This window comes from Dipteris shenzhenensis, chromosome 1 (genome assembly GCF_047967505.1).
Source record: "Dipteris shenzhenensis isolate YYH24624 ecotype China chromosome 1, Dip_SZ_1.0, whole genome shotgun sequence".
In the NCBI taxonomy this organism is placed as follows: domain Eukaryota; kingdom Viridiplantae; phylum Streptophyta; class Polypodiopsida; order Gleicheniales; family Dipteridaceae; genus Dipteris; species Dipteris shenzhenensis.
The window spans coordinates 64,274,422-64,346,510 of record NC_141596.1 but is presented as its reverse complement, the minus strand read 5'-3'; the positions used below and the strand labels follow the sequence as shown (position 1 = coordinate 64,346,510).

The following is a 72,089-nucleotide window of genomic DNA, read 5'->3' as shown; positions in this document are numbered from 1 at the left end:
GTTGGGAAAGCCAACTATGTGCACCTAGGCTAAGACTTGATGGAGCTATGTGAAGGTCGACTTGTCCAATGTAGGTGCTTTGATGGAGCATGTGAAGCATTGGCGTTGTGGCTCTAAGTCATTGCTAGATCTTGAGAGTCATTTTGGAGCCCAACTACTATAGGCTACCCTTGTGATTGTAGTAAGGTCACCTCATCAACTAGAGGAGGCTGGCTATTGCTTAGAAGGTGCAACTACTTGGCGATTGAAAGGTTACCTTGGTCATCTAACTATGTAGACACTGTTGGTGCAATCATCTAAGAAGCTTAGGCCATTGATAGAGCATTAGCTGAGTACACAGCATAAATCAAGCTCTTGGAAGCCCTGGATGGAGAGAACTTTGCATATAGCAGAGGAGGCACAAGGCTTGAGGTGCAGAGGCCTATCATAGGAGAAGGCATGTTGAATAGAATTATTTTTTGCTTGAAGAAAAAGAAGAAAAAGAAGATGGAATTGCTCAAAGATATCTCAGAAAACTCTAGAATTCTCTCTGAACACTCAATAGAGAAACTCACATAACTCTTTCTCCATAGATCGGATTCATGAGCTTTTAGAACAAATCAAAAAGCGGAAAGTGCTCTAAGCAAAGAGTGGGAGAAGTTGTGAAGATGCCTCAAGGAGAGGGCTTGTGCCTTGATGGAAGAAAAGGCTTAACATCTTGAGGGAAGCAAGGGCTTTCACTCTCTCTGATGGAATCTCTCTCAATGGAAGATGCCTCGCGCAAGGAGGGCTTGACACTCACAAAGTGGGAGCACCATTGGCTCTGATACCATGATAGTGGAAGTGAGAGAGGGATAGAGAAAGGAGTGTACAAGATATAGCTACCTATACATTGTGTATTGAACATGAACATGAACATGAAGATATACATGTGAACCCCCTTACGGTTAGGGTTAGGGTTTTCCCCTATGCCCTATGTAGATGGTGCAATGTATTCTACGGTATTTCAAAAATGACTAGCTTTGATTGAAAATCAGCCATGCATAACACTTAAACGCCTATGGATTGGAAATGGTGGAGAGTATCTCTCTCATGACTTTTAGCATTTTTGTGATACACGTGTATGCTTTCCAATGCAAGCCTTTCTAGTGGTTTTTGGATTGAGGCAATGAAGATTGCAATGCATATGATCATCAATAGATCATCTAGTCCTAGGGTTTCAGAAGAAGTGAGATTGATCACTGCCTCTACACTAAAAGGGCTAAGGATAATAGCCTGATACTCCTAGAACTTTATGTGGATGATATGCTATTGGCTAGCAAGAACACTTATGAGATGGATGCATTGAAGGCCAAGTTGCATGAAGCCTTTGACATGAAGGATTTGGGACCTGCAGGTCATATTCTTGGTACAAGCATCACACGTGATCGGAATAGGAAACTCCTTTGGCTTTCACAAAAGGAGTATGTTATAAAAGTGTTGCAGTGTTTCAATATGCAAGGGGGGAAGGAAATAAGTACTCCATTGCCTCCATATGTGAAACTGCGTCAAGCAAATAGTCCCAAATCAGATGACGAGAGGGCTATGATGGCTAAGGTTCCTTATGCATTAGCGGTTGGGAGTCTTATGTATGCTATGATAGCTACTAGACCAGACATTGCATTTGTAGTGGGAGTTGTTAGCCAGTATAATCCACAAAAGAGGCATTGGGAGGTAGTTAAGTGCATCATGAGGTACAAGGAGATGTGCATCTACTTTGGTAGAGAAGAGATGCATGTACTTGGGTACACAGATTCAGACTATGCAAGGCATGTGGATAGAAGAAGATCCACTTATGGTTATGTGTTCACCTTTGCAGGTTGTGCAGTGTTGTGGATGTCTTGCACATAGAAGTGCAGTGCTGTCTAACACAGAGGCCGAGTCTATTGTAGCCATAGAGGGTTGCAAGGAGGCTATATGGCTTGATCGGCTAGTGGGAGATTTGAGGATTCATACAAGTGTACCGACATTGCATAGTGATTCCATGAGTGTTATTCAGCTAGCACATTGAGGTTAGGTACCACTATTGGAGATGGTGTAAGTTGCACCAGACCTCTAGAGCATTACGGAAAAACCCTAACCCTAACCCTAAGGGGTTCACATGTATATCTTCATGTTCATGTCTAATACAAATTTAGTGTACATATAGCTATATTGTGTGGACTCCTCTCTCTCCCTCTTTCACTTTTGCTATCATGATATTAGAGCACTAGGTGCTCCCACTCCCTTCATGAGTGTCAAGCCCTCCTTCGTGAGGCATCCTCCTTCATGAGAATTTTTCATTTGAGAGAAAGTATAAGCCCATCAAGGCGTAATCCCTCCTTTCAAGGTTCCTTCATCACATCTTTCACGTAGAGCTCATCCTCGTCTTTGATTTGAGACAAAAATTTTCCAATTCGACTTCATAGAGCTTTAGATATGTTCTTTCCACATCATCACTAGTCCACCTCATCACTTTGCCCTCTCTCATGATCAAAATTTGGATATCATTCCGGGGGTCGTATCTTTTGATCCAGAGGAAATTTCACAGTGTTCCAAAAATAAAAAATGCTTGCTAGCTCGCACTCTATCCATTGACCACCTCATATCTCAGCCATCTCACATTTCCATAGGTGACCATTATCAAATTCTCCTTATCAAAACCACCTCCTGATCCACTGAAGCGTACCTAGCACATAAAATGAATCTAGATAAAACTCATTTGCTGCATTTTGCGATCGATGTGTAGTCTACTAGCACTGCCATAGAGGACATCCAACTCCACCAAGCCTAGTATGCCATTTCCACATTATCCAATCAGTTCCCACCAATGTCAGTCCATTCGGTGTTATCATCGGTGTACACACTCACACATTTGACACTAGTTTAGCTATCTTGGCATTCGGCAGTTCACCATGATCGATGACACTTGGCCAAGTTCTCCTTCTTGGATTCAGGATTGTTGCATTCTTCTTGCACACACATATGCCACCCATGTAAAGTCATACAGTTGACTATTTTTTCGCACTAGTTCCTACACACATACGTCATCCTTGTACTGCCTCTTGCCCATGCCCAACACGTAGTTGTCATGATTTCATTATAGGCTTGATCCTTGGCATGTTGTAGTTCTTCCACCATGAGTTGGTTTTGATAGTTTAGCATAAGCCCCCTAGTGGCAACTCACACACACTGTTCTCATGAGTAGACACTCTCACCAGTACATGGGTAAGCCTCTTGGATAGAGCACTAGATCATCTCCATCATGGAATTATTTACATCACACAGTTGATGATACACTAGTCATGACTTCGGAAGTGATTCATGATGAGTAGAAAGAGAAGCTACTTCAATTGTTCATTGTTGCCATAGGGTAAGTACCACTCCATGATGTAGATTCAAGCCTCATCAGTCTTGAGCGATTGGACACATATGTTCCACATGTTAGCATGGATCAGCCCACACATTCTAATCATGCACACTTCTTGGTAAGCCCTCAGCACACTATAATATCATCACTATATTAATGCTCTAATATAGTAGTACTAGAATAGAAACAAATTGACTAAGTCCCCTATATTAGTATTGAATAGAAATAGATAGTGCTATATTAGTATTAATAGAGTACTACATAAGTATTAGATCTGTAATATATTACTATTAGAATAGATACAAATACTGCTACGTTAGTACTGTAATAGTACTATGTTATTAATATGTTAGCAAGCATTATAGTCTACTATATTAATATTGGAACAGTGTTATAATAGTACTATATTAGTGCTAAATTTAGATCTAATGCATCACCATTAGTACATATAGAACTAAAATGAATATGATCTGCATAAGGCTATTGAATTCAATCAGCATATGTAGTATTGAATGATACAATCAACTTATAATTCTAACATAGCACTATGTTAGTATGATCAGCACTATTTTAGTACATATAGTACTAAAACCAATACAATTTGCATAAGGCTATTGAATTCAATCAGCATATGTAGTACTGAATGATACAATCAACCTATAATTCTAACAGAGCACTATGTTAGTATGATCAGTAGAAGGCATACTAAAGAATACATTCATCATCTTATAATGCTAACATAGTACTTTTTAGTATGATCAGTAGAAGGCATACTAAAGAATACATTCATCATCCTATAATGCTAACATGGTACTTTTTAAGCTTTATAATATAATATTTTTTATGCCACCAAGTACTATTTTGGTATTGTTCTATATCATAGATTGTAAACAATACTTAAAAACATATAATTTTAAAACACATGTTGCAAAGCAGACTTACCAGTTTTTTTGAATCCCATGGCAACCACCCAACACTCTTCTTGCAGGATAGAAAAATGCACTTGGTTTGATGAACACTCTTCTTACAGGATAGAAAAATGCACTCGTTTTGATTTAAAAAATGAGCTCTACACACACCATGTGTTATGTGTGCAAGCAAGGTGTGAACCCCACATCAAGAGAGTCTGTATTAAATTCTAGCCCACACAGCACACATCTGCATATGTATAGAAAGGGTTAGTACGTACTAACTACAAAGACCTAGGCCTAAGATAAAGCATGATTATGTCAATTTAAAAAGTTTATCTTACTTTTCAATGACACTGGAATACTTGCAGAGCTTGTTGGATGCTATATTGGTGCAGGGATGAGAATCTGTAACGCATGCTTTGTCAGCTGCTCTACGATGCATCAATTTTATGAGCAAAAACTTATGAGGAGATTTAAAAATTGTATTTCTTTAGGAAACATGGTTTTTACACTTTTATTTTCACAGGAACTAGATCCCTTTGTCTTAAAATATACAAACTAGTCATTCATTTTTACAAAACATAATTTTTTTAATTCATAAACATCGCTTTATACTCCTATTATTACCTTCAAAAAGTGTTAAAAATTAATTCCTTTAAGAAACATTCCTCATAATTACTCTCAATGTAATAATATTATACATATATAATTACTTATTAAACACATTTATATCAACATGACAAGAGCTTTCTAATGTTTTTATAGCATAAATAACAAGATATTTATGGATATGTTCCTAAAGAAGTTTAAATTACTATGAATAAGTATTAACTTGGGCTTATATATCACTCTCATTGAATATATGTAATATTTAATGCTATATATGCAATATTTTTCAAAATATATCCTCATAGATGTGCTCAACTGGGATTTTTTAATCAATTTGAGTGGTTGAATGACTATATTTGGACATTGGATGTGAAAGTTATGTCATTTTTAAAAGTGCTATTCGAGGTAGTGTCGCCAGCCAAACTACCTTGGAAGATGTACTTCTTCAAAGGAGTTTCATTAGCAAAACTTCTTTGATGGATTGCTTCAATGAGGTTTCCTTGGAGAAACCCTTTCATGAAGATAGGTTGAGAGAGGGTTTTCAATGTCATCCCCTATTAAGTAAAAGTTGTAAGAAGGATCATAAGGGAATTAATACAGAGAAGTCTACTCTACATATGGGTTTCTTCAAAATCCATCCCATTATGTTACTTACCATTCATGTAAAGATTTGTGTATAAAATAGGTATTGCTATAATACTTTGCATATTTCTAAGGTTTTCTTCCAATCCAATAAGACTGATTGTTGATCATCAGTCAGTGTCTCACACAGTATAGTACTTAGGTTCATCTTCACAAGATGTTCCTATGTAGTTCTTCCAATGGGATTCCCACATCATGCTCCTATTTGATATAGGTGATGTCCTAACTTGCACTCCTCACATTGGTTTCTCGATGGTGGGCAAAACCGTCCCAATCTACCTTAGTGCCATGAATGCATGCAGCATATGCTCGAGCCAATACTATGCCCACTTCATTGTTCATGACTGTGCTAGTCTGGTATATCCTTATATAAATAGAAACAAACTCTTCATAAATTCTTTCTTGAGGTTTCCAATGTGATAGCCTTGTCGACTTGCCTTGTCTAGGGTGCTCCAGGTGTCTTGCATCCACTTATCAATGTCCTCGCGGACATTTGGCTAGCTTTAAGGTAAAATTTCCACCAAGGTTTTCACCCCAGTTGGAATTGAAAGGGTTTGAAGTGCCTTGCCCTTCTCCTTTTCCCTTGTTACAGTTCTCTTTGTTGGAGAGAGGATCTAAGGTTCTTTCTTGGATTTGTTGATCTTTCCTAGTGACTTCAGGTTTTTCTTCAAAGGCATGTTTGCTTCTGTTTACAAACAATGTTATGGCTCAGCCATATGTAAAAGCTGTATGCAAAGGAAAAACTCAAAAATGAATAAGAGGAGAGAGAGAGATAGAGAGATAGAGAGAGATAGAGAGAGAGAGAGAGAGAGAGAGAGAGAGAGAGAGAGAGAGAGAGAGAGAGAGAGAGAGAGAGAGAGAGAAAGAAAGAAAGAAATATTAACGTACGTAGGAGGCCTCGCGGGCCTATGGGACAAAGTACGGAATCAAGTAACTCATACAGACCACTGTGGGCTGAGGCAAAGGGCTCACTAAGGCCCTTGCTGAGTACTAAAATGCTATACTAGTACAAAATAGCAAAAAAGTAGCAAGATAGCATGAGGGTGGCATGAAAATATCAAGGGCTCAAAGCTAGAGTCACTAGTGCATGAACCAGCTCCACGTATCCAGGCTCCATGGTGGCTTTCTGATGAGATACAAAGAGCTCATGTATCTCCATCTATCGGGATGCTCCCATGGTGGTGGAGGTTGTGGTCTCCTCAATCTCTGGATCCGATGGGCTACGTCAAGGGTGATGCCTCGCCTCGACCGATCTCCCCTAAGGAGAGCTCAAATAGGTCAAGCTTTGATCGTGTGTGCTCTGGTCGCATGTCACACCGTGTATGGTCTCTATGTCACTTGCCTAGTAGTGCTATGTAAGCTCTCTCCATGAATCCATATATCTCTCATGTCGGCTAGCTCCTCCTCCTCTATCACTGCCCTGGAGCTAAGTCAAATGCAAAGAGAGAGAGAGAGAGAGAGAGAGAGAGAGAGAGAGAGAGAGAGAGAGAGAGACTCAAATACTCACCTTTTGGTTTATAATCCCTCCACCGACCGCGGACATGCGCTCTCTAGACTAGATGTGCTTCTTCTTTGTCTAGAGGAAAAGAAACCTTCAACAATTCAATCGATTGGCTAACGTGCTGATGTGTTTGACAAAACCAGTGAGGAGGTCACAGTGAGAATGAGGTGGCTGGAAGTCACAGTGAGAATGAGGTGGTTGACAGAATTCTGAACCTACGTGCACCCAAAAACAAAAGACAAAGCCAGAATCTATAATAATTCGAAAAGATTTTGCTGAACGTATCTTAAGTTTATCTTGCACATGTGCATGATAATGTGTGCATGCATTAACTCGAGTTCTTTTGAAACGGTTCTAATATATAGGACTACATTTTTTCCAATAGTACATACTCTGTAGTGTGCTCTCATCCTAGTTCTTGAAGCATGTTCATTTTATTCCAGCAAAGGAACCATTTTGTGTCAAGGAAATGACCAAGTTGTTCTTCCAACATGTCTTCAAGTCTCATGGTCTTCCATTGGCAATTATATTGATTAAGACCCAAGGTTTCTCAATCATATGTGGCAAGAGCTATCCAAGCCCTTGGAAATGCAACTCTGATTCTCATCATCCTACCACCTGAAAGCAGATGCACAGGTAGAACGTATCAACTAGGGACGAAGGATTACTTCCGCGACTATGCTTGGGCTGATTTAGAAAGATTGGGCTCTTCATTTGGATATCCTAGAGTTTCAATACGACAACTCAATACATAATAGCATAGGGTTCACACCATTCAAACTCACCAAATTTAAAGAAGAGATCACACTGACAATCTTGGCCTTTGGAGTTCATCAATGGGTTGATGATCCAAATGCTGAAGAGTTCTTGAATCATTGGAAGGAACGAATGAAGGCAGCAAAGGAAAGCCTAGCACGCAACAAGATTAGAATGACAAAGTATGACAATCAGATTCATCAAAGGGTCAAGTTCTTCACAAGAGACTTGGTATGAATGACAAACTTTTAAAGAACATGACACCCAAGTCCAATCAATGCTGTTATGGCCCATATGAGACACTTGATGCCCTCAATGAAGTGACGTACAAAGTAGCCCTCTCGTAGCCCTACCTCCTAAAGTCACAATTCACAATGCTTTTGTATCTCTCTTAAGGTGTTTTCATGTAGATAATAAACTTGGTGGGAAAGTCCCCCTGTGATTGCAATGTAAGCCAGTCATATGAGCCATTGAAATACATAATGTTACCGGCAGTTGAAATTTATGTAAAGTTTAGGGGTAGGCCTATGACGGAATGCCAATGGATTCCCGAGGCATTTATAATTGAACAAGCACGACTGCTTGTACTTGAGCCCTATGACTGACATTGATGTAACTTCACACTTTCAAGCTCTTTCAAATGGCGGAGAGATTGTGTCTCAATTAACGAACACCCATCCTTATACATTCTCTAAACCTTAACAAACTTCTTGTCCACTTCGTACTTGATGCATTGTTTCATTTTCAATCGTTGAGAATACACCTGCATATGTGAACAAGTATGGACAAAGGAGCATGTACAAGAAGGGGACCAGGTAAGAATGAGAGCTATCCAAGTATAGAACCAACACCCACTAGCAGGTACACGAGGACCTGAGGTGAGGAACTTTAAGGAACTGATTGGAAGGTTGCTTGAACGATTGTGAAGGGGTTGTTGAGCTCTAAGTGAAGCTACTGATTGACCTCGTCGACTTGAAATCAAAAACTTATAATTTGGATAAAGGGCCGAAGGACCGTTTGCAGGATGGAACGTTCATGTGCAACCCCGCACCACACTGTGGGCACACGGCTAGCCCATGTGACCACATGGCTTATATGCTTTTTTTGGGGGGGGGGGAACACATGGCTAATATGCACACCCTACCTATCACAGACCCCACAAACAACACCTTGTCTTAGGCCGGGTTCATACCACCAACAAACCATCCTCTAAAACGTGATGTGAAGGGTTGCTGTCCTAATTGGCCCAATAGGAGGAACTTGATCAGGCAACGAACACAAAAGATTTGTGTTTGGCCCAAGAAGACCGAATGCCCACTCGATGGCCAATCTCTCCAACCGTTACATTCTATGTTCTCCAACGGCTACACTATCGACAAGTTGGTGACATAAATTAGCAGCCTAAGGACGGCATCGGTCTAATTCTATTTCCATCCTTACCCAAACAAGAGCGTGAAAGGGAGAGGAGAAAGGCAACAACAGAAAAGATCATCACGATAGTGTTTCTGCTTTCTTTGGTTGCTATGGCGGATACGCTTCCTTCTCCTTAGCTCATGCGCTTGGTTGGTGCAAGCTTTCATGGCGTGTAACGGTTTTGCATTTACCAATTCGCATTCTGGACTCGCGTTGCCACACCAAGAGCACCCGCCTTATCGCTTTCCCTTCCTACGTTGGTAGGGCTGCACATTCGCCAGCTCCTTCATGCCATCCATGGTAGCTTGCCTTCCCTAGTGTTTGATTGCAGAAAAATGGCTCACAATTCCGATCTGCCTCCAGCTCGCTGCTACAGGAAAGCCACTGCGGTAGTCTGTGCTTGCAACATAATCGCCGTTTTCTGCATCTTCTACGCCATGTTCAGCCCATTTTACCTCTATTCCAGCGCTTCTTCTTCCCTTTCCGCTGTTCGACTTACCTGGCTTGATGCCGAAGGTCTGTGTTTTCTCACTACAGAATTAATATGAATATGACAAATTAGAAGTCAGAATATGTAGTAATTGTTCCCAAAGGGGTTCATGAGGCAACAAGTTTGATGCATTTTATTATTTATCTTCGGAAGAATGTTCTTTGGAACTATGTCGCATGCATGATGTTCACATTTCATATCGTCGAGAACAGGTGCCCGAATCAAAGCTGCAGAAAATGCCCGTGTTTGGAAAGCTTTCGAGGCTCGCCGAGCTTTAATTCCTGTGGAACTCATCAAAAGGGTTGAATTCTGACATCGTTCATTTACTTGCGTAACTTCATATCGAGGCTTTAAATCGATCTGAGAATTTCTTTTGATGCTGCAATTTATGTCAATAGGTTAAAGAGATTCAAGAAGAATCAAGCAAAGCAGAGTTGAAAGCCGTCGAGTCAGCCGCTGCAAGGAAGAAGTATGCAGCAGAGCTTGCAGTGAGGTTGAAGCAGTTAAAAGGGGCTAATGCCAAAAGTATTAAGCAAGGTCAGGTGGATCTATTATTTGACGATGTGATTTTCCATACAGGGGCATTTTGTGTTGTTTCCTCGTGTTGCTTGCTTTGATTTTGCCTTTCTAGTGCGCCTAGTGTTATCCATCCACCTCCTTGGTAAATCAATTCTTGGAGCAAGTGGAGCACTACAAGCACGATTTTGATTTTTGTTCTCTTCTCTTGTGGAAAACTTTGAGTAGGTCCATTATTAGCTACGAGTAACCTGACCCGTCTTTGACAGGCTAGAGACCCGCTCCGCTAGGTCTCAAGGTTGCGATCATAGATTACCTTCAAAAAACTTTAAGGTTTCATTTACGAATCTCAAACTTTGAGGAATTTAAAAAAAATTTGTGAAAAAAATAAACATACGCCCGCGCACGCGCATGTGCACATACACACAAACACATTCAAGAATTTTGAGTTATACAATAATTCAAAAGCCTTTCATTAAACCAAACTTCTAATCTAGAGAGAGAGAGAGAGAGCACATACAAAACACTAAGATTTAGTGTTTTGTGTGTGTGTGTGTGCTCTCTCTCTCTCTGTCTCTCTCTCTATCTCTATCTCTCTCTCTCTCTCTCTCTCTCTCTCTCTCTCTCTCTCTCTCTCTCTCTCAGTAGCATGACCCATCGTAGGGTCTACGACGGGTTAGAAACCCACTCCGTTGTGTCTCAAGGTTAAAATGTAATAAATTTCAAGAAATAAAATATCAAAATGGATTGGCTCTATGCTCATATTACTCAATGATTCAACTCAATGAGTGGCCATGTTGTGTTGATCAAGGGGCAAGAATTTGCACAAAAAACCACACCACCCTCTCTCCCCTCCCCACACCCCCCCCCCCCCCTCTCTCTCTCTCTCTCTCTCTCTCTCTCTCTCTCTAACTATCTATGTGGCAATCTGCATATGTATATATATGTATATGCATAGACATATATAATCAAGTTTATATATGCTCATTCCGTTTCATGAAAGTGTACATGTGTATGCCTATATGTCTACACATGTACATGTGTATGCTTGTCTATGTGTGTGTACACATTATGGTATAGGCATATGCACATTGTTTTGATTTTTTATGCATGCGTTTTGATTGTTTGGGCATCTTTGTTTGTGTGTGTGTGTGCCTCTATCTAGATGTGCATGTGCATTTTGTTTGTGTGTGTGTGTTTTCTCTCTCTCTCTCTCTCTCTCTCTCTCTCTCTCGTATTTATTTATGTACATATATTTTTCCATTTTCTTTATATATGTATATATATTCTCTCTCTCTCTCTCTCTCTCTCTCTCTCTCTCATATTTTTATAGTTATTTATGTATATATATTTTTACACTTTTTATATATATAAAATATATTTATTTATATTTATATTTATATTTACATTGATCCCCCCCTATCTCTCTTTCCCCTTGATCACCCCCCCCCCCCCTCTCTGTCTCTCTCTCTCTCTCTCTCTCTCTCTCTCTCTCTCCATCCCCCCCACCTTGATAGCCCTCTCTGTGTGTGCGTGCGCGGGCACATGTGTGCTCCGTGTGTGTGTGTGTGTGTGTGTGTGTGTGTGTGTGTGTGTGTGTGTGTGTGTGAGTGAGTGACTATTTTCTCTGTCTCCCTCCTCTCTCCCTCCCCCCCCCCCCCCTCTCTCTCTCTCTCTCTCTCTCTCTCTCTCTCTCTCTCTCGTATATTTTTATATTATATGTCCAGTTCTATTTGCCTTTGCTGCATTGGTCCTCTAGGGATATTTCAGCCTTTATGTCTCAAGCTATGGAGATGTTATGGAGGACAAAAACTACTGTGAAAGCATTGAGACTGATGAAGATGGAAATGGTGTGCTCTCCTAGGATGTATGGTGGACTTAATGTCCTCAATATAAGATATCATGTACTTGCAAGGAAGGCGACTATGCTGCATACTTTTTTCCGCCAACAACAGCCATGGACTTGTATGCCAGCATCCACGTGTGTCAACATGAGGACTTGTGCTTATGGTCATTGGATTACTGATCATTGGGAGGTTGTCATTGGGAGATTTGTAGGGAAGATACTTGGATGTCCTTTCTCTACTGCTCTAATACTTAACTGGAAACAAGTACTTTCTAAGGTCAAATGGGCTCCTAATAATTGCTCGGGGACAAACTCAATGAGGAAAGAAAGTATTCATTGGACTGCCATTTTTGACATTCCACTCGCTTTACAGGAACCTGTTCGGGCATACAATCTCATGAAATTGGGAATTAGATACATACATGATGTGGTAGATGATCAAGGCTATGTCTTATCTTTTCCTCAGGCCACTGCTTCCTATGCATTGGGAATGCATCATAGGTCTATGTGGAAGAAAATTACTGATTTATTACATCCTTTTCTACCTGTTCCTCCTGTGGCTGACACAGACAGGCTTACGGACTGGCAAATGCAACCCTCTGCTACATGCACTCATCCTATTTCTTCAGCCTGCTCCATGGATTCAGCGATATGCTAATTCTCTGTGGCATATAAGGAAGCCCCTCTCATGGTGGCGGAAGAATCTTGGGATGTTATGGAAGTGTAAAATGCCATTGAAACAAAGACTTTTTCTTTGGAGATGTATGACGAGCACATTGTCAGTGGGGGTCACACTTGCTAAACGTCGCATTGTACCATCCACATGTTTAAGATGTCAGGCTCCTTCAGAGACTATTCTTTATTTGCTTTGGCACTGCCCGTGTTCTAGGATCCTACTCAGGAGAATTTCATATTATCTTTGGCTCCGTTTCCTGAGTCACAGATTTGGGAAACATTTCTGGCTCTTTGGCAAATTTATGAGGTCTTTGTCTCAATACTCACTATTTCTCTCTTGGGTGAGATATTGGGCTCTTTGGACAATCTAGAGTGAGCATAATTTGGCATACTTGGGTCGGCAGATTCACAAGTCATATGAATCTTTCTGAGCCTCATTGCGGCAATCCTTATATGATGCCTGCCGTGAGGGTGATATGGATGCTTCTTGCATAGAGCTTTTCTTTTTATGTTTCTGATCTTTGGGATACTCTCCATTTTGGAGACCTCCCATCATGTAAATTTATGAGCATGTAAATATGCTGCACTGGATATTACCAAAAAAAAGTGTGTGTGTCCCACCCCCAATCCAAAGGGTAAGACCACATGGTGGGGAGTAAGCCTATCATGTGGAACTTACTCCCCACCTACTGAATAATAATTGAATAAAACTGGATTTGTATGATAAGTGTCAAAATGAAAAAATGATGCCAATAGTAAATGCGTAAACCACTTTTGCAAAATAGATATAAAATTTAGTAAAAAATAAGACGACGGGTCACAACATGACTAGGGATTATCCATGCTAAAGTATTATCAAATGATGTGAATTAAATGTATGGCAATAGCCCGCCGACCAAAGACTAGTTGGAAAATCAAAGTGTGTGTTTAGATTAAAAAGTCCTATCAATAATTGAGCCATACAATAAATTCCATCAATTAGATAAAAAGTAAAAAGAGAGAAACATATAAGGAAAAAATATTTGAAACATCCATATATACATTTGTAAGACTAGAATTTGAGACATCTAAGTTGAAAAATGCAACAACTAGAGTTTGCAAAAAATTTTACCAAAATTAAGAATTTTTAATAATATTGAGTTTGATAAACACAATATTGAAAAAAAAAGATGTCGAATCCTTAGGCAATCTAGGTCAGATTCCACTTACTTGCCACCATCCAAACAAACTAGGTGTTAGAACATCATAGTTACGTTTGGGTAGACAGGTAATGCCTATTTTTTCCATCTTGTTATCGCTTTACTTAAAAATATAGACAACCATATGAATTCTTAGATAATTAAAAAAAAATTTAAGTCACAAGTGGGGTAAGGAGCGAATGAGTGCATGGGTTGAGAATGGATTAGAGGAGGTATGGGAGGATTAGTGTGCTTGGTGTGTGGGGTGGTTAAAAATATAGTGTAAATGGGTGATTTCATGGGGGTTACATAAAAGAACAATTCATAGTTGCCGAATATATGTATGTGTGTGTGTGTGTGTGAAATACATTTACTATTAAAATTTTGTTTGTTTGTTTGTTTTTGTTTTTGTTTTTTTGTATGTGTGTGTGTGTGAGAGAGAGAGAGAGGTGTTGGACGTTTTTCAACATGTGTTCCATGAACTCATAGGCCTTTTTGGAATTAAAATGATGTGTTCTTGTAGGCAAATATATAATAAGCATTGCTTAGGATAAGTAAGTGATTTTTAGAGAGGCCAACATGTTTGTTGTATGTTGTTGGCATTGGGTTGTTGTCATGATGCACTATATGTGCAGCCTAGTAGTTGTGATCCATGACATCCTTTACTTAAAAAGTGGTTAGATGTTTGCCATAGAGAGAAAGGGAGTGCCTGAAATTGCTAACAACAATTTTTTATGTGATATTTTATATTGCAGCTCTTAAAGAATGGCAACAGAAAAGGCTCAAATCTATAAAGCAAAATGAGGCTAAAAATAACACAGAAAGCACCTTGGATAAACCATTTGGTGCATAGTTTTTAGGTTTGTAGTCTCAACACATAGGTGAACTAATTCATGCTATTATGTGTTGAGACTACCTTATTGGAAAAGAAGAAATTCCATAGATAAAATGGAAGGTGTAGTTGTTCCTTAAAAATTTCCAAGGCTCAGTTCCTTAAAACCTTACCTCTTGGGAAGGTTTTAATTGGTGAAACCTTTGGTGATGCAGGTCTTTCATTGGAACTCGTCACACTGTTATAAAAATTATACACAAAGTAATTGCATCCCAAAGCTTCTCAATGCTTATTCTTAATCTATTGCATTGTCTATGTGATCATTATTGATGCATACTATAATTACAATATTTTTGTGGTGCTTATGCATGATAGAAAATTTGGACATGAATTGCTTGAATGAGAATCAAGAAAGCATTTGACAGTAAAAAAGTAGTACAATCTATATTGCTATTCAATGCATACTATAATTATAGTATTTTTGTGGTGCTTATGCATGATAGAAAATTTAGACATGAATTGCTTGAATGAAAATCAAGAAAGCATTTGACAGTAAAAAGGTAGTACAATCTGTATTGCTATTCAATTCATCTTCAAATTTTCAAGAACGATACTCAAGGCACCTAAGAGAGGTATAACACCTCCACAATTAATACATGCTGCAAATGTTATTTAGGAGTGGTGTATTTTCCCAAAAACTAATTGAATGAAGTTGAGGTCATCTTTGTAGGCTACTTCTCCCCTCCTTTAAGCTAGCTAGGCAGTCGATGGTTGTTCGATTGGCCAACCCAGGTCGACCCTAGTCAACCAAGGAAGTGAGCTAATTTGGCCTCCTCCTTGTGGACTAGATATTTGCTTAGTGGGCCAATTTTGTTGGATGCCTTGTTGGACATCTTGTTCATGGTTTCCTAGATGTTCATGGACATCCTAGCAGGTTGAAGATGACTTGAGCCATAGCTTGGTGCTTAAACCTCCAAATGAAGTTTTGGTTGAATGAAGATAATCATCCCTGCTAGATCTAAACATGTCAATGAAAAATTCCCTTATTTTCAAATGCATAGGCCTCACAAAATGAGCTGACCATCATAATTGAAGGCCCTGACTTTCCCCATGAATAGGAAGGGGATCATACCAAGAGCATATAAAATGTACAATCGGTACCCTAAAAAGTACTATAAGACACCCATACATAAATAGTCTTACGAACACATGTGACATGACACTTTTTTGTTTTCTATGAAGGGAGATTCAAGTAGATATTAGTTTTATTTTCCCTCTATTGCAACAATTTTTTGAGAAGATAGGTCAAGAATCCAAGAACCAAGCAAATCACACCCAAATATTATTGGTGAATGTGTTGGTGATTCTCAACCCCAAACTCATTAAAACGTGTTGTGCTAATGAGAAAGTGAATGAACATGCTAAGCCCTAGTTTGCAGTTTTGTTACTATGATTGCAAAAAATGAGGTCCTTCCTATCTCCTTGTCATGCAGATCCCATAAATAAATCTCCTCAATGGTCTCTATTCAATAGTACTTGTGGCATAACCTATAAGTAAGATGTTACAAGAAAATCATAGGCAGTATCGTTGCCTAAATCTTGCCCCTCATAAGGTTTATGAGTGTCTCTACAATGTGCGCCCTTTTGGCTATAGCATAGATCCTTGATAGCATTATGAACAAAGAAGTGATTTCTATAGATCTAAATCCAGTGGTTGCTTTGGAATAGATCCTTGGTAGCAAAATGAACAAAAGAGTGCTTTCTAGATCTAAATCCTATGGTTTCTTTGCAATATGATTTCCATGTTCTACATCAATCTAATTTCTACAAGAATAGAGTGTGGCTGTCCTTGACATCATAAAAGGTTTACATGGCATTTTGTCTATCAAATCCTCCGGCTTGTCCAAGAGACTAGTCAGATAAAACGTGTCAATCATGCAATCATAATGCTCCATAGTTGATATCACACCATGGAAACCAAGGCATACATTGGAACCATCCATGTCAAATAACAACCCTCATATCTATGTGCACGGATTAAATCTACATGCAGGTACATTTGCATGCAATTCTCTAGAAAAATGCTATTGTAATAGCAAGGCAAAACACACAAATTACAAGTTTGGACTTAGATTTTTTATAATAAAATAGTATCCAGGAGTTAGCAAGATGACTGCATACTTGAGACTTGTGCTTCTATATGTATATCAAAGGCGATTTCCTGCTTCAACTTGCTCCTCATTTTCAAACCAAGAGATCTCTGTATCTTTGCTAAGATTTTCTTGTTTAGAATTGACTCGTACTATTGAACTAGCTATGTACTTTAATTTATTTCTTAAGGTAGCTACAACTATGCTCACTTTTTCTCTATCTTGGTTTGGTAAATCGCAAGTCTCATGTCAATTTACACCTTGAATGTATGAGACTATCTCTCTCCAAAATTCTTTGGTTTTGTCTCTTCAATTAAGCTTTTGAAATTCTTTGGCCTCATTTGTCCCCATAAAGAAAATCAATTCTAGGGACAATCTATTCTATCAAAGGAGATAAACCTCTCAAAAAAGACATCAATCAAGAAATTTGGCAAATGAAAAAAAGTGTTCAAAATGGGGGACAAACCTTGTGGAGAATGGAATGGAATAAGCATGATACACTTCACGAGGGAATATCCTAGAAACAATAGTAAATCATTCACTGATAATGATCAAGGAAACACTTTTCTATGTGGATGAAGGAGGATTGTGGAGCCTAGTGAGTGGAGGAGTGCAAAAGCCAACCCATAATGCAAAGAGGTAAGGTCACAATAAATAAACTTAGTGAGGGTCTTGTCTATGGCAATTGTTAGCCTTTTCCCCCCTCCCTTAGAAAAACCCTAGGCCGTATAATGTATAGTTCCAAAACCAAAGAAAACAAACTCCCAAAAAGTTTCTTATGCTTTCTACAAGTAATTGTCAGCTAATCCAATGAGGGATTTACATTTTATAAAAGAGTCTAAACTACTACTCAACTCAAACAAGGAAGGAAAGAAAGGACAATGGATATAAGTTAGCATTAAGAAATGGGCACCTTAATCGATTGCAAACATTAAGATTGTGTGTGAACAACTAAGCTATCTTCATTTCCATAACATCTCTACATTTTTTATTGCTACAATTTGAAGTAACAAACTACCAGACACATACAACTCACCTCACCTCACCTTTTGTGACACTAACAAGCCAACACTCCAAAATGAAAAGAAAAAATACCTTAAACTTATGGAACCATTGTCCTCTAGCACAAGAACAACAACCGCAACTAAACAACAGTAGCAACCTCCACAAGGTTTCTAACCCAAAACATAACACACAATGGGATGTGAACTTGGTTCAAACTTGTAATAAGGCCTATAACACTATCAAAAAAGTTGGTCTTGGATCTATATTTTTGGTGGGCAATGAGGCAAACCACAAAGCAAATGATTTTGGCATACGTAGGTTACCACGTGGGAGACAAGTTAAGAAAGCTCCATGCATGGATGATTTTTTCAAGTTAGTTTCGTTAAGAACCTAAACTTTGATATTGGCATCAAAAGTTTGTATGCCCTAATAAAAATAATGTTGGAAACATTCGCCAGAATTTGAAATTTTTATGCAAAAAAATCTAAAGTTTCACTAGGATTTACATTTTTTCATTCAAAATTCCAAAGAATATATATAAAAAAGTACTACATTCTATTAATATTGTGAAACTTAAAAAATGATCTTGAAAACTTTTGCCAAGATTTTATATTAATATATAAGCATAGCTTCGATAAAAACATCCATGGCTCCATGCTAGGTGAATTACACTTGATCCTAGGTGCAATATGCAATATTTGTGTAAGATGCACATAATTAAGAACCTTCCACACAAGGGGTTGATATTAATAAGTTGAGAAAAGAATGAACTTAGAGACTCTATAAGATGGGGCTTGTATGAAAATTGTAGCATGGTAGGACATTGGGATATTATCATGGATAATGTTACATATATGATATAGAACTTGCTGGTATACAAGTGGCCTACCATTGCTATCAATCCCATGGATGTACAACTTTAATGCAACAAGGGAAAGAGAGAGTACATGCACCAGTCCAAGGCAAGGTCTAAAACTCCTCAACAAAAATATCTGTAGCATAACGTTTGAGTGGTGACATGCAATGAATAAGTATGAGTGACATCAATAATGAGTTAATAAAAGATAGAGAGCACAATGATCACATTGACTTGGGTCTATTTGAGGATGGAAGAAAAATACATGAACAATGGAAAGACATTTACAATGTTCTAGAGCACTCATTTGCCAACTCTAGTAAAAGAGAATAAGCTTGTGAGGAGGATATCTGTTGCAATTTCATATTAGTCATATTGGTTATGTCATACACACTATCATGCATTGCAGATCTCTTGTTAATTATTATTGAGTGAAAACTAGTTCTGTAGTAGACAAATGGCAAAGAAACTAGCAATGACATGTCCCAACTTTCTACAAAGTATTATTACACTTTTTATAATGTTTGAAGTTGTGGGTCTCAAGTAGTAGCTTAATGCACTGTTCGCCTATAAAGCCCAAGATGGGAGAAGTTTTTTCATTATGCTCACAATAGTTCAAGTTGAGAGTAAAGCTTTGGGGAATATTGTAGTATATCCAAATGGCGACATGGAGAATAGAGACAAAAGCAATGGATGTACTATATGCCTTGTATGATCTTTAGGTATTTGGACAATATTAGCTTTGAAGGGATTAAGTGCATTCACCATTAAGTGATAATTAGGAACTAGAGGGTTTATTGACTTGCCCATCTCGAGTGGTTTTATGCTATATGCTTGGGGGAAAGGTCAATTTATAGTGCTTTCTCCCCATGAAGCTTTGGATGCCTTTGTTTAAAAAGGAGGTTGTTTATGACTATGGTTGCAAAGGGCAAGGAGGAAAGCAAATGGCTAGAAAATTTCTTATGGCACAAAATCATAGCTGAAAATTGGATGGGCCAGTGACATTTTTGCCACACTTTTGAAGGGTATTCAGGATAGCCTCAACCAATAATAGATGAAATAAGAATGGGTCACACTCGGAAAGGAATCATGCTTCTACCTCCTCTATCAGTGAGGAAAAGACAAAAATGAAGTTTAAAACTGATTTAAAGCAATTGGGTAAATATCAAACCTCACACCTAGCTAATATCTTTATCAAACACTTAAGGTAAATAGATTCACCATCCAACTTTGGAAGCAATAGCAATATTTTCTAAGATAGATGCACATGCCAAAATCTCAAGAGTAGAGGTTAATATTTGGAGACTTTGAATTCAATATCTGGAACTTTATATCTAGAGACTATGAATTTTATTTGGTACAATGAGATATTTTCTTGCTAGGTCGGTAGAAAAATAATAGCTTAGAGGGGGCAATAAGATTTTGATGCCATGACAAAAACTCATATGTCATTCATGGCACCCTTGTTATAATGCACAAGCTCCCTCAATAGGGATTTTTTGTGCGTTAAAGGTCAAATTATAAGGAACCAATTTTTGAACTAGAATAAGCATGTAATTCTTATGTTAGTAATTGTAATGGCATTGGATTTAGTCTATTACTCAAAATACATTGAGAAATTGGGTTATTTTGGGGGGGTTTTTGAGTGATAAATTGGTTTCTTGAGTGCAAGGTTAGGAAGGAAGGACTTTTATTGGCTTTGGAAAATTAGCAACGGGGGGACTTACATGCCACTTACATGCATGAGGTTATTTTATTAAAAAGCAACTTAGTGTAATTTATATGCGTAGATTATGCAGGGGTGTCAAAACTTTAAGATTGAAAAATGCATACATGCAAGTGGGGGTAATCAATTATGTATAAAATGTACAAATGCCCACAGTAGAGTATAGTAAATTGAACGAGTAGACACTATACTATGGCTTGGTAATTAGACTATAAGAAGTTGAATGAGCAAGCTATTAAAGAACCTTTCCCACTTCCTTTCACCTAAAACATTATAGAAAATGTGGTAAGGCACTAGATGCATTCATCCATGGGGATGCATCAAAGGGAATGAAGGTCTTCAAAAAAATGAATTAGCATGGTCATGCTATGAAGAGAGTGGGAGAGAAGTAAGGAGTCTCACTTGCATCTTTCTCACATACACAATGGGGGAATACACACAAAGGTGGAGGCTGAAAATAGTTTTCCTCTTCTTAGTTATGTAAGCCCAAAAAACTCTCTCTAAGTACAAAAGGAATAGATGAACCCTATATGTGGGTCTCAAACCAAACTCAGCTAGCCTAGGTGGCATACTAACTGAACCACTAACTAGAGTACATAAAGATAGCTGTCATCCAGCTATTATTCATAGGCGGTGTACCAATTGCATCTACAGCTAACAAGTCGGTGACATAAATGCACAATGATCACCCTGGCATATCACAAGTGGAGCTTGATATCTCAACACTCCCCCTCAAGCTCAATCCCAATTCTTGCCACCAAGCAAGTCTTTGAACTTGCGTAGCTTCTCTGCGCCCAATGCCTTCATGAATATGTCAGCTACTTGATCCTCTATGCTGACATAAACTAGATCAATAAAACCTGCTAGATCCTTCTCCCGCACATAGTGATAATGCACCTCAATGTGCTTTGTTCTAGCATGATAGACTGGGTTATTTGCCAAGTGTACACTGCTCATGTTGTCACAATAATTGGCAACTCGCCCATCTGTAGGCTGATGCATATCATAAAGTAGCTTACGCAACCAAGCTACCTCACATGTAGCCTTTGCTGCACCCCTGTACTCAAACTCTGTGCTCGACAAGGCAACTGTAGGCTATTTCTTGCTGCTCCAAGTGATTGTAGCAATCCCAAAAGAGAACACATATCCACTGGTAGATCATCTATCAGAAATACCACTAGCCTAATCAGCATCAGTGTATCCATGTAGTTGTATCTGAACCCCAATCTCATAAAATAGTCCATACTGCAATGTGGACTTCACATACCTCAGTTTGCATCTAGCAGCATCCAAATGCGGTTTCCTTGGAGCCTGCATAAATTGACTTACCAACCCAACAACATAGCTTAAATATGGCCTCGTAATAGTCATATAAATCAAACTTCCTACTATGCGTCTGTACATACTAGGGTCTTCTCGAAGCTCACCTACATCTGCGCTCAACTTCACATTCCGCTCCAAAGGAACTAAAATAGGCTTACAGCCTGTCATCCCATATCTGGACAGCATGTCCAATCCATACTACCTCTACAAGAGCCATATCCCACTTGTGGATCTAATCACCTCAATGCCCAAGAAGTAACTCAGCTCTCCCAAATCCTTCATCTCAAACTTTTGCTTCAATAGCATTTTCATATGAAGGATATCTTCATCACTATGACTTGTGATGATCAAATCATCAACATAAATGACAAGCAACATAATACCTTTCTCTATTTTTCTCACATAAAGTGAGAAATCTGCCTTGGAAATCTGAAAGCCAATAGTGACAAGACACTATCCTATCTTGTCAGACCATGCTCTAGGTGCTTGCTTCAAGCCATACAAAGCTTTCTTCAACCTGCAAACAAACTCAAGATGAACAGCATGAACATAACCTGGTGGCTGCTCCATATAGACCTCTTCTTGCAAATCACCATGCAAGAAAGCATTCTTTACATCCATCTGATGTAAAGACCATCCCTTTGATGCAGCCATAGCAATGACTACTCTTACGATTGCCATTCTTGAAACCGAACTGAATGTTTCTTCATAATCAATGCCATATGTATATGCATACCCCTTGATAACTAATCTTGCCTTGTATCTGTTCACACAACCATCTGCATTGTGCTTCACCTTATAAACCCACTTGTAGCCAATTGCATTCCTGTCTTTAGGCAAAGGCACCAATTCCCATGTAGCATTTGCTTCCAAGGCATCCATTTCTTCATCCATGGCTTTCTCCCATTTTTCTTTTCCCATGGCTTGCTCAAAAGAAGTGGGTTCTGGTTCATGTATCACTTTGACCATATAGGCATAGTGAATGGCTGTAAATCCATCATATTTTAGCCTATCCACATGATACCTAACTCTGGTAGACTTGCACAAAATAGGCTCACTACTAAGTGCTCTCAAAACATCCCTTGTCTTCCTTACTCTAGGTGTAACAATAGAAGGAATACCCAACTCATCATCAAGGTTCTATTCTGAGCCACTGGATTTAGCATCCACATAAGAGTGACGTGCATTCACATCAACCATGGGCCGATCTACTTCCTCTTTTCCTTTTTGTGATACTTGCATACCACTATCTGCATTGCTTTGAGGAGATCCTCCTGATCTCAATCTACCTATCCATGGCGAGTGAACCACTGCTAGAGGACACTATAGGTCCACTAATATTTTGTGTTTATTGCTATGAATTCTATGCAACATTACCATTTTGTGCATCTACATCGTCAATCACATTTACCAGTTTATACTAGCTGCTCATCTCATCAAAAACAACATCTTTGCTCACTGTAAACTTACGAGTAGAAGCGTTATAGCATCTATACCCTTTCTGCTATAGAGAATAACCAATAAAGATGCACTTCATAGCTTTTGGATCTAACTTGGATCTCAACTCATCTGGCACATGAACATAGGCAATGAAACCAAAAACTTTCAAATGAGAAATATCTGGTTTCCTACCAGTATACCTCTCCGCTGGCGTCATGCCATGTATTGCTGCAGTGGGAATCCTGTTCATTCTGTAGACTGCTGTAGCAACTACTTCAGCCCAATAATAATCTGGCAGGTCTTTTTCGTTGAGCATGGCATGAGTTACCTCTCCAATATGCCTGTTTTTCCTTTCTGCAAGTCCATTTTGCTGTGGGGTATGGCTGCATGAATATTGTTGCTTTATGCCATGCTTCTGCAGGAACCTTGTAAACTCATTTGAGAGGTAGTCTCCCCCTCCATCTGACCTTAGGCATTTTATTTGTAGGCCTATTTCTTTCTCAACCATAGCTTTAAAAGCTTTGAAATGCCCAAACACTTCACTTTTCTTTTTCATAAAATACACCCAAACTTTTCTACTGTAGTCATCAATAAAAGTGACAAAATAATGACAGTCTCCAATAGATGCAGCTTTAGTAGTCCACACATCAGAGTGGATTAATTCCAATAGCCTCTTACTCTCTTGAACATGTCTAGAAAATGGTTTCCTTGCCTGTTTTCCAAATTGACAGGCTTCACATACCTTATGCATTTTTGCAACCTTGAACTTAGGCAATCCTACAACAATGTTTTGGGCTTGCATTAATTTAAGTCACTGTACATTAACATGACCAATGCATTTATGCCAAATATCAATATCTGCAACTACACCGGTCCATGTGCAAACATTGCTGCACTCAATTCAAGCATGTCTACATCCAACGTAAACATCCTGCCCTTCTTCTTCCCTTTTGCTATCATGCGACCTTTATTTTTCATATCCTCAACAAAGCATCCATGAGGATTAAATCTGACCTGCAAGCCCTGCTCAACCATTTGACCAATAGAAACTAGGTTCTTGGTGATATTCGGGACATGAAATACATCAAACATGTATTTCTTTTTCCCTTCCTGCATAGACAATGGAATTTTACCAATCTGCACAATAGGATGTGCAGTATCATCACCAGTCTCCACAAATCCTGGTCTTTCCATTTTCCTTGCACCCTGCATCCATTCTGCATGACCTATCATGTGGTTTGATGCACCTGAGTCAACATACCACACATCATTGCTTTCTTCTGCACTTGTCACAGAATTGGTCATGTGCTACACCATAAATAGATGCTCATTTCTGTCATCACCCTGTCTACTAGAGGATACATAATTGCCTTGCTGCAATTTTCCAATCATGATGTCATTCTGCTTTTTATAGCATTTTTTAACCATATGACCCATTTTACCACAGTAGTAGCATTCAACATTATTGTTTGCATTTTGGCCTCTTTGCCATCCACCATGACCTCTTTGGCTCCCCCTGTCTCTAAGGTTACCACGTCCTCCTCCATAGGACTGGTTTTCTTGAATTTGCTACGTATTCTAATTTTTGCCATGGCCTCCAAATTGGCCTGCTCTACCTCTGCCTCTACCTCAGTAGAAGACAGTTTCTTTTGAAGTTCCTCCTGAAGAAGATGCACCATCATTTCTCTACTCTTTAGAAATTAGAAGAGCAATCAACTCCTCAAAATCAGAAAATTTTTCACGAACGGCAATGGATGTCCAGAATCATGCATAATCCTTTCCTAGACCATTCAAGGTCACAGAAACTAAATCATCATCTTCCACTGGCGACCCAATAGAAGCAAGTGCATCTGCAATCTTCTTCACCTTCATGTGGTAGTCATTGATGCTCATATTTTCTCTCTGCACATTATGCAACTCCTGCTTGAGCTGCATTTTCCTGGCTTATGTATTTGTGCTATACATTTTTGTTAAAGTATCCCACACCTCCTTTGGCGTGCTTGCATCCAAAATATGCACAATCATAGAATCTGAAATATTGAGACAGCTAGTACATAACTTTTCTGACTCTCTCATGCCATCCTTTAAATGCCTACAACTCCTGTTGATTGGGAACATTAGGAATAATTGGTTCTTGTTCAGCTCCAGTAATGAACTCCGAATAGCCTTTTCCCTTAAGGAAATTTGTCATTCTAAACTTCCATGCTTGGAAGTTGTTCTTGTCAAGCTTTTCAGTGACTATCTGTGAAAGAGCATCAGACGCCATTACAAAACACTGCAAAAATATTCTATCACTGCAAAAAACACAACTTTTGCCTCACAAGGGAAAATCTGCAAAACTGACGAAAGTGGTATTTGACCACACAATCATTTCCTAGCGACGATTTTGCATCAATAGGCAATAAGAATGATTCTATCACTCCCAATATCTCTGCACATAGGCATACGATGCAATTTCTAAAGAACTTTTCACCGACCTGTAGAATAGTGGTCGCACTGCAAAAACAAGGCGCTTTTCTGAGTGCCTACGGAAAACTTCCGCCACTAAAATTGGCCCCGAAATGGCCTCGAATCAAAAAAATAATGTCACCAAGTGCTTTGCCCTCGCCCTGCAGCATATACTGTCCTCTCGCCGCATCGCGAAGGGCATCCCAATGTGAGACAATGCACTCTTGCACTTTTCGACTGTGCTATCTGTAGAGATTTGCTCCCAAACTCGAAAAAGGAAAGCAACACTGATCCTCTTACCAAGACACTGCAAACTTGGTTTGCTTTCTTGAGCTCCTTACCACGAACCAAGCTCTGATACCATGTGAAGAGAGTGGGACAGAAGTAAGGAGTCTCACTTGCAGCTTTCTCACATACACAATGGGGGAATGCACATAAAGGTAGAGGCTGAAAATAGTTTTCCTCTTCTTAGTTGTGTAAGGCAAAAGAACTCTCTCTAAGTACAAAAGGAATAGGTGAACCCTATATGTGGGTCTCAAACCAAACTCAACTAACCTAGGTGGCATACTAACTGAGCCACTAACTAGAGCACATAAAGATAGCTGTCATCCAGCTATTATTCATAGGTGGTGTACCAACCGCATCTGCAGCTAACAAGTCGGTGACATAAATCACAACCGTCACCCTGGCATATCACAAGTGGAGCTCAATATCTCAACGCATGCAACATTATTGAATCAATTGATATTTGAGTATCAATCATGAAGATGTCAATATATCGCCTGTCTTGGTAACTAGAAAATCATCAACACTTGGTGATGAATTCAACATCAAAATTTGTGCGATGATCATCAAGTTGGGTGAAACAATGATAAAATTGCAAGGGGAATCACATAGCTTCCACAAATTATCCAATGATCTATTTCTCAAATTCATCACCAGGCTTCTTCATCAACTTGAGGTACTATAGGTTCATGGACTATCCCCAAAATTGAGCCACTATCTTGTGATAAGGGTTAAAGAGTAGTAAAGAGAAATGCCCATGAACACTAAGCTTTTCTTGTGATAAGGGTTAAAGAATAGTAAAGAGAAATGCCCATGAACACTAACTGGCCAAGCATATTTTTTGTACTCAAGGATGACAAGAGATTGCAATACAACTTGACCATTGTGAGTGAGCACATCTGCCTATTGATAGAGGAAAACTAACATATAAGATAAAATATCTTAACAACCTATGACACAAAGACAGCTTAACAACCTATGACAAAAGAACCTTCAAGCGGATAGAAATTAATCTCGCCCATGGTAGTTGCAGATGAAAAAAATATCTTCAAATGAGCATATCTTGATCTCTAAGACTCCATTTAAAGAGGTACAAACAACAAAATATGTGAAAAAATGAGATCTAGGACATAATCTATGATAAGAAAACCTGCATGACACAACTAGATGCAGCTAGTATGACTTAAAACACACACCTTTAGCAGCTACTGGGAAAGGGTGGAAGAAGACAAACATTATCTATTTGACTGTGACACCATGTTGAGATATTGTGGGAAGGTGGTATAGATGGTAAATAGGATGAGGGAAGCTCCACACACCAATCTGACATTCTTCATTGAACAACATGAAGACTACATATATTGCATAGAATGTTGCATGACATTGTTTGTTGAAAGATTTGAAAACTACAAAGACATATACATGGAAGTTGAAGGAGTCAACCAATTTCAAGTAAGTTTGGTCATTTGTAGTATTGTTGAGTTTTTATCAAAGGTTCATCTCAATAATTTTGTCAAAATGGCCAAACTCTTGCATCACCTTACAAGGAAATAGTCAAAGTTTGAATGGGGTCACTACCATTGTCAGTCACTGTTGGGTAGTTGGAAGGAGTTCCCTAGAGTTAGTATGGGATACCTCAGCATGAGGTTGTGCACTACATGTGTAGCTTACCAAAACATTGTAGGACAGATGGGAACAATGCATTTAAAAAAGGATAAGTGTGGGATACATGAGCATGAGGTTGTGCACTACATGTGTAGCTTACAAAACATTGTAGTGTTGGAGTTCATCCTCATGAGAGACTTGTAGGTGACTAATGTTTAGAAAGGGTCATTATGCTTAGGCGCTGAATGGTCGTTGTTGTGATCAATCGAGGTTTTGTGATTAAACCATCATCAAGATCATGTGTTGATAGGTGAGCCAATGCATGGTAAGGCACGTGGTTGGCAATGGTTTGCATACAGGATGTGGAAGACCCTTGTGGCAGTTTGCATGGCTCTTTGTGTGGTGAACAGAGTAGCAATCAACTCTTCTAGCTCCTATAGTTTTGCAAGAGCATGAATTCTGAGGTCTCTTTACAAACATAAGTAGGTCTGAGTGCATGCGTGTCTCATGAGAATCAGTGTAGTGCTTTACATATGGGGATGTTGTAGAGCAGTAGATATACAGCCATGTTCTTGTGAGATCCAACACGGTTGGTTGACTTGAGGAGACAATTATGGCAATATTGATAGTTTGAGTCTTTTGCTATGTGTATTCTCTAATCGCAGATCAAATAGAATTAATAGAAGGCTTTTGTGAGTTTGTCTTTTGAGCAAGTTCTCTTGTCATTTCATGTGAGTTAAACGTCATTTTATGTAGTCTGAGTATCTCTTCTCTTTGTGGAAAAATCGGGTTGTTTATGTGACTCGAATTAAAACTTCAATGGTATCAAAGGCAGGGACATGCTCTTGGTCCTAAGTTTTTCCATCATCTTGTTGTAAAGGCATCCACAGCAGAGAATTGGAAAATGTTGGAGACTATTTGGAGTCTGCATGAGGCACTCAAAGGCGAATTTGAAACAAGACCTCTTCGATTTAAAGATGCTCAAAGGAAGAATTTGGGTCTGTTTTTTAATAGGATGCAGAGCTTGCTCAAACAATTAGACAAACTTGGAGCAAAGGTTGAGGATGAATATAAACAGGCAATCCTGTTGAAGAGTTTGCCACTATTCATTATGAAGAAATAATAAGGATCATGAGGTTAGATGATGATATGGATTTTCTAGATTGTGTAGGGATGTTGCTCGATGAGGAGAAATGTATGAATACAAGCATTTACGACCCTAAAGTGTTTACAGTTACTGATAGAAAGAAGAAGCAAGCTTGAGATATATGTAAGCGTAACTACTATGGAAAATAAGGACATATAGAAAGATTTGGTATACCAAACAACGGGATGAAATACTAAAGCAAGAGAAAGGTAAAGCACTTACACTGGATAGTAAGGAGGACAAGCAGGACACAACTATGCTAGTCAAAGTAGATCACCTGAGTGATCAAGAGTGAGCATTTTAATTATGGGAGGGAAGTATTGACTGCCATGCTCTTTGTGAGCAATTGTTGGTAAGGTTCTTTGTGGACATGTTATAGTTGTTTTGGTTCTTTGTGAATCCAAGGTGAGTTCTCTTCGTGAGCGTGAGTGTTTTGTTTGTCCCTCATTTTGGCTGAGGGAGATCCTTCCATGTTTTGGAATCCCTAAAAAGGAGAACCCATTCTGGTTGTTAGGGTCTAGAGGCCATTGTCCAAGATGGGAGAAAAACAGGCTATTCCCATTCTAAATCCATCCTAGACCACTTGGTCTAAAATGGGAGTAATGATGACAAAAAGATTCCCATCCTGAACCCATGCTAGCCCCATCCATGTGCTAAGGCCCTAACTGGGGAGCCTACCCATGCAAAGTCATACCATTCTTTTAACTTTTCAAAGATTCATGGTATATACATTCAAGGAGTACTTAAGCAAGTTTATTGCCATCTATTTAGATGGATTTTGTGAATATTCAAATGAAGTTAGCCACCTCTCTTGTCTCAAATGAAGATAGACATCTTGCTTTTGTGTATATACAAATGAAGATAGCCACCTCTCTTGACTCAAAAAAATTTCAATAAATGCCATGACATGAGAATTTTTCTCAATCCATCTAAATTCCTATTTTATGTGAAGTATGGCATTTTGCTTAGTCACAGTATCTAGAGAAGGTATCAAGACTAAATGATAAAAATAGATGCTATTGAGAATATTCCCAAACTGAGTAACCTAAATCAACTCCACTCGTTTACCAATTTCATCAGTTTTAATAGTAGGTTTATTAACGGCTTTGCTTGATTTGTGGCTCCATTATATGAATTCACAAAAAATGAGGTGAGATTAAACCTTTTCTATGGCCTTTAAGGCAATAAAAAAAAGGGCCATAGCAATCCTTTGATAGCCAAGGTGGGATGTAATTTCATGTGCATGTTTATGACAAAATATGAAGAGGAGAGAGGAGAAGAGTGGAGATGACGAGAGAGGGCTTAGCTAGAGATCACACCACAAATGACTAACTGTACACTAGATTTAGTTGAAAATGTAGAATATATACAAACCCATTTAGGTTTAGGGTTAGGGCATCTAACCCTTTCCTTTATAGCACTCCATTGGTTTAGTGCTATGCACATACGATCACATGATGTTGAGCATGATCTCTCAACACCTTCCCTAAAGATCAACATCATGAAGTAGGCCTTTCCTCAAGATGATGATTCTAGGGAATCGAAGAAGGATTGAACATTACATTCCATCACACCCCTTTAATGGGAATTTCCTTCCTTTGCGTCAAACCAAGAGCTTGTTGATGTTTCTCAAAAAGCTCTTTACAGAGTGGTTTGGTAAAGATGTCTGCAACATGCTCTTTGCTATCACAATGCTGCAATGTGATGTCACCAAGTAACACTCTTTCTCTGATGAAGTCTTCTCTGACATCAATGTGCTTTGTCCTGGAGTGATATACTAGATTCTTAGCCAATGCTTGCAATCCTTTCCATGGATGAGATTTTCCTATTAGTTTCGTACTTTTATATTGGTGTTGAATGTTTGTATGCCTTAATAAAAATAAAGGCTTGAAAAAATCGCCAAGATTTGAAAATTTTATGAAAAAAAATTTAAAGTTTCGCCAGGATTTACAACTTTTTCTTTAAAATTCAAGACAAAATATATAAAATTGTAATATGTTATACAAATATTGTGAAACTAAAAAAACTACCTCGACAAACTTTCGCCAAGATTTTATAATAATATATAAGTATAGCTTCGATAAAAACATCCCTGATCCTTTCGTACAAGTGAAATTGTTCATAGGGATAATGCCTGTCCCTTGAACTAGATTCGGTGTATTATCTACTGTGTAGATTACATTTTTATGACCTTCTAATGGTTTCATCTTTGTGAACCATTCTTGATGATTTGTCATGTGAAATGATCCACTGCTGTCGATATACCAAGGATCTTGATCTTCTTGGTCAACTTGATAGTTGAAATCCTCTTTTGGATTGCAATTGGTGTGTCTAGAGACACTGTATCAGTCTGGTGCATTTCCTCGTTTGCAAGAAACATATTCCCATGCTCATTTGCAAAATGATTGTGACTAGAATGTCCACCACGATGATTTCCTCTTCCATGGAAATTCCCTTGATTACTGTTGGATTGACTGCCTTGGTCGTACTGCTTCTTACGGCAATCTCTTTCATAGTGTCCAAACTTATGACAGTAGTTGCACTGGATGTTTGACACGTTGGTGGATACATTCCATCATCCTTGGAATCTTCCTCGGTTGGAATGATTTCCTCCTTGCTATGATGCTGATGTTGCTAAGGAAGATGCTAATGCTAATTCTGATTCTGACTTTGCTGATGATGATTACCACCACTCTGGAATAATTTTCCTCTACCTCTGCTTCTGTCTAAAGCTATGAATTCCTGATCATTAGAATGACCTTTGTGTGCAAGAATAGCCTGAGTCCTGAGTCCTTTACCAAGTATGACTAACTGAAGTTCTTCCAGTTTTGGAATTTGCCGAATGGCAATACTCTGGACTAGATTCTTATATCCCTATCCTAGTCCATTCAGGATGACTTGAACCATTTCTGCTACATTAATGGTCTCTCCTGATGCTGGTGTGAGTTGATTGTTGTAGTCTTTGATATGGAGTACATAAGCATGACCAGTTCCGCTGCTGTTGCGAAAACTGTGGTTGATTTGGTTTCTCAGTGTGAGAATCCTGGAAGTGTTCTTGGACTTGTGGAGAGTTGTGAACATATGCTATGCTTCTTTTGATGTCTTGACAGTGTTGAGTTGTCCTAGCATGACATCTTGCACATTCTGCTTGTCAAATGATATGCGTACTTCTCTTTCTTATCCCATTCTACCTGAGCTCTAGCAATGGCAAGATCTACTATAGGTGCGAAAACTGATTGTTTAGTTGGAGATCCTGGTGTAGATCCCGCTGTTGGTGTTGTGACAACAGGTGGAGTAGAGCTACTACTGGCTAGATCGTCCAATGGTCTAGGTGTAGATCCATCGACATACTCCCATTTGTCCTAAAGTACAAGAATGGTCTCCATTTGGTATTTCCATGTGCCATAATTGGAGTTGTCTAGCTTAGCAGATGCCTCCAGATTGAGGTTGCTAGTCGTAGACATGGTGCAAGAAATGTACTCAAAGTGTTGTGAAGATCACTGTCTGAATCAACTACAAAAACACTAATTGTAGCAAGTGAATTTTGAACTGTCGGTGAAGGTAGAACTGCAATATATATAATCTAATCTGAATTACAAGGCTTGTGGCAAATGATGCTGAGAATATCCAAGAGGCTTTACAAGGCTGGAATGATGTGCACAATGCTGCGAAATAGCCAAATAGGCTTTACAATAATGGCATGTGTGTGTGAAATCAAATCACATGTGCTATTTGCTTTGATCAATCGGCAATGCCTCTGAACACTCTAAAATCTGCTCACTGAACTGATGAACGTCAAGTTTCAGGTAAAGTGATGTTGTGAAACCGTATGTGAGCATATGGATAGTAGGTACTAGTCGGGAATTTTGAGCATGGCTTAGATTGGCAACTTGGGGAGATTCAAAGAATCCCCTCTATGGCGATCTAGTCTACTCTGATCTAGATCCATACCAATCGTCGATCGATGAAACAACAACAAATAATTTATTTTCTTTGGTTCTTTTTATGTGATGGGTCAGATGTGTCAATGTAGAGGCGGATGTGTGTATAGGAAGTGGATTTGTTGGTGAGGCTCAAAAGTGAGTGATAATTGCACCAAAATGTGTGCGTAGAGCACAAAAAATCAATCGATTTTTCTTTTTGGAGCGCCCTCAAATTCTTCTTGGATCAAGAGATACGACTTGATCTAGGTGGAGGGGTAAAAGGAGTGCAAATGTGCTCAATGATGATGTGGTAGTCAGGGAGTCACATGCAGTGATTGTGCCTGTGGAGCCCGGTGCTGCGGTGTCACCTGTGTTCACATGAAGTACCTGTGGAGCACTGTGTCAGGTTGACCCCAGGGTCAGGTTTACTAACCCTAGGGTCAAGTTGACCAAGGCCAGTTCATGACATGGCTATGCTGATGTGGCAGTTGAGGTGGCAGATGATGTGGCACAGTGATCGGGCTATTGACGTGGATGGATAAGGCTTATGTGTCAATCGACTGCCATGTGTCAATTGGTGGTGACGTGCCTCCTTCTAAGGTTGATGATGTGGTAGCAGATAAGCGTACCACGTGTCACTTCTTTGACCACACCTATGTGGGTGGTGACCCTAGTGGATAGGGTGGATAAGAGCTTGATGGAATCTTGTGGATACCATCGAAATCTTCGAGATTTCAATGATGTGAAGAAGCTGAAGGCTGGAGAGACGTTTCCTCCATTGGCTGGACATAAGTGAGATCGTCGAGACAGAGTTGATGAAGCTACTATGTGGAGCCGCTACGGGCTAGAGAGGGTGAGGCCGTGGGTGAGCAGTGTGTGTCTACTATTTCATTACTGGGTGTATGTTGAGCCAGTTGATGGCATTGGAGCCTGCAGGTTGTTGAGGCTAGAGCTAGCTATTGTTAATAAAGTCATTGGAGGCACTAATTTCGTTGCTGAGGGAATTCGGTGAGGCATCTTGGCACTCGTTGAGTTGGAGATACGAAAGGAATTGCTCCTTGGTGCTTTTGGTGCAGTCGCTTATGGAGCCACACTTGGCCCGTTGCTCGTGTTGGTGGCTGGAGCCAGGTGGCTCTTCAATGTTTGGGGAGCTTCTTGCTACAGTATTGTGTAGGTGTTGGCGCAGGTGCGGTCGGTCGCTTAAGCGCAGAAGTCATTCGTGGTGGCCAAACTGGTAAAAGCACACCTGCTTTTTCATGGCAGCTGCGATGGAAGAGTTACTTAAAGCAAAAGCGAGATGTGGTGCTCTTGCGCATTAACGGCGCACCTTGCATTGCAAGCAACAATAGCTCGCGTGATCGATCGAGGAAGAAGGCGAGGAGCTAGGCGGCTATGGAGCCCGTTGGCTACAGGAGCTGGAGTCACCGTCTTGCTGCTATCCAGTGTTATAAGCCTTGGAGGCTTGTTAGTGCCGAGCTGGTTGGCAGATGGTGGCCGTTGCTGGTAGATCGTTGCTGGAGAGGCTGAAGAAGCACTAGTTGTAGGAAGCCGTTGCATTGTAGTTGATGGGCGGTTGCGTTGATGGCTGGGGGAGATCTTGCACAAGAGCAAGATCTATGGCTTGCAAGCTTGTGGATAGATCGTTGGAGGCAGGAGCATTGAAGTCTGCAGAGGCTTTCTCTCCCTCTCAAAGCCAAAGGAGAATAGTCTCCCTTAAAGAGACCCTCTCCCTGCTAAGAGAGTTTCTACTATCTCTCTTCTTGCAGATCTCTCGAACTCATGAACCTCTCAAGTTCACTAAAGAAAACTCTCTATCTCTGAGGGATTAAGAACACTCATAGAATATCTTTCTCACAAGCTCTCTCTCTCACATGGATGGAATTCTTAGACATGCAATGGATGAAGTTCTCTCAATGGAAGAGAACACAAATCTCTCACAAACTCTCGAAGGAGATGAATGGAAATATCTCATCAAATGACGAAAATCTCTTTCATCAACGGAATGAAAGGATGCTCACTCAATCGGTCTCAATCTCTCGATCTCTCTCGCACTCTCAAGGATCGCAATGCCTAAGCGGAAGGCAAGGGAGCTCTAATACCATGATAAAATATGAAGAGGGGAGAGGAGAAGAGTGGAGATAAGGAGATAAGGCACAGCTAGAGTGCACACTAGATTTAGTTGAAAATGAATATATACAAACCCATTTAGGGTTAGGGTTAGGGCATCTAACCCTTTCCTTTACAGTACTCTATTGGGTTAGTGCTATGCACATATGATCACATGATGTTGAGCGTGATCTCTCAACAGTTTATGCTTTGGGACATGTGATAGGTATTATCTTATCCCATATAGATGGGCACCTTGATTATCCTATATAATTTGCTAGTTGAATGATGAATCCACTTGAACTAGTTGAATGATGACTCCGCTTGAATGAAATTATAGCCCCATAGAGATAGAAGCATAAGGGATCGTTTATTATGTGCACAATTTTAAGAACTATTTGCTCAAAAACCCCTTTACTTCTTTGTTGATCAAGCATCATTATATCTCATTAATGCAAATTTCATCCAAGGATGGTTGGTACATTGGATGTTGCTCTTATAGGATTCTAAATTTCAAAACATACCCAAGCTTGGGAAATCCTATGTCTAGGCGGATTGCTTATCTTGACTACCAGCACCTAGACAGGACCTAAGAGTCTTCATTAAGTTTCCAAATTGCCATCTATTTGCAGTGGATGTCCTTGAGTCTGAATACGATGAGATGCTATAGTATTTATATGGAAACATTTCCTAAAGGGATACACTTAAAACATCAATGTCCACTAGCCTTACAAGCTACCCAATCTTCGAGTAGTAGCACTGATAGAGGCGCATTTGGGATTTTCCTATAGCTAGTTTAGAGCTGAGCTGATGTCTAGAAAGTTCTTGTTGGTTTGTGATGGAGTACCTTATTCTAAGCTACTCACCAAATTTTTACCGAATATGATGAATGCCAAAGGATGGGAGGAACTTTGCCTCAAGATCATATGCCATAGTTGCAGCTAAGCTTATCTTCGGAGGCATTCTAGAGATGGGCCTTGATTTTATGGGATCTTTCAAGTACAACATACCTAAAACAAAAACATTATTGTGACCATGGAGTATACCACAAAATGGGAAGAAGCTAAAGCATTGGAGCATTGCCAATTTGATCTACCAATACGGGTTCTCAACAACGTTCATCAATGACCTTAGCAACAAGCACTTTATAAATGAATCCTGACACGAAATTCGGGTTTGTACTGGGCCCTTTAGGCTATTGAAAATGGCATAATATAGCTAGACAACTTACAAGGAAACTTGATCCCCAATCTCTTCAATGGTAGCAGGGTGAGACCATACCATGAAGCCACGGCTCATTGTTATGGTTGCCCAATGGCACACCCACCTCACCTAAGTGGGATTCTCAACCACTACACATTAGTGGCCATTAACATAAAACAACAATACAATTCACAACCATAAGTCCTCATTGTGCATGTAGATCTATTCACACACAAGATTTTATTGCTTTCACCACATCTCCTTTGCTTCCTCCTTGCATACTTTAAGCTCGCATTAAGCTCTCCCCTATGGCTTGCTTTCATTTGTGGAATTATGTAGTCATTGAAAGGAAGCAAGCATTATCTTAGTAATTTGATCGTTTTGCAACACAATGGATGGGCATATGAAATCGCTTTAAGAACATTAGCACATAGCATTGTAATGTGCAAGCATCGTGATTGGGATCAAAACAGCCTATAAAATCATTGATACGGGTTGAGAATCCCATTGCTGTCTTTTTGGCAACAAAGTGAGGAGATGGAGGTGGTGGTGTGGGTGACTCTGTTCTCAGGCACGCTGTTCGTGGGGGTGGGGGTGTGGCACTTGGTCTGCTCCTCTTCCTCCTTCATTTGCTCCTCCCCTGCTTCCTTCTCTGCTCGCCCATGGTATCCCCTGCCCTTCCTCCCTCACCTTCAGCTCTACCTCCTCCTCTTCCTCCTCCCCTTCTTCATCGCCTTTCACCTCACCCTCTCCACCGATTTTGACCCCCTCGTGCTTGGTTCTCACTTCACTTTTCGCTTCTCCTCCCTCCTTCACTCCGCCCTCCTCCTCTTGTCTTGGATCTTCCTCCTTACCTCTCTCCTCACCGCCTCTACCTCCCTTCTTCCTCTCCCCCGTGAGACTCCCTTCTTGCTCGCTTCCTGCGCCTTTGCCTTGGAGTGGAAGGTTCTGCAATTCGATTCGCAGATTACCTCCGGACTGGAGAGTGAATGCGATGCGTTGCTTGCCGCTGTAGCAGGAATTTGCTCGGTCGTTTCCGGACTGCTGGCTTGGCAGCCCGAGTTCTTCCTTGCAGAGTTGGCTTTGAATATGGGTATCTTGTTGCAAGGGTTTTGGCGCCTGCAGATGGGGCTTTCGCTGCATGTCGATCCCTTTATACCCCGGGGTTGTCATCGTCTCTTGTATGTGTCGGGATCGGTGGAGGGCTCAACTCAATGCGATCTTGAGTCTGACAGATTGCGGGCGATAGCTCTCATGGATCTCCTATTTATCTGCTACGCTCTCTTTGTAGTTTTGATAGCTGTGGCTATCTATGGTTTCGTTGTAAAGGCACAAGGCAGGAAGAGGCATCATTTCAGCCACGATGACGCATCGGACTGGGGTCATGTGCAAATGGAATCCCTTCCGGGGTTCGAACTTTAAGACTGAAGACGCCAAAGAGTGAAATTGGTCGTATGTACATATTACGGAATGGGGAGGCATGCTATATTATCTATAGTCAGAGCAAGGTTACAGTCTTTCAGGTTTGCAGAATTGCTGATGTATTCTTCCGCTAAATCTTGTACGTTGTGGGCTGTAGGGAGCAATGAAAATGGGGGTGCAACGGTACGCTCGCTGCTTCGTTAATGGATAATAGATAAAATTTATCTTCTTCCCTGCCACCCAACAAGAGGAAATAGGATCAGAGATTTTCCCTTCCGGATATTTGCCAGACTGTCCCGTTGTCGGCCAAGACTTTTACTGGAAGTTGGCCAAATCTGCTCTCAAGAGAGCTAATAGGGGGTTTTCCCAGCGACAAGGGGTTCCATTGACTACGTCCTATTGCAAGGAACAGAACTACATTTTATAATGCTAGGACTTTACTACGATGGGGCTTAGTCTTAAAAGCAAGCACAAGCTACTTATGGCTTGTAATTCAAGTTTATGCTCTACTGCAGTCCTTTGAGGCTCGCTTGTACAGATGTGACATGTTTTTCAAACAGAGATACAGAAACTTATTTAGACTTCGCCCGTGTGATTTACATGTGATACCAGAAGCATAGGGAAGAACTGAAGAACTGGCAGAAATAATGCGCAGAATTCCGGCGGATTGGCCGACCAATATACATCCCTCCCAGGCATCAGTTCCAGAGGAATGGGAATGGGGGATAGGATTCCTATTAATAACATCCCGGCAAAGCAGATGGACAAGCTGGTTGCGTTCAAGGAAGATTGGCACCAGAGATATAACGAAAGATGGCTGAGGGAGGACGGGGAGCCCAGTTGGAAAGGCAGATTTAAGCGAGTATGGAAAGCCATGCCCTATAGCAGAGTTAACTTCTTCCTGTGGAGGATAGGAGGGTGCCACTTCCTGGTGGGAAGCCATGTCCCTTGGTTGAATGTGGATGACAGATGCAAACTCTGCAGAGCCGCTGCTGGGACTCTCACGCATCTGTTTTGGGGGTGCCCGTGGGTTCGTAATCTGTGGGGTCTAGTCCGCTCTTGGTGTGCCAGGACTTTGGGGCTCGAGTTCATCTCCATGGGAGCTGCCATATTTGGGGCAGACCTTGGTCCAGACAAGTCCATACTCGGTACCCAACGCCTCACAGGATTTGGTTAGCCCGGTAAGAGGCCTCGATCAATAGCACTGTGGTGTTCTCATGAAGGCTGTTTTGGACGTTGCCTCCCGGACTAGATGGTTGGTTGTCAGCTGGCCCAATGAGACTGTAAGAGCTCGACTTGAGAGCATTTTGTATGAGCTGTCGTTTGCTAACTTCTAAGTAATAAAAAAAGTAGACCTCTTTCAATATAAACAGCTAATAAGTGCCATTTTTAAATTTCTTCTCCACTTTGTATGGACCTTCCCACCAACAATTTTAAGGCTTGTATTTCCACATCCAGTGGCAATATTGCTTCTTTCCCATACACCAAATGAAATGGAGAAAATTGAGAGCTGTTCTTCACTACTACCCTATATGCCCACAAAACTTGATTCATCTCGAGATCCTAGTTTTTGTAGAAACACGTGGGATAGAATAGATGCATCTTGGAAGAGGAGTGAGAGCACAAGATGTAACCAAAAATGTTGTTCTCTATAGATTGTGAGAGAGGTGACTCTCTCTTATAGAAATGGGGAGAAGGTGGCCTAGATCAAAGGCACCTTCCCTACATCAGTGGCAATCAACCCCTACATCTGTGGGACTGGCTTAAATCAAAGGAACCTCCCATGTGGGGGCCTTTGGCTTACATCATTACTTAGGTCACACACTAGACACATCATAGCACTTGATGTGTCTTTACAACACATACACACACACACGTGACTCCCCTAGACGCACACATGCACCATAGAGCAAGCCCTTGATCACACTCCAACATACCTCCCTTCAAGGGTTTGCCTCTTGCAGTGTCAAGAGAGAAGTGTAACTTAACGTTTTGGACTTGGGATATAGTCAGTACTTTGCACTTTAAAAGAAAACTGATTTTGAACAGAGACTTTTAAGACATTAAGGTAGTAAATGAAGAGCCAAAATGCTTCCTGTGCTTTTGAAGGCTGCACTGTAATATGTATACCGGGAAGACGAGACATCCTTGGGATTGAGGCTCAATTTATTTTGAATTAACTCAGGTGATGTTGAGGTTGTTCGTTGGTGACAAATTATATGGCTTGAGAATAAGAGAATGCTAGGTTTGGTTGTTCTGGACGTGGAAGACATTAGTCAGCAGCAGTTAGGTCTCGAGGTCTCCTTCATGCAAGTGGGATAGCTACTTGCCCAAACTTCTTGTAAGTGTTACTTCATTAGTTGCTAATGAACTGTGGTGCTCGTGTATCAGAAACTTAGGTTTACCAAATACTGAGGCAACATTATTCAAGGTGGAGCTCCATTTTCTCGTAGTACCAGCTGTCTTTTCTAAGCCTTGCTTCTTTGAGGGTGACTTGAGTAGAGAGCATGTCTTGGAGCATATGTTAATCAATCTTCTACACCCATCGGTGGCTTCTGGTTGACTATCAAGAGATTAACACCCCATTGCTTCTTTTAAAGATGAGGAAGTTGCATACAGGATTCATCAACAGATACAGTCTAATGTGGTGTTAAATCTTTGTGATAACAATCTTGAGTATTCAAATAAACCAATAGCCAATTTGACATCTTTGTGGATAAGGAGAATCAACACCATAACAATATTGAGCCAAGGCTTTTGCTAAAACCTTACATGCAAAACATTTAGCTTCGTTAGTGGGCGCCAATCTGTAGGTGCTAGCCAATTAGCAGTCTTAGGAATCAATTTTATTAGCCCTTGATGTATTGGTGAAGGCAACGACCAACTCTTAACATAGTCATTTCATCCCTGACAATATGGCTTTGTTATTGGGTCTAGTATTGATGATGCCATTTAAACCTATTGCTAGCTATCAACTATGATGTTCTGTAGAATCAATATTTCCTACTAGTGAACCTTGACTTCGAAGAAAGCCTATGATTGCATAAGATGGGCCTTTATGCTTCAGGTGATGCATAAGCTTGGTTTTGGACGTGGTTTTCCAGTATGACTGAAACTTTATTTTCCAATGCTACTACAAGAGTTGCCAGGGCTATCCACTAGCACCTTTTCCTTTCACCATTGTGATGCTTTGCCAGATTAACTTCCAGCTTAATAGCCGATCGATTGGAGGATTGCTGCTTCCCCATGGTGCTGCTTTCTCTTGCCAGCTCTTTGTAGATGATAGCTACAACATTATCTATGCTGAAGTAGAAAAATTCTTAGTGGTCTATGAAGACTCCTCTTTTTTCAGGTCCACACATTAATTTTCCCAAGTCTAATGTTCTCTACTTGGATCGGGGTTATCCTCCAAAGTGGCTTTCTAGCTTTGGTTTTCCTTTTGTGAGCACAAGCTTTGTATTTAGGTATTTGGGATGCCCGATCTAGCATCAATTATTAGATCTAATTTTTTATTTTTTATCCCTAAGTGTGCAAAAGATATTCGGGAGTCATAATGCAACCCACTAATCGAAATTGCTCTATGGAAAATATAGAGGGCCTTGCTAGATTTTGGAAGGAAAGAATTAATGACTTCGATATTAAATTTGAGAGGCAAAACAATGAAGATTCTATGTTTAACATGTCTTCATGCATGAGGACATTCATATCCATCCTAATAAAGTTCTTTCACATTGTAATGCCCTAAGGTACAGGCGTTATGGAAAAGGGATAACGTGCATACTCACACACACACGACACAAAGTATGCGGAAAAGAACGAAGACACAGTGTATCCGAATCTATGAATATGCATAATGATCAAGAGACACTTGATCTCGTGGATGTACAATGTATGCGGTTGCAACCACTGACTGAAGGGTTGCAGCCACTTGTGTCCCTTGGAATTTGCGCTAACCCTACACGTTGTTAATGCCTTAACACATGGCACTCACGTTGGACTGTGCGAATCCACTCTAACAAGTGATCCTGATAGAAGTTAGATTAGTGTGGTGTAAAGTTCATAACAATCTTTTCGGGCTATGCCAAGGCAGAGAACTTGTGCAAGTAGACATCCGCTTAATCCCATAGACACAAGCTTGATCCATCCCTAAATAAGAAAGTACATTCGTTTAATGATTGCATCAGGATCGGCACTCTCTGATCCCGATACCCCCACCACAACCAACAAAACAAATGGTTGTACTGCCTTCTCTTGTAAGCTCGGTCCTTTTCATCATCTTCTTCTTCTTCGCTCAGCGACACATCTATCGTCAATTGGAAGAAACACCAGTGGTATCACTCGGTTTCACACCATTAGAAATCCGTGCACCCACTGGTTGGTGTCACTCTAGAATGCGTGTCTCTTCCACATCCACCAACCAGTACATTTGGTTCCTCTATGTTGCGTCCACTTGCATTGGAACAGTCCATTGCTCATGCGGAAGCTACTCTCGAATGACCGCTCTAGGCAACAAATTGAGATATCATCGTTCCTAGAGCGATGCTGGGCACTCGAATTCCTATGGCCAGAGAGAGGGTGCATCTGGAAGTGTTAAAGAGCTCCATGTTGGAGGCAATCTGGTGCTCTGTGCAAGAGGCTTACCCGTGTACCAGCGAGATTGTCTACCCATGAGAACATTGCATGAGAGCTGCCACTGGGGGGCTTACTAAACTGTTAAAACCAAGTCATGTGAGAACTACTATATGCCAAGGATCAAGCCTATTGTGAATGATGAAGATGACAACTGTGTGTCGGGATAGCCAAGAGGCTATACAAGGCTGGTTGTATGTGTGTAGGAACCAATGCAAAAAATAGTCAAGAAATGTGACTGTACATGGGTCGCATGTGTGCGTGCAAAATGTGCAACAATCCTGAATCTAAGAGAGAAATATCTCTACCAAGTGTCACACTGAGTGATGAAGTGCCGAATGCCAAGAGAATTGAACTAGTGTCAGATGTGTGAATGTGTATACTAATGGTAGATCCGATGGGACTGACGTCGGTGGAAACTAATCGGGTAATGTGGCAATGGCTTGCTTGGCTTGGTGGAGTTGGATCTCCTCTATGGCAATGCTAGTCTACAGCTAGACTACACGTTGAATCACAAAATGCAGCAAAATGAATTTTATCTTAATTAATTTAATTGCTGGGTACACTGCAATGGATCAAGATGTGGTTCCGACGATGAGGATTGCATGATGCTGACATGTGGAAATCTCATATGTGAAATCTGTTGTGACCCGTGTGTAGAGTGTGAGTTAGCAAGAAATTTTGCTTTTCAGAGCGCTGCAAAATTCCCTCTGGATCAAAAGATACGGCCCTCGGAAGGATAGGCTAAACTTTGATCCCAAGAAGGCCCAAAATGATGTTGTGGCTTGTGGTGAGGTGGCAGTGTGACATGGAGATGGTGGTCACATGCTGCTTACAAGGTGTGCCTGTGAGGCACTGCATGCTTGGCACTGTTGACATGGTTGTTGCTGACTGGGAAGGCTAATTGGACTGGCTAATTGGACTGCAGTGATGATATGTGCTCACTGATGTGGCGGTCTTGATTATATGGCACTGCCACATGGGCAATGATGTGGCACATGTGGATGAGGATGCCCAGTGGCACAAACTATACCAACCCTCCTATTTTTGAGCAAACCAAATGACAGTGGGCTGCCACGTGTCAGGATGGTTAACTAACCCTATCCCTTGGGTGAGCCAAGGTCAGATACACCTAACCCTAGTCAACTATCATCTGCCATGTGTCATATTTATACCCACCCTCTAGTGTGTTTTAGAGATTGCCATGTGGTGATTCACCCAAGCCGGTTGGATAAGTTGACGAAATCATGGAGATTTTGTTATACTCAAAAGGGCACTAGAGGCGAGAGGACCTTATGTCGTCTGGCTCTATGGCAGATGTTTGCCATTGTGGGCAAAGGTTGACGTTGCAAGCTCGAAGGGTTGATGAAGCTTGCTGTGTGAAGCCGTTATGGAGGCGTGTCATTATTGGACGGAGCTCGAAACTATTGGCATGTAGACTGGCCGTTGCAATGGAGGAGCCTTAGAAGATGTTGGGAGATGAGGCTTGTTGTAGAGGCTGAGCATGAGTGTTGGCCACCTTGTGGAGGCACTTTAAAAGTTGCTGGCGTCTACTAGTCCCAGGAGGCCGTGGAGGCTGTTGAATTGGAGATTGGTGTCGCGAGGCGCTTAGTCGTAAGTTGAGCACGACTACTCGTTGAAGGACATAGCAGTTGCTTAAAGACGTGTAGGAGCCTATCGTTGGCTGTGGGAGTCCCGTTTGTTCGATCGTGGAGCTTGTGGTTGCAACTACCCGCTTGTGTGCATGGAGCTGGCGGAATGGCATGGGCGCTTGCTTGCTAAGGTCGGTGGAGGCTCGTAGATTGGTGCTACTCGCTGGCATCGTTGTAGAAGCTTGAGTCGAGGGTCGAGCCTGGAAGACTTTGGTTGAATCTGCTGGTCGATATACCGTCACCCATCGGAAAGGATTGCAAAGTTTAGTAGAGTTTGCATCAATGACCTTAATATGCGCTTCTCCGGTAGGAATTGTTTTTCTTAGTCATCAAGATCTTCAATTTCTTGTCAATTCATGGCCTGCTAAGTGCCAGTAGGACCAGCACTCAGGTTGCCGAGAGTCTTTAGAAGGACCCAATATTGAAGAGCTGTGCAGAACACTAGTGCTTGGTTGATTGCTGATGGCAAGCCGATCGATGAAGACCAAGGAGCCACTTGGGTATACTGAAGATCGCCTCGGAGCTGCCCTTGATTACTTGTTGCTCCTTAGGATTTGATTCGCATTGCTTTAGAGTAGAAGCTCTTTAGTTGTAGATGGTCATTGCAGGTTTCGTGGAGAGGGTGCTCATTGGAGGAGACTGCTACAATGATGCTACATGTGCAGTCGCGGGTGGTTGTAGTCCATCGGTGATGTCTTGCTTGTAGTTGCTGCTAGCCTAATGCTTGGAGGCTGGCTACTCATGCAGCAACTGATCTCTATGGAGGAGTCGACTGAGTTGGGGTGTGAGTAAATCGAGCTTGGCAGAGAAGGTTGAACCTTAGTCACTCTCAAGAAATCTGGAGCTGAATTAAATCTCGCAATCACTCAAGAAACTGTATCTCAACCTCCAAGAATCGGATTCCTGAGCTTTCTGAAGCAGATCAAAGGTGGATAAGAGATCTACAATGAGAGCTAAATCTGGAATGAAGATGCCTCAGATTGAGGGCTTGTGCCTTGATGGAAGCAAGGGCTTAATGCCTTGACGAAAGCAAGGGCTTAACGCCTTGACAGAAGCAAGGGCTTAACACCTTGATGGAAGCAAGGGCCTTTGCTCTCTCTGACGAAAATCTCTTTCAATGGAAGATGCCTCATAGAAGGAGGGCTTAACACCCACAAAGGGAGTGGGAGAACCTGGTGCTCTGATACCATGATAGCGGAAGTGAGAGAGGGAGAGAGAGAGAGAGAGGAGTGCACACAATATAGCTACCTGTACAATAAGTGTATTGAACATGAAGATGAAAATATATATGTGAACCCCTTAGGGTTAGGGTTAGGGTTAGGGTTTGCCCCTATTGTCCTAGAGGTATGGTGCAATTTACACCATCTTCAACACGCTCGTAGTGAGGAACAATACTCGTTGTAATGGTAGGGAGCACACCAACTGCATTGACACTACGGTCGTTCCTTCCGTTGGTGTAGGGACCACACTAGTTTGTGGCACTGAAAGGCTCAAGATCCGCTCCTGCCATTGACGGAGGGATGAGCCAAACCAGTTGCACTTCCCTTCACTGATCCGATGCTAGAATTCCCTGCCAAAGTGCTCACCAAACTTGTTAACAAGAGGGGACTGGTAACCTCGCTCAATGCTGTTGTCCTCGTCAGGATGGTTGTCCCTACCGAAGTGGGCTGGGTATCTGCATCACTCGTTGGAGGTATTGTCATCACTACTGCAGATGTCTGTTGCTACTACTGCATCATGACCTCTCTGGAAGTCGGCTTAGAAGATATAAGTGGAGGCAGAGGTTCCGTCGACACTTCTTCAGACACCAACTGAGAGGAGACCGGTGTAGGCAAGGGGGGCATTGAATATGTTGAGGTTGGAGTCACCTATGTGCGAGCTTGCGATGAATTGCTACCCTCTTGATTGCGCTTCTTCTTCCTCTATTTCTCAGTTTGGGAGATTCTTGGCCCATCCAACACTAGTGCCCTGATGACAACGCCATGGTACAAGGGAACTTTGGTGTTGCCAATGATCGAGAAGAGAAGGTTGAGCAGTTGGCCCAACTTCATTTGTAATTGCTTTGACCCTTGTCACTGCTCTCACCACCCTTGCTGCCTTTGCTCGACGAAGCCGCTCCTTATACACCACCACCCAAGCTCTATTGGATGTGTCTCATGAGTACAAATCAAGATTGTATATGTCTTGGCCTGAAGGAAGACAGACTCCAGTACCCATATGTAGCCTTCCTTGAGATGCATGTCGGCAAGGCTGCTTAGTAGATTCTCTCCTCGTACTGTTGGCCCAAACTCTACCTCTAAAGCTGTTGCATTCAGTGTCAGGAAGTCTTGTGTCTCTTCGTCCATAATCAAGAAGAACCGATCATAAATCAACTCCACTGTCAAGGTCCGTGGCCCATCTAGCGTGTCCATGCGATCACCTTGCCCCAGCTGCCTGCATAGTTGCACTGTCTCAGGGTGCATGACAATTCGAGCCCAATTGATGCTTGAAAAACTCCTTAGCCTCAGCAGGCTCAACAATCCAGCGATTGATTCTCTCTTCATTGTGACCTCGGAGGGGTGTCACAATGTTGGTCTGCACTAGTGCCATGCCCATAAGTCTAGAAGAAGAAGGAGAGGTAGGAACGAGATGTTAGAGGTGAGGGGAATGTTGGAGATGTGGAGGTGCAAAAAGCTAAAGATGTGGAGGTGTGAAAGGTAGGGAAAAGCAACTGAGAGTGTGAGGAAGAAAATAGAAAAGTAGAAGTGTGAGAAACTGGTTGTGAACAAGGAGTATAGCTTAGCTGAGCTGATGAGCGGGCGTAGTGGTGGGTAAATTAATGGTGGCTATTGTTGAACTCAAGATCCCATCAGCAGTCATCACCACAAGGAGTGCACGATCCAACCATTGGATATTTGTGCCTACCCCGCTCCATGGAATGAGTACTTCATGCATGACTAGGAATGGGCATTTAATACGGCTTTCATGATGATATCTTCGCAACCAAAATCCATTCACTAGAAATAGTAACACCCGCCCTTGCAGATCAGCCAAATAGAACGAAGTCGATCCACAATACTCAAAGATCCAAAAAGGACCCGATCACCGCATCTTGAGCTTTCCCAACATGCAACCCATGTGACTGTTGAAGAGAAAGACTAGTTGCCCCTTCTTTAAAAAATTATTCTTTGATGCCAGGTCTACTCGTCTCTTCCTTCAAGCTTAAACTATCTGGGTGAAGTAATAGTTCTCCATTCTCTCTTCCTCCAATAGCTCTGGAACATTAAGTCACAATTCCATGGACTTCTGTGGAAGCAACCTGCTATCCTCAGCCGCAATGCAGAGGCTTGGCACAACATATTCCACCAGGTGCATTGGCCTCCACCCTGAATGCCAACTTGAACGGTGTCAGGCCAGTGGTGACTTTGAATGATGTGTGGTATGCCCAGAGTATGGAAAAGAGCTTCTCATCCCAATCCATGCAATGACTATTCACCAGTAATGTGGTAATGTGCTTGAACTACTTATTGGAAGACTCCACCTGGCCATTCTCTTGCGGGTAATCAGACACCAATTTTTTGTGAATGACCATGTAGAAAGACATCATTTCCTTCACCACTTGCCCTACAAAATTCCCACAATCACTCACCAGCTCAATCGGATAGCCGAACCGATAGAACAAATCCTTTTATTATCACTTGGCTGTGGAGCATGCAGTGTTCAGTGTTGTCTCGCAATGCCCAGGCTTCCACCCACTTAGTGTAATAATCTGTGGCTGCCAGCACAAAGCAATTCCGGGTTCGTGTAGCCGCAGGCTTGAAGGGACCATGAAGTCCAATCCCCACTTTTGAAAAGGTCCCAAAGGAAGCATTGGTTGCATCAGCATGCGCTCTCGGTCCGAAGGCTATCCCATCCATTGACATAGATTGCACCGCAGCGCAAAATGGCAGGCATCCTTTTGTAATGTCGGCCACCATAACCCTACTTTGCTGCACCCTCTTGGCCATAATTGCTCCCACGAAGTGGCCACCTACCACTCCGCAATGTGCCTCAATGAGTATTGCTTCCTGCTTGTGTGGTGGCAACACACACCGAAGCAAAACATCAGAAAAGTGTCTGTGTTAGAGCTTCCTGACCACCACTTTGAATCCGCAACTTCTCAGTGCTAACCGCTTTTGTTGATCCCTGTTGAGATAATCTAGCATCTGTTTGGATGTCATGAAGTGCATCATCTCATCATACCACAGCCATAGAATGCCCTAGGTTACCAACCCCTCAGATGGCTTCGCAACAACTACCATGACTGCATTGAGGTCCACGTTCGGGAACTCATCTTCAATGCAGGTTGCGGGCTCCCCTGTTTCAAGGTGCAACAGGTAGTCTGCCTTCACATACTAGGATCCCGGTCAATGTACCACCTCGAAATCATACTCTTGCAGCAATAGCATCCATTTGCTAGCCTTCTGGCCAAGTTCTACTGCTTGACCAAGTATAGCAATGCCGAATGGTCGACATGAAATGTAAAATGGTGGCCCCCCAATAGATAGTGGTAGAACCTCTTCTCAGAGAAAACCATCCCCAGGCCTTCACGTTAGAACTGTCACTGAGAAATTCCTTTCTGTTGGTGATGGTCTGCGACTTGCATAATATATTGGTCGAAACCACCCCGCCTCATCCTGTTGCATTAGAACACTTCCAATCGCTCAATCCAAGGCATCCATGAACACATCAAAAGTCGAAGGCATACTGAATGAACCAATCAAGCAGAAGTTGATTATATCCAGCAATGTTATCATTGACGAGGCTTCATCATACTTTGATAGTACGACTACTACCGTTTTTACTCCGCCTAAGCCAATAGTGCCTGTGATGCATCAGAATTATTTGCCTATAGAGTCAGATAGTATGTAGTCCACAGTGACCACTCTGAGTAAAGGCAAAGAAAAGGTCCTTGACATAGTGGATACAGCAACTACCATAGTCATCAGTGAGATTTTTGAAAGTTCCACTTCCAATCTTAGAAGATCTGCTCATAATCAAAATACATGTGAGAGGTGGACCTACAAGGGCAACTATATATTCATGGACAAAGTGATGGAGTTTGATGAGCCACCTCCTTCAAACATGCAGTGCAAATCCCTGAGTAGCAACATGCAATGGATAAAGAGTACAATGCTCTTGTCAAAAAATAGAGTTGCACCTTGATAGATCTTCTTGCATAGAAGAAACCCATAGGATGCAAATGGGTTTACAATTTCAAACTCAACTCCAATGGAGAGGTTGACATCAAAAGTCGAAGTCAAGTTTAGTCCTAAGTGCATCAGGAACATGAGCATAAGGAAGAGAGCCAAATACTCTCAAGTGACCAATAGAGAGCTTAGTTCCTATGAATGCCTCTTATGGGGTTATGTCTTGCCATGAAGCAGTAGGACTCTAGTTCATCAAGTACAAAGTTTTGTCACAGGCCAAGCTTGGCCCAATACTATCTTGAGAACATTCTTGTCATTGAGCATGCATCTAGATGACTCTACAATCACCTTGTTCTTTAGTTCACCAATCCCATTTTGCTGAGAGGTGTACCTGCATGTGAGCTGACATTTGATGCCATGCTATCTACATAAGGCATTTAACTCTGTGGAATTGTATTCAACTACATTGTCAAAATGGAGGATCTTTAGTTACTTGCCGGTCTTCTTTTCTGCCAAGGCTTTGAAGTATTTGAAAGTGTTAAATGCATCATACTTATGTTTCAAGAAGTAGATCCAAGTCTTCCGTGAGTAATAATTGATGAAGGTCATGAAGTACAAAGCCTTGCAAAGAGATGGTATAGTAGCTAGACCCCATAGATCTGAATGAATGATAGATGTTGGAAAGGGCTGTCTGTGTTGCTTACCCATGCAACAAGTCTCACATACATCTTTTTGAGAGTACAACTATGGAAGCACCTATACCATGTTTGTCTTTTTGAGGTCTACAAGGCTCTGAAGTTGAGGTGACCATACCTCTTGTGCCACAATGTACTCAAATAGGCATCTTAATTCTGATGAGGGTGCTCTTGATCGAAATGGTAGAAGAAAGCTTGAACATTTCCAATCTTGACACCGTGAGCAATGATGGATTCACGGGACTCTTGATCTCTCTCACGGTGCATCCATACTTATTGAATATGACTTCCATATCACTCTCAGTCATCTACCCAATAGAGAGAAGGTTTTGTGCCATTGTGGGGACATAGAACACATTTCCAATGCTCCCTACGGTCCTTCATTACTATGCAAGGGTATGCTACCAATCTCTTCAATTTTATGGGGTGTCATCCCCTATCACGATGTTCTCTCTTGGGTTCCGGTTGGGACGGAGATCAGAGAACCATTATTTCTCATGTGTCATGTCGTTGCTCGCACTAGAGTCAAACCACCATGTGTCCTTATCCTTCTATGTCTGTGATGTAGACTGCAATATGAGAACTTTGTGTTGATAGTCCTGAGAGTTTTCTTCAATTTAGGCATAGTGGGTGGATTGTTGTTAATGATGGTTGCATCTATCAGGGCTCTGAAACCTATTTGACTAGCCCATATTGCCTAAATCCCTTTGTTTCTTTCTGCATTCTGGTTCCCAATGGCCTGGAATGCCACAATAGTTGCAATTTCCCTTGCATCTAGGAGTACTTCCTTGACTTCCTCCTCTTCCAATGTTACCTCTGCCTTTGGGATTCCATGTCCCCCTTTGAGCAGGAGGACCCTGACTCTGAGTTGATGAAGATGGAGACTATTTGCCCTGGTACTGAACTCTACCTTGATTGCTAGAGCACCCAAAATTCTTGGGTTTTCCTCTCTACAACCCTCTTCCACCTCCTCTTGTTGTGAAGGCAGTGCCATGATTCTTCGAATCTATGTTGAGACCACGTCTTAATTGCTCCTGCATGAGCATGTTTGACATGAGCTGAAATGTTGGAGGTGCATCTTCAGTGACCAATGCAGTCACAAATTGCCCATAATCTGATCCAAGTCCATTTATGGCAAGCTAAACTAGTCTCTCTTGTTTGCAAAGCATTGTCGATCAAGCATAAAACAACGTTTCTGCCTTAGTGTCATGCACAACCATGAAAAAACACGGTCCTAGGTGTGTTAATCAAACAAGTACTTATCGGATGGGGGCTCCACTTTACACACAAGTTTGTTTCAACTACATTGAGGTGTTTGCAAAGTATTGTCACCATCGAATATGATTTGCATGGTCGATCATGCATTATACACCGTTTTTTCCCTAGTGATATGCACATCCGCAAAAAAGCATGCCCTTAGGTGTGTTATTTGACCAAGTACTTATCGGATGAGTGTGCCTCTTTGAGAACATTTCAATACCACCTAGGTTGCGGTGTAGGAAAAGTATTGTGCCCACCGGATATCCTTTGCATGGTCGATTGAGCATTAAATACTATTTTTGCTCTAGTGTCATGCACATTCATAAAAAAAACACGCTACTAGGTATGTTATCCGATCAAGCACTTATGGGATGGGTGTGCCACTTTGCATGTAAGTTAATTCCACCTAGTTGAAGGTGTGTGCAAAGTATTGTGCCCATCGGATATGCTTTGCATTGTCGATCAAGCATAAAATACCATTTTTGCCTCAGTGTCATGCAGGATGTGCATAGTTTCCGAGCAAAGACCTACGAGCAGAAAAGTCCGAGCGATAGTTTTTGACACCAACCATGCTTGTATATTTCTCAAAGGAATGTACAATTCTTTCTTAATTTCTCATTTATGGAACCGTATACTTACTTTTTTTTTATTATAACCCTCATTTTAGAGAACATCATCTATATATGAACAAATAGTGAACACTTTAGAAACTCCTATAAATGCCTTCCTACCATATTTTCTTTTGAGTATTATGGTAATTCAATCAATTTAAAAGACTTTCCCTAATCTTTAGCAATCCCATATTTGAAGCTCTCATATAACAATGTATAACATATTCCTTGGATGAGTAGGAAAAAGATATTAGAAACCCCATACTTGAAGCCATTATAATCGATCATAAATTAATCTCTAATACATTATCAGATATGGGAAGGCAAGGTAGGGATCTTAAAAATATTCCCGATTCTCTAATCCTAAGTACTTTTAAGGAAATGTGGTCTCCACTGGACTCCTTCCTACCATAATATGAATTAGGGAGAAGTTGTAACTCTCATATACATCTTGAAATTTTTAATTTTTCTCTTTTATAACTATAAAAACTATAATGTTAAGCCTACCATTGCATAGATCATTAAATTTTGAACATTTTTCCTTTTTACAGCTCTTCAATCTGAGCTAAGGAGCAAAAGTTATGACCCCTTCTGCGTAGGCTCTCCAAGGGTATTTTGCCAGCAGAATAGGGTTGGGGCAAGCTCTTCAAACCATATTCCTCTGGCAAAATACACTTAGAGGGTCTATTAAAGAGGTACTATTTATTTTTCTTAGGTCATCCCAAGGAACCGTAAAGAGGATATTTGCTCAAAATTTCATGATCCAAGCAATGATGAAAGGAAAAGAAAGGATTTTTGAAAGTCATAAAATAAGTCACCACTTGGATATTATATATGTATATTATATAAAGGTATATTTATATCTATATCTATTTATCAATGTTTCATATTTACTTACATATTCCTTGAAATAATTTGGAATTTTTTGCTCCCCAAAAATGACTTGAGCCTATATATTTTGACCCCTCCCACCTTTTGTCTGCTCGTCGCTCGGGGGTTTTTGCTCGAAAAATGGAAACCCCGTGTCATGCACAACCATGAAAAAACACGGTCCTAAGTGTGTTAATCAAACAAGTACGGATGGGGGCTCCAGTTTGCACGCAAGTCCGTTTCAACTAGGTTGAGATGTGTGCAAAGTATTGTCACCATCGGATATGCTCTACATGGTCCATTACACATTATACAACGTTTTTCCCATAGTGATATGCACATCCGCAAAAAAACATGCCCTTAGGTATGTTATCTGACCAAGTACTTATCGAATGAGTGTGCCTCTTTGAGAACATTTCAATACCACCTAGGTTAAGGTGTAGGAAAAGTATTGTGCCCATCGGATATGCTTTGCATGGTCGATCGAGCATTAAATACTATTTTTGCCTTAGTGTCATGCACATCCGTAAAAAAAACACGCTGCTAGGTGTGTTATCCAATCAAGCACTTATGGGATGGGTGTCCCACTTTGCATGTAAGTCAATTCCACCTAGTTGAAGGTGTGTGCAAAGTATTGTGCCCATCGGATATGCTTTGCATTGTCGATCAAGCATAAAACACCGTTTTTGCCTTAGTGTCATGCACAACCATGAAAAAACATGGTCCTAAGTGTGTTGATCAAACAAGTACTTATCGGATGGGGGCTACAGTTTGCACGCAAGTCCATTTCAACTAGGTTGAGGTGTGTGCAAAGTATTGTCACCATCAAATATGCTCTACATGGTCGATTACGCATTATACAATGTTTTTCCCGTAGTGATATGCACATCCGCAAAAAAACATGCCCTTAGGTATGTTATTTGACCAAGTACTTATCGAATGGGTGTGCCTCTTTGAGAACGTTTCAATACCACCTAGCTTAAGGTGTACGAAAAGTATTATGCCCATCGGATATCCTTTGCATGGTCGATCGTGCATTAAATACCATTTTTGCCTTAGTGTCGTGCACATCCGTATAAAAACACGCTACTAGGTATGTTATCCGATCAAGTACTTACGCGATGGGAATGCCACTTTGCATGTAAGTCAATTCCACCTAGTTGAAGGTGTGTGCAAAGTATTGTGCCCATCGGATATGCTTTACATTGTCGATCAAGCATAAAACACCGTTTTTGCCTTAGTGTCATGCACAATCATATAAAAACACAGCCGTAGGTGTGTTATTCAAACAAGATGGGGGATCCACTTTGCACCCAAGTCCGTTTCAACTATGTTGAGGTGCATGCAAAGTATTGTCACCATTGGATATGCTTTGCATGGTCGATCACGCATTATACACAATTTTTTCCCTAGTGATATGCACATCCGCAAAAAAAAACGCCCTTAGGTGTGTTATCAGACCAAGTACTTATCGGATGGGTGTGCCTCTTTGAGAACATTTCAATACCACCTAGGTTAAGGCATACGAAAAGTGTTGTTCCCATTGGATATCCTTTGCATGGTCGATCGAGCATTAAATACTATTTTTGCTCGTGTCATGCACATTCGTAAAAAAACAAGCTGCTAGGTATGTTATCCGATCAAGCACTTATGGGATGGGAGTGCCACTTTGCATATAAGTCAATTCCACCTAGTTGAAGGTGTGTGCAAAGTATTGTGCCCATCGGATATGCTTTGCATTGTTGATCAACCATAAAACACTGTTTTTGCCTTAGTGTCATGCACAACCATGAAAAAACACGGTCCTAGGTGTGTTATTCAAACAAGTACTTATCGGATGGAGGCTCCACTTTGCACGCAAGTCTGTTTCAACTACCTTGAGGTGCAGGCAAAGTATTGTCACCATCGGATATGCTTTTCATGGTCGATCACGTATTATACACCGTTTTTTCCCTAGTGATATGCACATGTTTTTATATATATTCATCTTTTAAATTGAAAAATGTTAACTTTTCTTTAGATAATTGTTCTTTATTTATATCACATGCAGGTTTAGCCTCTACATCACAACCCCTTCTTTTGCATATTTAAGCCTCTTAAACCCCAGCACATTAAAATGAACACAGAAAAAGAAATTATTTATTGCTTTTCTTCGCTTCGACGGTTGGTTTAGCATAGTTTAGCATAGATTAGATTGCCTTAGAGGAGAGACAATTCTCCAAGTTGCCAATCGAAGCCATGCTCAAATTTTTCTAACTAGTTCCTAATCGTTGTCAGTCCCTTCGCTCACATGCGGTTTAACACTCATAACATGCTATTAAATAAGACCTTTTACCATTTACCAAGAAGTTTATCAGTGGGCAGATTGCATGAGCAGATATCAGTGGACAGATTGCATGAGCAGATATCAGTGGACAGATTGCATATATCAGTGGACAGATTACATGTCATGGGACATATTGGAGCTTGATGATTATTGGTTATTTTTATTGCATTTGTATAAATATTTAAGCTCATTTATTGTCATAAAAATCCTTGTAAAGCCTTTTATGCTATTTTTTACATTTATTGTCATATGAAGCGCCTTGTAATAAACCGGACCATCCCGACCATTCACTAATTAACGAGTATCAGTGGGATGCATAAGTGGATATCATGTGGGCTGCATAAGTGGATATCAGTGGAACAGTTTTTAGTGGATAGATTGCAACAGTTGGGTATCAGTGCTCACATATCAATGGATGGACAGATTACATGAATCTTCACGAAGATTGAAGCTTTATCACTAGACGACATTTTATATTACTTGTAAAGCTTTATTGGCTAATTCTTTTACATTTGTACAAATATTTAAGCCTTGTAAAGCCTTTTAGGCTATTTCCCACATTTATTGCCATATGAAGCCTTGTAAAGCCTTTTGGGCTATTTTCCACATTTATTGTATCAAGGGTTGTATATTGTACTTTACTTGTATGTATCTAAATTCTTCATTATCTTTTCTTGTAGGATTATGGAGCAATCAGCTAATGTGATGGCTATGCTAGATGACTCTGAGATCAGAGAATGGGTTTCTGATGTCACTTTGAATTTCAAAGGAAAGGAATATAGCCCCAATGGCTTTGGTAGGTGGACTCGATATCACATGGGTAGAAGAGCCTGGTTTCTTCATCAAAAGGAAAAGAGACTCTTTCTACTTATGTCAAAAAGGGAGTTCAATGGTGTTGAAGATCCATGGGATGCTACTTTCTTCAAAAAAGATATGACTTCAAGCCTTGTAGTAGGCATAATAATTCAGCGAAAAGACACCTTTGTGGATATTTTAACAAAGAGTTCAGATCCTGAAGTTGGCGGTATGCATTTTATTGTGTCAAGGAGAGACGCAAAGACCTTTGTGATGCCTCCTCCTCAACCATCAAAGTTTCCAGAGTTGCAAAGGGCATTGGAGACTCTTTCATATACTTGGGAGCAATTTCCTAGTGTGGTGGCAAAAAGGATGCATGCAAAGATAATGCTTGAATACTTTCAGGATGCAGAATATGCTCTCCATATGCAAGAATCATCACATGAAGGAGATCAAAAAGCTCAGACTTCAATGCAGGGACAAGAAGAACAGGCACACTGTCACAAACCTGTAGAACATGAGCGCAAACTTGTAGAGCCAGAAATGGTGAATGTAACTAAGGATGATGAAAAACAAGCCTTGAGTGCACGGGAATTAGCAAAAATTGAAGAAGATCAAGGTCGATCCACTGCAGTTATGCTAGAAGCTCTTGCTAGCAAACCACGACGTGAAATGCAAAAGGCTAGTACTGCAAGAGCCACGGTTCCAAGCAGTAAGAAAAGACATCGTCCCACTGTAGAGAAAGATAATGTGGATGAAAAACGGTCAAAAAAAGAGAAAGATGAAGAAGACTCAGAATCCGAGGCTGAAGATGATCAAGATGAACTCACATCAATTAAAAATCTTAATCTGCGTCTTAATGAAGCAGTTACAGATGATGATGTGGGATATATCTGGGGTCAAAGGACGTGGTTTGTCAATGCCAAAGATGTGGAAGCTGCAGCTCTGTTTACTAATAGCCGAAGCCTTGATATATCCTATGCAATGCAAATATACGAGGCTTTGAGAGATGGTAAGAAACCTGTGGCAAGTAATGTGGTCTTGCGCCCAATAATGTTTTGTCCAACCAAAAATAGTTTTCTGGATCAAATAACATTTACAGGGCCTACACATTTCGAGGAGATCTTCAGTCAATTCTTTAAAAACACTCTAAAAAATATTCCACATGAACAAGGCGAAGAGGCACAAGGAGAGAATATGCTAAAGGAAGTCAAGAAGGAATTTCTCCTTCATTGCAGATTCCAGCCCATTGATGGTCAACATTGGGCTTATGCTTGTAATCAGATCGCAAGGGAAGCAAAGGAGGGCAAAAGACTCACTCCAGAACAATTTGTAAAGATAAGCTCATTCCATTATTATCCTGCAACGATCTGTATATTCAAGCATGAGATTAAGTATTTGATTGAGTCCGAAAGACTTAATCATTATGTCCATGGAAAGCGTAAGATATCCTCAACATCAGAGGTCTTACAGAAGGCAAGGGTGATATGGACAACATTTGGTTCCCCAAATCCTGATTTGAAGCGAAAGGTCACAAAAGCAGACGCCGACACACTCACAAACTTTTATACTTCTTTGAGTGCAGTTGTGCCTAGGGGAACCCAAGAGCGGGAAGAAAGTATGACAAGCCTCAAGGTGGTGAGGGACAAATATGCCGACTATACTTCTATCATCTTTCGTCCTGTTGAAGTGTTCAATGAGATGCTTGAAACGTGCATTGCTTGTGAGCGTGGACAGCTGACCTATGAAGCTCCTTTGTTTATCTCCGGCAAGTCAAAGGTAATGGATAAGAAGGAGTTGACGGCAAGGATGTGGAGGCCTGTAAAGTACTCACCTGATAAGTATGCATCCATGGCAGCACAAAGAATTTTAAAGAAAGAATGGTTTTTTGGAAAAAAAGACAAAGACCACTGCATGGAAGAATGCATCAATGTACAGGTGAGGCGTGATGCAGTGCATAGTGCCATCAAGTATTTGCTGTCAGAGAAACAAATTCCACTTACTCATTGCAACATTGACTATAATGTGGTGAAGCATATAGCTTCTTTGTCAACACCCAAGGTAAAGCTATGGGCCAACAGGTGGATTAAAAAGGATGAAGATGGGTCGGAAATAGTAACCTCTTATTTGAGAAAAGAGATCCCACAACAGGTGGTTGCATATGTGGAAAGATTAATCAGCGAGATAAGAATGCCAACAGATATGCACCAAAGCTTTCAATTCAATGTAGAGGTTACGGCAGAGTCTGGAAAGCTTGTCAACTTCAAGGGAGTCTCAGAAGATGACTTCTTTAAGAATGAGTCAGCATGGGATAAGCCACAACTATTCTTTATCAATGAAGTTTCTAGCGATGATATCCATAACTTCATTGATAGAATAGTATATACCACCATTAGCAAAGTGGCGATTTGTAACATTGTCATATTTGTTGATAAAAAAGACAAAGAAGCCATGCAGGTTACTCTAGAGCGAGCATATTCATCAGATTTGAAGATCTATAGTGGTGTTTATGCAGCAAAGAGAGGCAAGAGAGAATGTGGCATAGCGATTCAAACTCTTGAATCATTCTTTCTATGTATGCGGAGTCCCAACCCTGATCACTCTTTACAAAAGAACATAAGAGGGAATTCAAATAATTTGAGATTGATGCTAGAAGAGCAAGATATTCCTAGGTCCATACATTATCAAAAAAACAACTATGGAAGTCCTACAAAAAGTGGGAGTCTCTTGCTTACCATGATGGAGAATTTGCTGCCGGCAGGTTGGGAGGTCACCTTGTGCAGGATGGGATATTTATTTGAGGATCTCCTAAGAAAAGGCAACTCCACCAATATTATTGAAAATAAGCATTTCATGGCCTGTTTCCAGCTTCAAGCAGATCTAACCACAGGCTATGAAAAAGAGATAGACCACAAGGACACCGATGACATGGATGATTACCTTGAAGATCATAATGTCCCAGTTGTTGATGATGAAAAGATGGACTTACATGACCCATTCACAGAGAGGTTGGTGGATGAAGACAAATATGATGATGCCCTCTTTGATAATTATGGCTCGCAGGGTTATGAAAAAAGGCCACTACGACAATACTTAGTGGTATGAACTCTCTATTTCTCAACTAAATACAATTTTTTAAATAAGATTTAAATTTAAAGATAATGACTCTAATCTCTCATATTTATTTACAGGCAATAGAGGGAGAAGAAATGGATGAAGTCAATACGGAGGCACTCCCTTCCACTTCAACAATGCAACCACCTCTAAATTTGATTGAAAAATCAAATTTAGCTGCATTAGATAAAATGGAGAGCTCATTTCAAGTTAAGATCGTTTTGAAACGAGAACCTCAGTATTTAAGCTTTGGTAGAGAGGAGGTTTCAATCCTCTCCAATCCTTTAAAAGAGGTTAATGACAATGTTATCTTGGCCATTCTCAGGTAATGTTTATTTATTTATTGCTACTTCAATAAGCTAACATTTGTTTATTTATTCACAGTTCAGTTATATATCAGTTTCCTAGTGCAGAATGCAAATCAATTCTATGAGCTAATGTTTGTTTATTTCTTGGTGCAGTGTAGTTATTTCTCAACTTCCTAGTACAGTGCAGCATCGTGTCTACATGCTCGATGCTCTCCTTTCTTCTATTCTTAGCTCTCCTCAAAAGACTATAGAAGATGTTTGTACCTGGTTAAGCCCTTTGAATTTAGATGGGGTGCGAGTCATCTTAATGCCTTATCATGAGGCGTAAGTATCAACTCTAACCTTATTTTTACTATTTCTTTGGCAAGTTTGTGTAAAACAATAATCATTTTTATTCTGGTCGTGTAGCTCACATTGGAGTCTGATCTTCTGGGACCTTGAACTCAACCATTTATGGTTTGTGAATTCAATAGAAGGCTATCATGCCAACTCCCCAAGGTAATTATTCTCTTAATATTTTTGATACTTTCTTATTTTGTATCTTATGATCATGACATATTAATATATTTCATATGTCATGCTGGACAGTGCTGCATATCGGCTAGTATCTGCTGTCAGAACAACCATGGAGCAACAAGATCAAGTAGAATTCAAAAGACGTCTGCCAGTGGAGCAAAAAGATGGACACAGTTGTGGGTGGAGAGTCGCCTACAACTGCATGTTGTTTCTTAGAGAGATTTTTGATCTGGAGTTACCAGTCAAAATGGAATCATATACAGAAGCTGATCTGCTAGCATTTCGGGCTGAGAGTATTCAGCATCTAATTACTACCATTGGGAAACAACATGAAAATATGACTACATTGCAGCATGTATAAAACCTTATCTTTATACTTGTATACTTGTTCCAGCCTTTAATTGGGATGTATAAATCTCATAACTTTTTTATATTTTCCTCCAAAAGGAGAAGAGAATGAGTTTAATGAAAGCATACTATCTTTATACTTTTATAATTATTTAAACCATTAATTTTATTTGGGATGTATAAATCTCATAACTTGTCTAATGAAAGCATGCTATCTTTATACTTCTATGATTATTTAAACCATTATTTTTATTTGGGATGTGTAAATCTCATAACTTTTTAAATTTTTCATCCAAGAGAAGGAGAGACTCACTCTAATGAAAGCGTGTATGAAACCTTTTTAAATTTTTGCTCCAAGCAGAGGAGAGACTTACACTAATGAAAGCATATATGAAACCTTATCTGCTTGTTTAAGCCTTTATTTGGGATGTGTACATCGCATAACTTTTTTATATTTTTATGGCAGAAGGAGGATGTGGAGGACATAGCAAGTGAAGAAGAATACGATGTAGACTACTCCCTCAATAAGATGAGTCATAAAAATATGAATCTATTGGAGCAGATTGGAAGTTCATTCACTGCTATGTTGTTAATTCGACAACAACCTCATTTTTTTGAATTTGGTGAAGAAGAGATTTCAATCCTCTTGAATCCTAAGAATGAGGTTAATGTCAAAGTCATTACAACCATCCTCAGGTTTGATGCAGCCTTTTCCTTGGCTTTATACTTTGCTTATTTTGATTAAACCCAAGAAGCTAATACTTTTTTTTTAAATATAGCAATGTTATAGCAAATTTTCCGCAAAATATACAAAGCGTTTCATATATGCTCGATCCTCGTATTTCGGAAGTGCTTATCAACAAAGAAGAAACCATAGAGAATGTTTGCAAGTGGTTGAAGCACATTCCTATGAATGACGCACGAGTTATTTTTATAGCATATTATGAGAAGTAAGCATCAAACCCTACTTGTTTTTTCTATTACATTTGCTAGAATTGTCTCAAACACAGTAATTATTCTTTATTGATAATGCAGCTCACATTGGAGTCTGGTAGTCATGGACATCCTTGCGAAGAAGTGCTTCTTTGCAAACTCAATGACATCCGTCCATGGCAATGTGTTAGAGTAAGTATAGACTACACTTGTTGTCACTTCTTGACATGTAGATTGATATGCAATGCACATATTCACTGTTGTTATATGTTTTGATATGCAGATCAGCTCGAAAATTAGTAGATGCTATCGACATAGTAATGCGGCAATGTGACTTGGCACAACAAATAGAGTATATAACATGTCAGGTATCACATCAAGATAATAGCCACATCTATAATTGTGGATGGAGGGTGGGCTACAATTGCTTTTTGGTACTTGGTCAAATTTTTGAGATGCAAAATGACACCACACTATCAACATATACGGATTTGCATCTTTATGCATTTATAACATGTACCATTCGAGCAATCATTGATTGCGAAATGAATGCCATCAAAGAGTCAAAGAGGATAGATGACCTCAACTCTACAAACATGGCCTCATTAAAAGAATTGGGAAGCTCTTTTAATGTTAGGGTTATGATTCAACATAGACCTCAGTATCTTGAATTTGGGGGAGAAGAGATTTCAATTCTCTCTAGAGCTTCAAATGAGGTCAATAACAACGTTATGATGGCCATTCTCAGGTTTGATACAAACTTTTTCTCTACTTGATAATTCAATATTTTGATTTAATCTAATAAGCTAATAAGCTAATATTCATTTATTTTGATTAAATCTAATAAGCTAATATTCATTTATTTGTTGGTGCAGTATAGTTATCTCACGATTTGGTAGAGTCGTACAAAATCGTGCGTATATGTTGGATTCCCTCCTTTCTCCTATACTTAGCGATAGCAGAAAGACAATAGCCGATGTTTGTAAATTATTACAGCCTTTACATTTACATGGCGTGCGAGTCCTATTTATGGCATATCATGAGATGTAAGTATCATGGCAACCTTTATTTTCATCTTGTACTGGCAACATTGTGTTAAATAATAATGGTTCTTAATTATTCGTGTAGGGAACATTGGAGTCTGGTGGTTTGGAACCTTGAAGACAACTATTGTTGGTTTGTTAACTCCATTGCAGGCTTTCATGGCTCAGTGCAAACGTAAGTATTCTATTAATCTGTTGTTACTTCTATATTATGTACCTTATGTGATAGATACACTAAGTTTTTTTAATATGTCACGATGAGCAGGTCGATTGAGAAGTTGGTATCTGCTATCAGAGAAACAGGACAGTACAAAGACTCGGTAGACTTCCAAAAGCGTTTAGTAGTAGAGCAGGAAGATGGGCATAGTTGTGGGTGGAGAGTTGCCTACAACTGCATGTTGATTTTCAAAGAAATTTTCTCACTTATGCCACAGATCTCATCGGAAGACTCTTTGGAGCTCAAATATTCAGAGGAGGATATACAATTGTTTAGGGCTGAAATCATTCGAGACCTAATTGCTGCCATTAGAATACAACGTGCAACTGAAGCAATACCAGAGCTTCCCTTTAAGGAAGAGGAGACTGAGTCTACTATGAAAGCACTGCATACTACAGAAGAAGTAGAGACCCAATGTACACCTACAGCACCACAGCCTCCACTGGAAGCATCAGAAGAGTTGCCACCGCCTCCGCTTGCATTTAAGGAAGAGGATATTGAGTCTACTCCGAAAGCACTACATACTACAAAAGAAGTAGAGACCGAGTGTACATCTACAGTACCACAGCCTCCATTGGAAGCATCCGAAGAGTTGCCAGAGTCTCCACTAGAAGCATCACAAGAGTTGTGATGCATGTATGATGTTGTGTTTGTAGTTTTTGTTGATTATACACCAATTTGTGACTTATTACTTAAGTGGCATAATCATGATATTTATATAATTTCTTTATGCACACAATTTTATGATATGAATGTGTGATGATGTGATTATTTGGAAATAAATCCTTGTGTGATGGGAATTCTGATATGAATATTTGATGATGTAATATTTGTAATATATTTATTTCATGCACACAATTTTATGATATGAATGTGTGATGATGTGATTATTTGAAAATAAATCCTTGTGTGATGAGAATTTTGATATGAATATGTGATGATGTAATATTTGTAATATATTTCTTCATGCACACAATTTTATGATATGAATGTGTGATGATGTGATTATTTGGAAATAAATCCTTGTGTAATGAGAATTTTATTCAGTTGGACAGTCTCCACTCACTTAAAGTAGAGCATTCGCAATGCTTCTCTCACTTTATTCCAACCCTTATCCTTATCATCTCCACTCACTTAAAGTAGAGCATTCAATCTCCACTCGCTTTATTCCAACCCTTATCATAGTGAACACATCGTGCCACTCACTTTATTCCAACCCTTATCCTTATCGTAGTGAACACATCGTGCCTTAGTGCACTTGTATTCTTCCATCCTAGTCTTTCCACAAACACTCTCTTATTTCTTACATCCTAGTCCTTCTGAGTAACTTGTATTCTTCTATCCTAGTCCTTCCGCAAACACTCTCAGAGTCTTCTTTCATCCATCCTGATAACCAAGTATCCTTCTAAGTAACTTGTATTCTTCTATCCTAGTCCTTCCGCAAACACTCTCAGAGTCTTCTTTCATCCATCCTGATAACCAAGTATTCTTCTATCCTAGTTCTTCCACAAACACTCTCTTCTTTCATCCATCCTAGTGCTTCTCATTAACTTGTATTCTTCTTGTATTCTTCTATCCTAGTCCTTCCGCAAACACTCTCAGAGTCTTCTTTCATCCATCCTGATAACCAAGTATTCTTCTATCCTAGTTCTTCTGCAGGCACTCTCTTCTTTCTTGCATCCTAGTGCTTTTCATTAACTTGTATTCTTCTATCCTAGTCCTTCCGCAAACACTCTCAGAGTCTTCTTTCATCCATCTTGATAACCAAGTAATCTTCTATCCTAGTTCTTCCTCCGCAGACACTCTCTTCTTTCTTGCATCGTAGTCCATCTCCCTTTCTTTATCATCTCCCCACCCATGGATGTCCTTGGCATTGTCGAAGACGTGGAGTTCGGAATTAACAATCTCAAAGAATGGATTGCTGACCAAGGAGCACAGAGAGAGGCCAGAATTCGACAAGGTTCTCCTTTGACACACATGGAGAGAGAGGAATTTGCTGCACAAAGGCACGCAAAGAGGGAGGAGACTCTCAAGATAGCAGACAGTGAAAGACTTCTAAGACGTATGATAAAAGCACGACAAGATCTATTAGATTTCTTAAGTAACCTGCGTTATCGCAGCTCTCGTCATGGGCGATTTGATGCGGATGCTGAGAGAACAATAAGAGCCTCTCAGAGAAATTATAAAGAAACAATTTGTGATTGCTTAAACTTCTTCTTCGCATGTAATTATGTTGAGGATACAGCTGTGGAGGCAGTGAAGGATTGGGTTGTTGAGAAGATAAGAGAGACCAATGATGAGATCTTCTAGACTTAGATAAGAGAGACTGTATTAAGGTGTTTTTTGACACCATATGGCTTTGTATTAAGGTGTTTTTTGACACCATATGGCCTTGTATTAAGGTGTTTTTTGACACCATATGGCTTTGAGTAATATGATCTACTTCTTGTACAAATGTGATGTTAAGATGATGTTAAGAGAGACTGTATTAAGGTGTTTTTTGGCACCATATGGCTTTGAGTAATATGATCTACTTCTTTACAAATGTGATGTGCTCTTTTTGAAATGTACTCTAGTTTTCATAACATGTCACGCCATTTTTTTCTAATTTGATTTTTTAAAATCTTACTTTTTTGTCTCTTTTAACAATGTGATGTACTCTATTTTTAACATCTCACGTCATTTTTTCTAATTTGATTTTTTTAAATCTTCCTTTTTGACTCAATGTTTTGTTTTATAAGAGCCTCTTTTTTTGAAATGTTTTATCCAGAATTATCTCACAAAATGAATTTGGACAGTGCAAGAGTCCAAAATTAATGAAATAGGTGTTCACCACTAGTAGTTGATTAGACCCAATTGGGTGATCGACCCAGTCCGCCCAAAACGATCGACTGGGGGTCGGTCTCGAAATAGGCCACCGACCACACGATAGAACTGTGGCGCAAAATAGAGCAACTAACCGTTCCGCCCAGAGGCATCGGGGATCATCTGAGGCTCCAAACGGGCCCCGCAACCCGAGAGTGGGCTGCCCTGAGAAATGCTTCGTCTACCCTCAGTGCGGTCAATCATGGGATGCCTTCCCGCACTTGCATGTAGCCTAGTTAGCGGTGTGCCAACTCTATCTGAAGCCGTCCAGCCATCAGGCCACACATGGTCCCTAACTGGTGTCCAAACCAGGACCTACCGGATAACTGAGCTACTCAAATGCCTTCTCCTCATATGGGGGGCTTACAAGTAGAGTTAGCTGGTTCCCGCATAGTTACACGAGAGTGGAGCATTGATATCTAACAGTTTGTTCACTTTTGCTTTTGCATATTCTAAATTCTTATCTATTTTTGTGTTGAGGTACCGCAAGAAGGGAATGCTTAAACACACATGACATTTGCTCGAACCTACTATTGCTTAGTTTATAGTCAAGTATTTCCCTTTCTTGACTTTCAAAACTTACAGAAATCATATTTTTTGGTTTCCTCTATCTCCTTTAGTCAAGTGTAACGAATATGAGCCCTTAGATTGATTTTAGCCCTTGCAAATATAAGCCCTTAGATTGATTTTGATTAATATCAACCATGAAGGTTTTATTCAAATAGCGTAAAAACTCGTGGGTAAAAGCATATCTTTCCTTCTTAAATGCAAAAAAGCAAAAAACACACAATTCTTATATTCTCAGCTTACTTTTTTCATTTCAATTTAAAACATTGTTAATTTAAAGACTTATTATAAATTTTGTAATTCATTCTGCCTTTTCCCTTAGGCGACCTACCACACCCTACCTGTAACAATTAATTAAAGCGCACCAGTTCTCTTTCGCAACCAAACGACCACCAAACTTATCCCATTAGGGGCAAGCAAAAAAATGACGATATTAACGTAGTATGTCACTAAGCAAAATCACAAAAACCTATACATTAAATAGAGTTGTCATCATTTCCCTCTCTTGAGTTGTGATTGTCTCCTTCTTGGGGGGGTCTTCCAAGAAGGGTCTTGCCACCTTGTTTTAACTTGTTTCCCTTAAACAGGTTCTTAAAGCAACTATTTCATGAGGGTTAAACTTCCACGCATCTTTATCATGCGCTTAAGATATTCAACCTACTTAATTCCCAATGGGAATGCACATTTGCAAAATCAGTAACGATGATATAGTGGGGAGAGACGGAGAGAGAGAGAGAGAAGGGGGGATGCCTTGACGAGATGCAGCCGTTACTGTTAGATAGCTAGTTTTTAGCAAGCTTTGGGTCCAATGCCCAGCTTGGAGTTCGTAGCATCATACGTGAACTGATAGCCTTGCTGCTGATAGTTGCCAATGATATTCGACACCGTCTTCGACACCGTTGCCTCCGTGGGTAGCAACGCCAAGCAATAGGTGCCCTGCCTGTTCACTTGAATCAGTAGATTGTCTATGGGGGGCGCAAAATCCACTCCACCCATCAGCTTGAAGGTTATGGGCACGTCCACCTTCTGCCCCGCAGCTATAGTGTAGCAGCTGTTGTATCCGGCTTGCGCACGCGCTGGAGTCAATGCTGTTGCCATGCTGTTGAAGGCATTTCGCACCTCCGCGTAAAGTGAACTCTCCAGCCGAGTGATCACCGTCCCCGAATCCACAATCGTAGTTCCTGTGGCTGGAAAGGCTTTCGTTCCCACCAGCATGGCTTCCAGCTGCACGAAGTAAAGCTTTGAAGAACTCATCGAGAGCAGAGGAGTGACGCTGGCTCCTGCCCCAGGCACGCAGCTGCCGAATTCGATGAACCCTGAGGAGCTGGAGCCTGTGTAGCTTGGCAGGCAGTATGCAAACAAGCTCCCGCGGAAGACTGAGGCTGTCTGCTGCGGAAATGCCAAAGAACCTCTGTCGAGTCCAAGCAGGCCATCCCCCTCTTCGAAGCCTTGGTTGGCGTATCCGCAGCCAAATACGTAGTTCGCTACACGTTGCCCTCCGACGGTGAGTGTATCCGTGGATAAACTCCCCATAGTGAACGATTGATCCCCATACTGGACTCCATACTCACATATGCCACCTCCGGCCGAGCCACACTGGCATAGACCTTTGGCAGAGCCGCACTGTATCTTTTTGTAAGAACTCGAGTGAGCTGGGTTGAACATCGGGTCGATCTGTGGGTAGCAGAGTGCGCAACCAACGCATTGGGTCCAAGTTAACTCGCTTCCGGTGTCGAGAAAGAGATACAGCTCTTTGGAAGGCGTACCCAACCCAATTTTCAAAAGATAGTTCCCAGTGTTTGCTGGGGTCACCGGCTGTTGACTGGTCGCAGCTTCAGAATTTGTAAAGGAGACGCCCTGAATCTTAGATTGAAGAAAGCGAATGCGGTTTGCATCGTCCTCGACGATCTGATTTGCACTGAATCCAGTAGCACTCTTAGATTTTAATGGAGAGCACTGCCCATGCTTGTGCACGAGGCCAAGGCGGATCGTCCCCGGCCTCGAGATGTTGGCTCGAAAAGCATTCTCACAATCAGACGAGGCCATCCGCTGTGATGGAAGGGAACTACGAGCTTGTGCACTGCTGAAGAATAGAAGCATACTTAGAAAGCATAGCTGCAGATTGCAAGTGAGATGAAGTGGCCAGGCCATTGCTAATGATCAAGCGAACTGAGAGGAAGATCCAAGCAAATGGAATGGCAATGGAATTACTGGAGGGAGAGCATCCAGCAGCAGGATTTGTAAGGGGTGTTTGCTCTGTCTAACGCGCAAAGTAGATCATAACATTTCAAATACGGCAAAGCAAAGGTCCGAGTCTAAGATTTCCAAGAGTCACTTTGTTGACTTGAAGTCGTCGGACCAAAAGGAAGCGCACTGCCTGAAGAAAAAGTGCTTAACACTCATTGCTAGTAAACAGTGTCGAGCTCCATAGCTGCAACACATTGTCGCCCGAATCGGCAAGTGGAATACTCTCTGCGAACTAGTCGAGAGAGCTAAAGAGCGACAAGAATGTCTTCAAAATAGTGTACAACACACAACAACTCTCAAATTTGCACCAAATTTGATGGAATCGAATGTCTATACAGACGACTCCTCTCCGCTTAAAAAGTACATAAAGTTCTACTATCTACTCCGAGCATCTTCAATCTTCAATCCATTTGGTGGCTTAGGCTTTTCATATGTAGTTTTTAATTTCAAATAATTGACTTATTTTCGTGCTCTCATTTGACATTTCATATTCAGATTTTGCCTCCTATGTGTCCATAGCTAATATTGCTTTTGTTTCTTTGAAAGGATGATATGTAAGTTTTTTGTTATTAACATAAAGCTAGTAGATCAGTCGCATAGAATTACCTAAAAGAATGACTTTTTTAGTACAACTATTGATATTAACTTGCAACCTTCAAAAACAAATTGCTCTTGATTAAGGGAGACACATTTCAATTGACCCCCATATCATATTTTCTTTCCCTTGCATTTACTATAAACCCCATCCATACATGGAAAGAATGTAAATGTTATTAGTATTGTCCCATAGGGGAGTGCTACTAAAAAAGTTAGGTTCTCTTACGGTCATGCTTAAGGACTAGAGCTCCACATAGAAGTGGCTATACATTATTCGACGATAGAGTGATACTCTACATTATTATTTCTTGATGGGTTATTTGAGTTGTAGTTTTGAAAATCAATCACATATGAATTTATCTTACTTTTTTTGGTGTGTGGTCCCCTCTTTGCTTGTGGCCACTTTTTTAGATGCCCTTGCAGCCTTTGGCTTGGTCAAACGATTCCTTTTCTCCTTTTGATCATCAATTGTCTTTAGAAAAAGGGGTGTTGGTCCCACACACCTTGTGCCCAATTTTCACTTTAAAAGATGTATCACATGCCCAGACCTACACCTATGAACAATAACAATACAAGCACCAGGTCCTTTGTTAAATACATGAAAATTCCAAACTATATGATTAAAAGGAACGACTACTGAACCAGTGCTTTGCACGGGCAAAGATGCATGACCATCCTCAACCTTTCCCCATCTGAAGGTGGATCTTTGATTCTTAAATTTTGGCTAAGTCTTAACCCATGGCTTTGAGACCTTCCATCTCCTCCTTTCATTCCATTAACCTTCCATCTCCTCCTTCCTCTCGAAGGTGACCTTCCATCTCCTCCATTCAATTGACCTTCTATCTCCTCCTTGCCCCTAAAGCTGCCTCTTGTCTTCCACCTCTCCCCAAAGCTTGCCTCTTGTCTTTCCACCTCCTCTCCCCTCTAGGCCTCCACGTTTGTACTGAACCTGTGCATTGCGTGCTTTGCACGGGCAAAGATGCATGACCATCCTCAACCACTCCCCATCTGAAGGTGGATCTTTGGTTCTTAAATTTTGGCTAAGTCTTAACCCATGGTTCTGAGACTTTCCATCTCCTCCTTTCATTCCATTAATCTTCCATCTCCTCCTTCCTCCCGAACGTGACCTTCCATCTTTTCCATTCCATTGAACTTCTATCTTCTCCTTGCCCTTAAAGCTGCCTCTTGTCTTTCCACCTCCTGCCCAAAGCCTCCCTCTTGTCTTTCCACCTCCTCCCCCCTCCAAGCCTCCATCTAAGAGCACCTTTTTTTTGGACACGTGGCAGGCTCTTCTCCTCCAAGCTGCCACGTGTCCTCTCCTTTTTTTTTGGGTGTCTGTGGTTAATAGGTTAAAGATGAGGTAAGATGTAACTTGAAAAATTTGTGCCATCCAAATCATATCTTTCTATTTATAAAAAACTACATATTTAATAAATTCATAGTTAAACTTCTAGAATTAATGTGAACTTAAAGGTTTGGAATTCTATGCAATTAATGTCAAGTTCATAAACGTTGGAAAGTTCTATTGGCTACGAATGCTTTCCAACACTATGATTTATTTTGCGTGGAGATTCATCAAGGTTTTCCCTACTCTGATCTCTTGTATAAAGGAAACATACCTATTACTAGATGTCTTAACACAAGAGATTGCTCATCTTAGGATGATATCAGCATGCCCTTTAACCCTAGAGAGTTCACTAAGCCTAATATGTAAGATAGCACACAGGTTCATCAGAAGGCGTTTTATTTTCTTATGGAGTTACAATTAATATATAGAGGGGTTAAGGCCCAGTGCGTAAAATACTTATGATGAATGCACATGATGTAGGACGGGTTTTATAGAGTGAATGCCCCAAGCCACAAATCCTCATGAATATTGCTCATTCACATGGAAGGTAGCACAATGAAAGAGTGTGAATTCATACATGATAGCACAAGCATGCATTATTAATGGGCATAGACCAAATTTGGAGACGAAAAGTACTTCTTTAATTTCTCATTCGTCTATGAGGTGTGTCACAAGAAGCACTATTACACTCAACACACCCATTCCTTTGTGTTCCCCCGCAATATTTCAATCCGTATTCGGATGCTACTGGTATTGTAAATACTCACATACATCTTGCACTCATCCACAACCACTCTTGAAACTACACAACTACAACATACTCGACTCTTTGTAGTCTATACCATTGTAGCTACCATTGCAACCTCCTCCTCTCCTACCATTGACTATTCTCCCACAAGTACCATTGCAAGCTCCTCCTCTCCTACCATTGTCTTATGCCAGCCATAATCATGGAAGGATCATGACATGGTTATGGCAAGGCGGGGAACCAGAGGGCTTGACAACACTTTCTTTTTTATGTGGCTACAAAGGCTTGGGTCTAGGCTTATACCTAGACTTAAGCATAAATGAGGGGTGCAAAAGGGGAGCCCATGAGAGGTTTCAAATGCTAAGGCTCCTAATGGCACACATGGCACCAAACAAGGAGCCACTTGGCAAGTGTTGGGTTCAGGGGACGTTTCTAGAGAGAGGCTCCAAAAGAAGGATTGAAGAGAGGGAGCACTCTATGAAATCGTTGTTAGGTGGTCAATTGAAAAAAGCCCTCCATGTTATGGTTGCATCATTGGTATAAGAGGTAGAAATTCACAATCTGGATGCAGCCCGGAGTTTTTTCTATTCCTAAATAGTGTGTTGAGATAAGAACAATGCGGCCCTGCCAACCCACATCCAGTTGGTCCCAATCACAAGGGAGAATATCATCTAGAGGTGCTTAAACAATGTGACAAAATTTTAAAAAATGGAATTCATTAATGTGTGGACATGCTTGATTTGTAGGATGTAGGAATCCTTGTATATGAATTTGAGTTAAAACTATATGGGCACTTGCATGGAAAACAATTGGTATTTTAAAGTAGAAGCTGTAACGACTCTCTTAGTTGAATGAAGCAGTTTCTTCTCCTTTGTAATTTGGGAAGTTTTCAAATTAAATAAGAAAACACTTTTTTCATTTGATAATACTAGACATTTTTGGGTTCTGGAGTAAATGTAAGGAATATTTTATGCATTCTTTTTTCATGAAAGTACTAGTTTCAAAAAATGTTTGACATGAAGTGTACATTCTGTCCCTATAATTTTGAAAAAATGCACATTTGTTTGGCTTTTTTCCAAATTTAAAATGGATTTGACTTGTCGTTTATATGATTTTGTTGTCGTTTTTTATGACTTAAAAAAAACAAAATCATTGGCTACGTTGTCAATTGAAAAATGCCCTCCTTGTTATGGTTGAATCACATTGACTATTGATACCTTAAATATATCTCTTCTCCTCTCCTACTATTGACTATTGATCCCTTATGTAATCTCCCACATCATGCTTGGCATGTTCAACAATTTGGTTATATCACTCCACTGACATAGCCAAAACTATGCATAATGCCAAACTCGACTACTCTGCCTCGAACAATGGCTCTCTCCAATGACTTTGCACATAGGAAGCTCCGCCATCATGTGTGCTCAGGGGTTCACATAAATATTTTTTAGTGTACCACATGCATTCAAAAGGAGGGGTATTTTAATCCAACATTTTGAAAAAATTTAACAGAATTACAATAAAGGGGTTTTTTAATTCAAGTTTTGAAAAACTTCACTTAGTCCATAAGTAAAGAGGGGTGTTTTTATTGTGGGAGAAATTTTAGCTACGGGTTTTTTTTAATACCCTTTGAACACACATTGAACACACATGATACATAGGGTTTCTTAGTAGTGCACCCCCTGAGCATATGTGCTTCATCAACCGCTGCTCAATAAGCCTCATATCCCCAATGGCTCCTACAAACACAACAAGGCGGCCCAGTGCTACAATCCATGGTTGGCTAGAAACCCACATCTTCAATGACAAACCAATCGGTTTCCACCTGTGTCGCCTATGGTCTATAGCACCAACGAG

At 40.5% G+C, this 72,089-nt stretch overlaps 3 protein-coding genes across 3 annotated transcripts; 2 read left to right on the top strand and 1 right to left on the bottom strand.

The window, feature by feature from the left end:
* The first annotated feature begins 9,315 nt into the window (after positions 1–9,315).
* Positions 9,316–10,458, top strand: LOC147906201 (uncharacterized). Its single transcript, XM_087384241.1, has 4 exons — positions 9,316–9,459; positions 9,563–9,715; positions 9,902–9,990; positions 10,088–10,458. The coding sequence occupies exons 2-4, from the start codon at positions 9,637–9,639 to the stop codon at positions 10,304–10,306; spliced, it is 387 nt and encodes a 128-aa protein (XP_087240367.1). The 5' UTR covers positions 9,316–9,459; positions 9,563–9,636; the 3' UTR covers positions 10,307–10,458.
* A 25,277-nt stretch (positions 10,459–35,735) lies between these two features.
* LOC147906200 (uncharacterized) lies at positions 35,736–38,722 on the top strand. Its single transcript, XM_087377074.1, has 2 exons — positions 35,736–35,760; positions 36,519–38,722. The coding sequence occupies exons 1-2, from the start codon at positions 35,736–35,738 to the stop codon at positions 37,373–37,375; spliced, it is 882 nt and encodes a 293-aa protein (XP_087233200.1). The 3' UTR covers positions 37,376–38,722.
* A 27,124-nt stretch (positions 38,723–65,846) lies between these two features.
* Positions 65,847–67,524, bottom strand: LOC147906199 (aspartyl protease family protein At5g10770-like). The gene is made up of 2 exons (XM_087383518.1): positions 65,994–67,524; positions 65,847–65,949 (listed from the first exon to the last, which is right to left on the bottom strand). The coding sequence occupies exon 1, from the start codon at positions 67,441–67,443 to the stop codon at positions 66,082–66,084; it is 1,362 nt and encodes a 453-aa protein (XP_087239644.1). The 5' UTR covers positions 67,444–67,524; the 3' UTR covers positions 65,847–65,949; positions 65,994–66,081.
* Between the last annotated feature and the right edge of the window lie 4,565 nt (positions 67,525–72,089).

Excerpts from the sequence above, each read along its gene's own strand:
- LOC147906201 (XM_087384241.1), top strand. The coding sequence starts at position 9,637 with ATGTTCAGCCCATTTTACCTCTATTCCAGCGCTTCTTCTTCCCTTTCC. Across the intron at positions 9,716-9,901 it reads TACCTGGCTTGATGCCGAAG|GTGCCCGAATCAAAGCTGCA; the intron begins GTCTGTGTTTTC and ends CGTCGAGAACAG. Across the intron at positions 9,991-10,087 it reads CTGTGGAACTCATCAAAAGG|GTTAAAGAGATTCAAGAAGA; the intron begins GTTGAATTCTGA and ends TTATGTCAATAG.
- LOC147906200 (XM_087377074.1), top strand. The coding sequence starts at position 35,736 with ATGGGATCTTTCAAGTACAACATAC. Across the intron at positions 35,761-36,518 it reads ATCTTTCAAGTACAACATAC|TCTCAGGCACGCTGTTCGTG; the intron begins CTAAAACAAAAA and ends GGGTGACTCTGT.
- LOC147906199 (XM_087383518.1), bottom strand. The coding sequence starts at position 67,443 with ATGGCCTGGCCACTTCATCTCACTTGCAATCTGCAGCTATGCTTTCTA.